We start from the raw sequence: 71716 nt of genomic DNA on the forward strand, positions 1-71716 counted from the left end.
TCTTTTGAGCCTAATTAATCCGTCATTAGCACATGTTGGTTACTGCAGCACTTATAACTAATCATGGACTAATTAGGCTTAAAAGATTCGTCTCAAGATTTCTTCCGTAACTGTGCAATTAGTTTTTTGGTTCATCTATATTTAATGCTTTATTTAGGTGTCAAAAATTCGATATGATGTTTTTAGAAAAAAAATTGAAACTAAACAGGGCCTAAAAAAATAATAGGACCCAAATATCAACCCTTCATCTTCTCTTCCCCGTCTTGCATCTTCTCCTCGCGTGGAGCTTGGATCCCTAGGCACCGTTTCCGCTTGTGTGGAGCTCAAAGCCATCATCAAGGCAACCCTTGCCTCCACTGTCATCGCCATGTTAGCCTTCAGCTTGATTAGCTGCCGGGCTAGCAATGGGTGTGGTGCTTGAGCTCGAGCAAGATATATAGGCTTTGGATTGCTTGGGAGAAGCCTAGCGTACCTAACAAACCCCTAGATCGAGCTCCAATTACTCTCTCCGTCCCAAAACAAACTAATCTTTTACTTTTTACCTATAATATTTGACTCTTTGTCCTGTTAAAAACAATTACGATTACCATTTTTATTTTTATTAGATAATAAATCATAAATAGTTAACTATTTTTTTAAAATTTCTTAAAAAAGATTTAAATAAGACAGATGGTCAAATGGTAGATACGAAAACCAAAAGATTGATTTATTTTAGAACAGAGTGAGTACTTATTAGGCAACGTTAATCTAGATGACCCCACGCCATGCCACCCTGTCTTCTAGAAATTTAACTTTTTGCCACTTACGAGCGGTCAAAATAGATTTGCCACTCGCTATCTATGATATATGGGTCCTCATGAGTCTATGACAGGTAGGTCTAGTTACAAATCTGTTATGAAAATTCGTAAGAGTAGCAAAAAGTTAAAAGCCCCTGCCTTCAGCCCACATTGTCTTCTCCCTGCTGACCGAGCCTCCAGCTGCCGTCACTTCCCTGCTCGGTGCCACGTGATATATTGTTAGCGCAACATAGCGGTGGAGCTGGCCAGGACAACAACGCTAGGCCCAAGACAATACGACGATCGATCTGTTCTGGGTTTGATGTGTTAGTTGGGTTTGCCGTGTTCACTGCCGAGAGTAGATTTTAAACTCTCGAGGGGATATCCATTCGTTTATTATAGCTATCTAAAAATAGTCATAAAAATTTTTTTAAAAAAATTGTGAAGATAGATTAATATAAGATATATCATTAAACGAACATGCAAATTCAAATATGACTTTTACAATCCTTACAAAAATTTATTATTTTTGTTATGGATTGTAGAAGTCATATTTGAACTTACATGTTTGTGTAGTGATATATCGTACATTAATCTATCTTTATAATTTTTTTCAAACTTTTTAATGACTATTTAGATAACATAAAATAAACGAGCGGATATCCTCTCAGGGTTCAGAATACTTTCCCTTCAATACCCTATCCCATGGTATATACAACCATCACCAGATCTACGCCATCCACATGCTCTTCTCCCTTCTATCGTTACTGAAGACAATCTACGACAGCTGCGAGGTGAGAGGAAGGAAGAGAGAGGCGATGACATATGGGCCTCTTTTTCATTGTTTTCCATGCGAATGACAAGTATGCGGTGTAAATTGTTTTAATTTTTAGGCATAATTACTGTGGAAAGCCCTATTATTTTTTAAGAACATTTTCTAAGAGCAACCTGTGTCACGTGGATACCACCGCAAGTCCAAAACCATCCTCAGCACCATCGAGAGATTTGATCTACGCTTATTTTAAAAAGTTCAGATAAACCGTATGTATCTAGTTTTATCGGATAGGTGGGCCTGAATAAAATCGGAGACAACCGTTGATGTTGGCAGTGTCACACCCTCCTCAAAGGGAGTGCGGGTTTCTGTCACATAATAATTTTATTTTTTTTTCATGTCCAATATTTGATCATTCGTTTTATTTAAAAGATTTGTAAAAAAAACGTAAAAATATTAGTCATGTGTAAAGTACTATTAATGCTTTACCGGACAAAGGTAATAGATAGATACTCTCTCCGTCCCAAAATAAACCATTTTTTCACTTTTTACCTACAATTTTTGACTCTTCGTCTTATTTAAATTTTTTTACGATTGATATTTTTTATTGGATGATAAATTATGAATAGTACTTTACATGTGACTAATTTTTTTTCTAATTTTCTAAAAAAATTTCAAATAAGATGGATGGTCAAACGTTGGACACGGAAATCGAAGAATTGATTTTTTTTGGACAGAGGGAGTAGATTGATAGATAGATATGCAGCAATCCAGCGAGAGCAGCCAAGCAAAAAGCACGAGACGAAACGAAACCCAACAAACACAAGACAAAAAGAAAAAGAACAAGAAGGTCGAGGCACGTACGTGTACACTGCGATCTTCCTTTCTTAATTTCTTCCCTTTTGGGCGCACTCGTTTCGTCCGCACACGGGCCACAGGGCTTTATCAGTCTTTTTTTTCTTTCGCTTATAGGTTACAATTTTAAATTTTAATTTTAAATTTAGAGTTAATTTTATTGTTTTATATCCTAGTTTATTTTTTACTTTTTTGCTTTTAGATCACTGGACACATAAAAATATTAATAAATTATTATTTTTTAAATATATTGTTTGTTTCTTTTATTAAAAAAGGAAAAGATGACCCTTACATATGTACGACGTCAACCCCGGCCCCGTGTTCCTGCGTGTCTGCATACCGTATATATGGCTAGTGTATACCCAACCCTATGGATCCAGTAATTAATTAACTACCATGAAATGCCTAATTACCGTACGTATACATAGATAAATACTGCTGCTCTCTCCGAAATTTTTAATTTAACATTGTTGATTTTTACATCTATATTTGACTATTTATTTTTATGCACAAAATTTAGATACTTACTATTGTGATTTAGTTTATCATCAAATGTACATACTTTATGGATGATCTATAGTTTTTATAAATGGTAATATAGATAAAAAACAATTAACGGCATTAAATAGGAAACTATTGGGAGCAGTGCTGTGGGGTGATTGTTTAGCAATGACATATTTATAAACGAAAAATAATTTGTAAATAAAATTTTTATATACATATTCTTAGTGATTTAAAAGTCAATGTTGGAAAATAAGATTTGGTAAAAAAAACCCTTAAAATCGGCTTTAAACTTAAAGTTGAAAATTCAAAATTACTCCCTCCGTCCCAAAATAAACCAATTTTTCACCTTTTACCTACAATTTTTGACTCTTTGTCTTATTCAATTTTTTTTGCGATTGATATTTTTGTTTTTATTAAATGATGAATCATGAATAGTACTTTACGTGTGACTAATTTTTTTCTAATTTCCTAAAAACTTTTTAAATAAGACGGATAGTCGTTGGACACGGAAACCGAAGAATTTTTTTTTTATTTTGACAGAGGGAGTAAAGGTAATAAGTATATACGGAAATGAAAAGATGTGGGTGACAATTCACAAAACATCCTGACTCTTACGGTTTTCTGGTAATTACAACCTCATTAATGGGACATGCTTCCCGCAAATTAAGTGCCGTTTGGATAGTAGGAATCAAAACAGTAGTAAACGAAAAAACCACGAGAATTCATTAGGAATATAATCATGAAACGGATGATTATAAAACACAAGAATTCAATAGGAATATAATCATGAAACGGATGATTATAAAACACAAGAATAATAATTTTATTGGACTGTGGAAAAACACATGAATTTAATGTGAGAGATACATTTTTGGGAATTTCCCATGAGATTGAACCTTGTGTTAAAGTCATCCAAAACCTATATAAAATGAGACATTCCATAGGATTCAACTATTTGTTTCAAAGGATTATATAGGACAAATTTCTATATTTTTCCATTCAAATCAAATCAAAGAGGGCCTAACAGTAGTATGTATGGACAAAGCAAGTGGGATTATACGAACACAACAAAGGTGCTGGAGTACCTCCCTCCATAGATACAAGGATTATACTATACCCTTTTAGTTTATACACAAATATAAGATATTTGTGATCCTGAAACATAGTTTTACAATGTTTTACACTATTTTATTCTCACGTACCACATTTTGTAATATTTTATTTCCTCCATTAACATCTTCTAAGGGATTATATATCCTCATCCACAAACACAAGGGATTATACCCTTTTTGTTTGTCTACAAAACTTTCTATAAGTGAAACAAGCCAACCCTGTGACAGCTTCAATGGTGAGTCACGTCATATGGAGAACAAAAACATTCAGATTTTCCGTTTAGTTCCCAAAATTTTTTTCCCAAAAACATCCCATTAAATTTTTTGGATATCTAAATAAAACATTAAATATATATAAACATTAAAACTAATTACACAGTTACGAAGGAAGGAAATAGTGAGATGAATCTTTTGAGTCTAATTACGACGTGATTAGCCATAAGTGCTACAGTAACCAACATGTGCTAATGATGGATTAATTAGACTCAAAAGATTCGTCTCGCGGTTTCCAGGCGGAATCTGAAATTTGTTTTACAATTAGACTAAGTTTAATACTTTAAATGTGTGTTTAAAGTTTTGACGTGATGTTTTTGCAAACTAAACAACCCCAGACCTTGTTTGGTTCCCAAAAAGTTTCTCTAAAAACATCACATCAAATCTTTGGACATCTAAATAAAGTATTAAACATAGATGAACTAAAAAACTAATTGCACAATTATGTGAGAAATTGCAAGATGGATTTTTTAAGACTAATTAGTGCATGATTAGCCATAAATGCTACAGTAACCAATAGGGATGGATATTGAGCCAGCTCGGCTCGGCTCGGTTCGATCTAGCTCGTTAAGATAATGAGCCGGCGGCTCGTTATCTTAACGAGCTAGAAACTCAACTCGGCTCGACTCGCTAGAAAGCTCGAGCTGGCTCGTTAGGCTCGCGAGCAGATGGAGCATGGGACTGGCCGACTAGGAGATGGCGCGCTGGAGGAGCTCAGAGCGGCGGCCACAGCGGAGCATCGCGAGGTTGCGGCCGGGGAGCAGGAGCTTGGGATGGCGGCCGGCGGGATGGTGGCCGGCGGCAGAGCGGCGGTCATCGGTAGAGGAGCTCGGGGAGGAGGAAGTCGGGACGGTGGCCGACGGCAGGCACATGGCGGCGACCGTCGACGAAGCATCGCGAGGAGCTCAGGGAGGAGGAGGTCGGGACGGCGGCTGACGACAGAGCGACACGGGGCGGAGGCCGTCGGCGGAGCGGCACGGGGCGGCGACCGAGGAGCTTGGGGCGGCGGCCGACGGTGGACGAGCTCGGGGTGGCGACCATGGCAGAGTGGCGCAAGGCGGCGGCTCTCGGCGGTAGTGCTTGGCGGAGATGCTCGGGGCGGCGCGAGCCATCGGCCGTTGCATGCGGCGGCGGTGAAGGTTGGGACTCGGGATGAGGCCAAGGAGCTCGTACTGCTGTTGCCTTGCCTAAGGTTCTTCTTTATTGGGCTATGTTGGGTTGTGTTGGGCTGTGGATGGTGGGCCTCTGTGTTGGGTCGTGGCATGTGAATTGTGATGGGCTCTGGCTCGTTAAGCTCACGAGTAGCTCGCAAGCCAGCTCGAGCTGGCTCGTTATCTCTAACAAGCTAAAATGCCAGCTCGGCTCGTTAGAAAAATGAAACGAGCCGAGTCGAGCTTGTCACGAGTCGAGCGAGCTAACGAGCCACGGGCTTTCTATCCACCTCTAGTAACCAACATGTGCTAATGACGGTTAATTAGACTCAAAAGATTCGTCTCGCGGTTTCCAGGCGAAATCTAAAATTTATTTTGTAATTAGACTACGTTTAATACTTCAAATGTGTGTTCAAAAACTTAATGTGATGTTTTTTTAAAAAAATGCAAACTAAACAACCCCTTATAAGCATAAAAAAAAGGGTGCAGGGAATCTCAGCCATTCAATACAACATGAAGCAGAAGGAAGCTCCATGAAATCAACATTAGTGAAATGAGGTTAAGAAAAGACTAAAATGAAGGAATGTGTTCCGGGCTTGAAGGCAATGCATATTGAAGTTTTATCCTGCCTCCGATCGGTGAATGTGCGTACTGCGAATGTCACTGTAATTTCAGGATAGATAGATATTAGAGTGACATAGCATGAAGAATTGAAGCTAAATTTTAAATTTTTAAATTTGACTCTTTAAGGGCCCCTTTGAATCACATGAATGAAAAAAATAGAGGAATAGAAAAATATAGTATTCTGACAGGAATGTAAGTGTAAAATAGGGGATTGCAAAATACAGAAAAAACGTAGGAATGACCGTTTGATTGGATCACAAGAAAAACATAGGAATTTGAGAAGAGATAAAGACACAAAAGAATTTTTTCCAAGATGTTCTGCCTTTTGTTAAATTTTCTCCAAAACTTGTATAGAAAGAGGTATTCCATAGGAATTTCAGCTGATTCTATAGGATTTATTCCTTTGATTCAAAGAGCTTTGTAGAAAAAATTCTTATAGAAATGCAATCCTATAAATTTCATTTAAATCAGAGGGGGCCTAAATTTTGATTCATAAGAATAACCTCTGGCTGGATTTGTAGCTGTCATCCTAGCAATCAGGTAAATAGTGTAGAGAAAATAAAAAGGCGAAACTTATTGCTTAATTCAGAGCATGTATTTTTTGGCTTGGTCCCAGCATATCGGGCTTTCAGGTGAAAAAGTTAGCTTCAACAATTGTACTAAAGAACAACAAATGTGGTGTTTAGATTGAGAAATTTTTTGAGAGAAGTGTCATGTCAAATGTTTGACCGAATGTCGGAAGGAGTTTTCGGACACGAATGAAAAAAGAATTTCACGGCTAGCCTGGAAACTGCAAGACGAATCTTTTGAGCCTAATTAATCCATCATTAGCACATGTTGGTTCTGTAGCACTTATGGCTAATCATGGGCTAATTAGGCTCAAAAGATTCGTCTCAAGATTTCTTTCATAACTGTATAATTAGTTTTTTGGTTTATCTACGATTAATACTTTATTTAGGTGTCAAAAATTTGATGTGATGTTTTTTTCGAAAAATTTTAGAAACTGAACAACGCCAAAAGCAACAAAAATGGAAGCACAGACTTCCAGTCCGTGATTGGACGAGTGGGGAGGAACAATCACGATATGCATTAGTACAACAAATATTATAACAATCGTGACTCAGCACTACAAAATATTTATAAGTATTACGAGGTACTACCTCCATCTCTAAACGTTTGATGTCATTGACTTTTTAATGCATGTTTGATCATTCGTCTTATTTAAAAAAATTACATAATTACTAATTATTTTTATATTATTTTATTTATTGTTAAGTATATTTTTATGCATCTATATAACTTTACATATTTTTTAAAAAAATTAAACAAGACTACTGGTCAAATGTGTATAAAAAAGTCAACGACGTCACGGAGGGAGTATGTATTTGCACAAATCAGGGAATGTCCAGCCGGTGCATTTTTAATCATATGCATAATTTAGGATAAAAATTTCCCTTTACTATTTCATGTCAGGCAATTAATTGCAAACACACTACTTATGACAACTTATTTTAATACTCCCTTCATACGAAAATATTTGACGTCAAACAAAAAACTTTGGAGTAAGTACATCATTTTAATGATGACTTTTTTTGACCCTAATTCTTCTTTTTAGTGGGGGTGGTCACAGTAAACTTATTAACTTAAATTTTACATAAATTTTGCCTGCAAAATGTATGTATATGCACGGCCTGTATTGATAGCATGAGCGTCGGCTTAATATAAGAGAAACAAAAAGACTGCTGATAGTTTGAGGTTGATCCACTTTTTAACTTGCAGAGAGTAATCTATTTGATACTTAAAAATCTGATTAAGGATACCAGACATTCTCTCAGGCACATAACTTGCATATGCAGTGGTATATAGTGATGTAAATCAATTTTGTGTTGAAATTTGGGACGATGGTTTGATTTAGTCAGTTACTCTATCCATTTAAATTTTGGATCTACATTTTATCGTTTGTCTTATTTAAAAAATTTTATCCAAATACTCAAAATTATAAGTTATACTTAAAGTTCCTATAATAATAAATCAAATTATAAAAAATAATTAATAAATATATAATTTTTTTGAATAAAACGAATGATCAAATGTGAACGTAAAAGTCGATGGCATCATATAAAAAATAGAGGGAGTACTATTCTTTTATAATTGCAGCTAAAAGCATGAACAAATAGTTACATGTGTTATCATAATTTTTCCAGCTCATGTTTGGATAATGGCATAAATTCTCATACAGGTAGGTTTGTCTGTTGAGTATTTTAGTGGATTCATATAATCACTGTGGTTTGAGTCGTTTGACCCTACGGATGACTGCACAACGGTTTAGCTGGATAAAAGACTATTTATAAGATACTCCCACTGTTTTTCACAATGTAAGACTTTCTAAAATTGTCTAGATTTATATGGATGATAATGAATCTAGACATATATATAAATTAAATACATTCATCAATCGATGAATTTAGACAAATCTAGAAAGTCTTACAATATAAAACGGAGGTAGTAATATGATAATCGAAAGATATCCTCATTATTTCAGTTTCCTTCCCCTCTATTGTCTGTAGGGTTGTTTAGATGTCGCTAAACTTTTTAGCCCAATATCACATCGGATGTTTGGACACTAATTTGAAGTATTAAATATAGACTGATAAAAAAACTAACTTCATAAATAAGTGGTAATCCGTGAGACGAATTTTTTAAGCCTAATTAATCTATAATTAGAGCATGTTTACTGTAGCATCACATAGGCTAATCATGGATTAATTAGGCTCAATTGATTCGTCTCGCAAATTAGTCTAAGATTATTGATGAGTTTTATTAATAGTCTACATTTACTATTTATAATAAACGTCCAAACATTCGATGGGACAAAGATCTAAACTTTAGCCCGTTGTCCAAACAGCCCCGGTGTCATCCAAAATTCCTACATGGAAAATTTCATAGATGGTCAACATCATTAAGTCGTTCATGGTCTAAAGTTGAGATGAGGGTCTGGAACAATCCCCTTCAACCATATGGTCAAAACAGACGTTATGCTCCATTGCATTTTAATCCCTGCATTCCTAAATATAAAAAGTAGTAGTTATATTGTTATATTGGCAAAGTTTCATGTATTCTATACCTCGAATGTGTCATTCATAGTCAATATATGTTGTTCTTGTTGCTTTGGTAGTCCTTTTTATAAAAGTTAATACCATTATGGCAATTTTGAATGGAGATTATTATATCTTAAACTTTAATGTGATATATACATCTTGGCCATTCCTCATGAATATTATGCCTTTATGGCTTATGTATGTTTATGATTTTCTTCCTTTGAATTGTGAATGCTAGAATTTATGAAGAGTGACACGGGAACTTACCCAAATGCACGACATGGTTTTATTTTTAGTTGATTTAAAATCTTTTCATGGGTTTTTATTAATTAAAAGGTGTTACCCTTTCCCTTTTACATGCTTAAGTCGAGGATTATAATAAGGAATTTCCTTTGAAAATATTAGAAATATCAAAACTACGATACATACAGCTAAGAAGCCTAATTTTCACATTTTGTTGAACTTAATACTAGTTTTTCCATAAAAAGGATCTGGCAAGGTGCATTATTAAGCCCTCATTGTTTGCTTGATGGGTTATATATGCCACTGTCAGAGTTTGAATTTTCAAACTTAATATTTGATTATTCTTTTTTATCTTTTTATTTTTCAGCTTTGCCTTCTAGAGAGCTAAGAGTTAAAAATATGGAAATCCTAGACTGAAATTATTTTCGTTGGCTCGTTTATTTTTCTTCTGTTTGATACATACTACTACATGAGATGCCGATGAAACAAATTATTCACACATGGGATTGTGCCGAGTTTCAAAAAGATGCACTTAAGAGCAAGTTTGTATGAAACCATAACAATCTATTTACCCCTCCGCTTCATTGTAAAAAATTTGACTATACCAAGATTTATATATTGACCACTGTATTTTATATATATATATATATATATATATATATATATATATATATTAACATCTATATAAATTTAGTCAATACTATAAAGTCTTATGTTATGAAACGACGGTAAAATCTATTATAAAGACAGCTCGAAAAGCAGCCATCATGTTCTCACGAAATGGCATAATTGTAAATAAAAAATAATTTATAAATAAAACTTTTATGCACATGTTCTTAGCGATCTAAAAGTAAATACCAAAAAATAAACTACGATAAAAGGAACCCAAAATCAACTCTAAATATAAGGTTGAAACAAAATTTGGCTTATAAGCATAAGCGAAAAGATCAGACTTTAAGTAGTATATATATGAAATCCGATATAAACCCATATAAATATGAGTTCTTATAGAAAAAGAAGCCAAGGTTTCGTATACGAAATCCAAACTTTTAGAAAAAGAAGTATACGAAATCTAAACCTGAAAAAAAAGATGGTATATGGAATCCAAATATATTCATTCGCACTGATACCTATGAAAATAAAATTTGAGAATTACATATTAAATCTGCCCCTAAATAAATTATCTAGGTACGTGTAAAATTAAGAGTCCATTTTTCAATTTTTTTAAAAAACATCGCATCAAAATCTTTAGACACCTAAATGAAGCATTAAATATAGATAAAAAACAAATTGCACAGATAGAGGATTGTGAGACGGATCGTTTTAGCCTAATTAGTCCATGATTAGCTATAAATTGCTACAGTAGTCCATATGTGCTAATGATGGATTAATTAGGCTCAAAAAATTCATCTTGCGGTTTGCAGACAAGCTATAAAATTTATTTTTTTTATTTATGTCCATATATTTTTTTTAACATTCAGTTAAACGTTTGAGATAGCATCAAAGTTTTTCTTTTCGCCGACTAAACATGCCTACGTCGAGCAATCCTAATCCTTGTGATGACTGCAAGAGTCAACAAAAGTTCGCTTTGGAACGAGGTGTGAAGCAGTGAGTGAAGCATGTTGACTTGTGGGCGTGTGAGCCTGGCTGTGACGGTAACTTTCCCGAGGCAGGGAAGCGAACAATCACGGAGTAAAAAAAAACGAGTAAGAGCAAGTATAATAGCAGGCTATAAGCTACTATATTTTTATGTGAAGAATAGAGTGGATGAGAGCAAGTTCAATAACATAGTCAACTATTAGCTCCAATTTTTCTATAGCCAATCTAATAACCAATTCATACAATAGTTACGTACAAAACATTAGTACATGATCCCACATGTCATATACACACTTTGTATTAGAGTCCGTGTGCGGCTGGCTATAAATTAGTACCCCACCTCTCTTCTTTCTCCCCTCTTATCTCTTTAAAATATGCTTATAACTTTATAGTCTGCTATTGTACCTGCTCTGAGAGAGTGTAAGCGGACTATAAGTTTGTAGCCAACTTAGGCACAGGAACAAAAAAAAACTATGTGAGAGTGACATGTGAGCTCTATATTAATGATGAAGAGCTAACTAGTATATGGGTGAGCTAAGATAAAGCTATAAAAAATCTTAGAGTCAGCTTGTTGGCTATATTATTAGGGCATCCACAATGTATATAGCAAAAGTAGTCCATATATATGGGACCCACACATATAGGCTACAACTATTGTTATCTTTATAATATATATAGATAGCAACTAGTATTAGGAGGAGGGAGAAAATAGAGACAAATAACATATTTTATCCTTTATGGGTAGCCCATATGTTTATGGGTGTCTTTTATTATTTTTTTGCTATGGACTAGTTTCACAATGTTATTAGGTGACCGAATGAAATTTTTTATTGCTTATGGACTAGTTTTAGTCTACATTATAGATACCCTTAGCCTTGCTCTAAGAGCATCCACGATGTATATAACAAAAATAGTCCATATATATGGAACCCACACATATAAGCTATAACTATTGTTATCTTCGTAATATATATATATAGATAGTAACTAGTATCAGGAGGAGAGAGAAAATAGAGACAAATAACATATTTTATCTTTTATGGGAGCCCATATGTGTATGGGTGCTTTTACTATTTTCTTGCTATAGACTAGTTTTACAATATTGTTAGGTGGCTGAATGAAATATTTTTTTGCTTATGGACATAATATTTATAATATTTAGAAGAGTCACCAGCTCATTCCCACAGCCACCCACCCAAGCGGCGAAGAGGAAACGAAAAAAGAAAAAGAGAAGAGCAGCGAGCAGGCGGGATTGGAGGACCGATCACCGATGCGCGTGGGCGGGCATGGCAGCGGAGGACGACGACGACCATGGCGGGCGCCAGGCAGGCATCGGCATTCGCACACACGAACAGGAAAGGAAAGGGAAGGAGAGAGAGAGACAGGAGGAAGCAGCGAGTACAGGCGCATTCAATTCTCCATTTACCATCGCCACCTACACCTCCCTTCCCCTCCCACCCAGGAGCTCCTCTTTGATGCCCTCCCCCCATTCAATGCCCCCCCCCCCCCTCTCCCTCTCCCTCTCCCTCCCTCCCTCGCCGCTCCTCCACCACCGGGATCCAGCCTACCCCCGCCGCACCGCCGGCGCCCCGCCGTGCAATGCGAGCGGCGCCTGTCTGTCGTCCAACAAAAGAAGCTTCCTTTCTATCTTCACTCCTTCTTCTTGGTGTGCATGGTCGGCGGCTGCGGCGCTTTCTGTTCTTGCTGCCTTCTTCTTCTTCTACCCCTCGCGTCCTCTTCCTCGCCGCGCCACCGACATTCCCTCGCTTACTCCGCCGGAGCGCCGCCGAGGTACTCTCTCTCTCTCTCTCTTGCTGCTGCTGCTATACTTAAGCTGCCGCTACTGAGCTTGCGTTGCGTCGGGTGGGAGATCCATCCGGGCTGGAGTAAATTCGTTTCAAAAATTTTTTTCTTCCCCATCAAATGTAGTAGTAGCACCTTGCTTGCATTGTCTAGCTTGAGAGTAAAGTTCTGGTTTTTGTTTTATTTGCTTAATGTATTAGGAGAGTCTAATCCAAACTTTTTGTCTCTTCAATCTATCCAGTTTAATTTGCTGCGGATCTGTTTGCTACAAGGTGGAGCGCCGCTAGCATTTTATCCCAAAAACTTGGGGATTGGATGCTTCGACTGAACCTCCATGCGCCACGTTAGCCGCTCCACCATCACTGCCTGGTAGTATGCTGCACCTAGGGATAAAAAGTTCCAACTTTTTCTTTTTTTGTTTCAGTTATAATAAGACTCGCCTGATTTCTGCTGGTTCTTAGCCCAAAAAGTTGCAACCTTTGCAGGAACACTTATTTTGTGTAGACCCCCAAAGTTTCAAGAAAATGGACAATGTGCTTGTTATAGCATTGTGCTGCCTGGTCTTGCTGCCAAGTTGGGCCGATGGCCTTGGCTCCATGGCGTCCATTGCGGTGTCCTACGGCGAGGACGGCCCGGTGTTCTGCGGGCTCAACTCGGATGGTTCTCACTTGGTCACCTGCTTCGGCGCAGATGCCTCCGTTGTTTATGGTGCCCCCAGCAGGATCCCATTCATAGGCCTTACCGCGGGGGATGGCTTTTCCTGTGGCCTATTGCTTGACACCAATCAGCCTTACTGCTGGGGGAGTAACTCCTATGTCAAGATTGGGGTGCCGCAGCCGATGGTCGAGGGTGCCATGTACTCAGAGCTCAGTGCAGGTGACAACCACCTTTGTGCCCTCCGAACAACTGTCAAGGGGTTTCACAGCGTGAATGCAGATACATCGGTGATTGATTGCTGGGGGTACAACATGACCGCCACACATACTGTCGCTGGAGCTGTATCGGCCATTTCAGCTGGTTCAGTGTTCAATTGTGGCTTGTTTGCACGGAACAGGACGGTTTTCTGCTGGGGCGATGAATCGGTTAGTGGTGTCATTGGGCTAGCTCCGAGGAGTGTGCGGTTCCAGTCTATCGGAGCAGGTGGTTATCATGTCTGTGGGGTGCTGGAGAATGCACAGGTATTCTGCTGGGGCAGGAGCTTAGAGATGCAGCAGATGTCAACATCCAATTCTATTGACGAAGGTGATGTGAACATAGTGCCAATGGATGCGATGGTCTCTGTGGTCGGTGGGCGGTTCCATGCTTGTGGCATCAGGAGTCTGGATCACCAAGTGGCTTGCTGGGGTTTCACTCTTCAGAACAGCACGCAGGCACCAAAAGGGCTCAGAGTTTATGCAATTGTAGCTGGGGATTACTTTACATGTGGGGTGCCTGCTGAGACATCGTTGAAGCCAATGTGCTGGGGGCATAGTGGGCCATTAGCATTACCAATGGCGGTATCCCCTGGGATTTGTGTATCCGATTCATGCAGCCATGGGTACTATGAATATGCAAATCATGGTGAAGTTGGCAGTGGTAGCAAGACATGTAAGCCTGCAAATTCTAGACTGTGCTTGCCCTGCAGTGTTGGTTGCCCGGACGATGCATTGGAGTCATCACCCTGCAATGCCACAGCTGACCGTGTTTGCCAGTTTGACTGCTTAAAGTGTGCCTCAGATGAGTGTGTGTCATTTTGTTTGTCCCAGAAACGAACCAAGAACCGCAAGTTCATGGCTTTTCAGCTACGTATTTTTGTTGCAGAGATTGTATTTGCCATCATATTGGTGTTCAGTGTGACTGTTATGGCTTGCCTGTATGTCCGGTACAAGCTTCGGCATTGTCAATGTTCAAAGAACGAGTTGAGGCTGGCAAAGAATACAACATATTCTTTCCGGAAGGACAACATGAAGATCCAGCCTGATGTAGAGGACTTGAAGATCAGGAGAGCTCAGGAATTCTCATACGAGGAGTTGGAGCAAGCAACAGGAGGCTTCTCAGAGGATTCACAAGTTGGCAAAGGCAGCTTTTCATGTGTGTTCAAGGGCATTCTGAGAGATGGTACAGTTGTTGCTGTGAAGCGTGCAATTAAGGCATCAGATGTAAAGAAGAGCTCAAAGGAGTTCCATACCGAACTTGACCTCCTCTCCAGGCTCAACCATGCGCACTTGTTGAACCTGCTCGGTTACTGTGAGGATGGCAGCGAGAGGCTCTTGGTTTATGAGTTCATGGCTCATGGATCCCTCTACCAACATCTTCATGGCAAGGATTTGAACTTGAAGAAGAGACTGAATTGGGCCAGGCGGGTCACTATTGCTGTCCAGGCTGCTCGGGGCATCGAGTACTTGCATGGTTATGCCTGCCCACCAGTAATTCACCGAGACATCAAGTCCTCAAACATATTGATAGATGAGGATCACAATGCGCGTGTCGCGGACTTTGGTCTATCTATATTGGGCCCAGCAGATAGTGGTACCCCACTATCTGAGTTGCCTGCAGGAACACTTGGCTACCTTGATCCCGAGTACTACCGCCTGCATTACTTGACAACAAAGTCTGATGTGTATAGCTTTGGAGTTGTTCTTCTGGAGATCCTAAGTGGCAGGAAAGCTATTGACATGCAGTTCGAGGAAGGAAATATTGTTGAATGGGCAGTCCCATTGATCAAAGCTGGAGACATTTCTGCCATTCTTGATCCTGTCTTATCTCCTCCATCTGATCTTGAGGCTCTGAAGAAGATTGCTGCTGTGGCATGCAAGTGTGTCAGAATGCGAGCCAAAGATCGCCCTTCTATGGATAAGGTAACAACAGCTCTAGAGCGTGCTCTTGCATTGCTGATGGGTAGCCCGTGCATTGAGCAACCCATTCTGCCAACCGAGGTGGTTCTTGGGAGCAGCAGGATGCACAAGAAGGTATCGCAGCGGTCGTCGAACCATTCATGCTCGGAAAACGATCTTGTTGATGGGGATGATCAACGGATCGAGTACAGAGCACCGTCCTGGATAACATTTCCAAGTGTGACCTCATCGCAGAGGAGGAAATCCTCAGCATCTGAAGCTGACATGGATGGCCGAACGACCACCGATGGAAGGAATGTCGGGAGCAGCATAGGGGATGGGTTGCGGTCACTGGAGGAAGAGATCAGCCCAGCCTCGCCGCAGGAAAACCTGTACTTGCAGCACAACTTCTGATGAAATTTCAAGAAACAGTGGAAAATCCGGCAACTATCTGCAGTTTATGGTATAAGCATTGTGAGTGCAGCCAATGTGACCTGTTCCTATATTGGAAATGCATTGCAATGCCTATACTCTATGAATCCAATGGTACCATGCCATCTGAAAGGGAGAGGGAACTAGCTATAGAGCACTGGAAAGAAGAAATTTTAGCAGCTGGAGGCATTTCTCTGTAGATTGTTTTATTTTTTGTTCTCTTTCCTGATGTTTATTTACATGTGGATGGTAACATTTGATGGATGCTCATCTGTAGCTTACAGATCTGTACCCCTAAACATCTCTGCACTTCTAGTGTTGCCTTACCTGCAAATTTCAGTGCTGTATGCCAATTGAAGTGCAACTTTTTAGGTTCCCATTTGCTTGCCTGGATTACTTATCAGGTATTATTTCAGCTATCTATATAGTATATATATATATATTTATTTTATATAAGTTTGCTTGATTGTTTTAGGTGAAACATCGTTATTTGTTTGCCAGTTGCTCCAGGACCCTCCAAAGATTTGAATAAGAGGTGCAGTGCAATTCTCGGTGATCTGGTTTAACAGAGAGAGTTATGAATGTCATGGTCCATGATCTGTTTAGGTTGTTGCTTTCGACATAATCAAGGCAGGTCGTTATAAATCAATTAATGTTGCGGCGACCTAACAGGACACGCCATTATGCTTTGTTACGGACCTTTCATTCAGAAGCAATCATGTAGAGACCCCCAAATGGCTTTTGCTAATAACGATTTTAAGTTTAAAAGTAGTGATTTATTTAAAAATAATACTTTTTTTACCATCCTTTTAGTAATCATGAAAACTGAGTCAGATAACGGAAGTTGATGGACTAGATCCCTATCAAATTCTAAAAAATTTAAATCACCTTCTGTCCCACTAAAAAAACGGTGGTGGTGAACTACCATCACTATCCATGGACTCACGTGTCAACCATTGTCACTGAACCAATTGATATATATGTCACTAGCAAATATGTGCAACAACAAGTGATGGTATATGAAACAAAAAATTAACGTTGATCATATGGTAATGATAGTTCTTTTAATGATTTGCAAGGCAGGATCTAAGAACATACGTAATGGATTAGGTGTTTTTGTTGCTTTTCCGGGTGAAACTAGTTGTCGCATTAACGTATGTTACCTTGAATTTGGCTGCATCGTTTATTTCCCTCTTGATTTTACGAACTGATTCACTGGCTATTTGCAAGATTTTTTTATAATTATCTATTATATATATAAAGTAATAAGAAAAGAAGCCACCCCGTTTACTCTTATGGGCTAGAAAATCCCAAATTAATTGAAGGAAAATAAGAGAAAAAGAAAAGATAAGGATTTTTTTCGTTGGATCGGACAACTCCTAAAAAACGTGTTTTTTTAAAAAGGAAAACTGCCACACAGTTGTTACAACCGTGGAAAATAAGAGGAATTTTTTTTTGGATCGGACAACTCTTAAAAATGAACGTGCAACTCCTTAAAAAAAGAAGGTGATTTTTTTAAAAAAATATCTTACATTATGAAAAAAGGAACGTGTAAATATTGTAAGCAAAAAAATTAAATATCTTACGTTATGAAACGGAGGGACTAGAGTGTTTTTCTATGCCAGCTTTTCTTTTTTTCGTTGTTCTTTAATCAAATTGGAAACAACTGTTGTTACGTCAAAGGAACAGGAAATGTGACAGGCCGACCGTTGGCAAAAAAAGAGGAAAAAATAATTATGTCTGGCTTTGTTTTGGTCATTAAAAAGAACAATATAGATTTGGCGTTTGCGAAATACTACTAGATGACATTTCAGAATGTACGCAGTCAAATATCAAAATCTTAACTCAGAATATACGCAGTCAAGTATGATTTGATATATCAAAAAATGCCATGTGATGCCATGAAAAAACTTCCACGAGTTTAGATTTTTTAATAATTAGATATGTAGTTAAAAACATAATGATAAAACATCTAAGGCCCTATTCGATTGCAGGATATTCAAAGGATCTTTGGAGGAATCATGTTCATAGGGATTTTTTTCCTTTCCTATCGTTCGGACCGGGCAAACTAGCCGTAGGAAAATTGAAGGAAGTATTCCATTGTTGCTGATTTAACACATGAAAGTTTCCATCCACCTCAACCTCATTTTTATTTTCCTTCATATAATACCGAGGCAATCGAGCGTCCTGAAAGCTTGTGAGGATAAGATCAGATAAGGTCTTTTCTGTGTGGCCCATTTGCAGAGGCTAGATATAAATTAATATGTATTGCTTAACTAGACTAAAATATATGGATTACTGTTGATCTTGAAATTCCTATAGTGTATATATTCCTGTGTTCCGAACACTCTAAACCATCGAATTCCTAAGTTTTTCAATCCTCTGTTTTTATATGAAATCCTATACTATTCCTGTGTTTTTCCTATTTCTATATTTTTCCTATCCTGTGTTCTGAACAAGCCCTAAGTAAGAGATAGTGTGAATGTCTTAAACATCATTAAAAGCATCTGCGTAAGAGCTTTTGGAACTTTTTCACTGCAACTCCAAAAATTAATGCAATAGCAAGTGCAAACGAGCGAAAATATTTTTCTTTCTTGGTAAGGTTGCTACGAGTAATACCGAATTCGGCAACAGTCAAGATGAACGCACAATTTTGTTGGCATTATAAGCTAAATTTGAATTTTCAACCTTAGATTTAGATAAGTTCGATTTTTTGTTTTTTTACCAAAATTTATTTTTTATATTGACTTTTTGGTCGCTAAGAATATGTATATAAAAATTTTATTCATAAATTAATTTTTGTTTGTAAATATGCCTTTTAACTTTTTTTTTCATGAAAAGAAACAATCGTCCCTATTGCTGATTTCACCCTCAACTCGGACAAGCCCAAAGTTTTTAACACTAGTGTAATTGCAATTAACCACATAAGAGGTTAGATTTTCACACTTCTCGCTGACAGCTTGTTTCCTTTTTTTCCCCACATCTCACGCACTTGCTCTTCTTGGAGCTGTTTGTTAATTTATTCTTTGACATAAATTTTTGGCTGTTAATTTGATTGAACTCGACTGCTAAGAAACCTTTTGCTTCAGCTGCAGCACAAGAAGTGCAAGCAGCAGGTGGCAGAACTTCAGTTTACAAGATAGCACAAAGGCCACCATATGATTATTCTGCAGCATTTGTTCTCAAATCTGATCGTTTCAGTGGGGATTTCTTAAGAGTTCAGAGCCAGAATTAACATCGGGGTGAGATGGAATCGGTATGGACCCTACTCTGTTCCTGTCTCCTTTTGATAGGGTAACCAATCAATACGAAGAAGGGATGAACAGCTGAGAATTGACTCCTGAGAGGAATGAATTAGGATCCAGTGGCAGAAAAATGTTGGTGAATGGAATGGGATGCATCCATGGATTGGAGGACCTGCTGATGCAACTTCAACTACTCATTTCGATTCAAAACTTCAACTACTCACCACTGAAGATGGAATCTACCATCAATCCATCATCCCCAGGAGCGGGAGAAAACCAAGCAAAAGGATGAAAAATTTGCTGAAAAACAATCCACCAGTTGCCGTCTCCTGACAACCCCGGTATACAAAATGTCATCAGATTTAGATCTCAAATCCAGACGGCAACTTTGGATTACACATTTGCGAATGGTTCATCGGCTCTGTTTACTGTGTAAAGATGCACATAATACGTTATACAGGTGCATATACTCAATATGTGAATGCATATGCACTCTTAACAAAACAGGTTCTCCAAATAATTATTTATAACCCCTCTTCCTTACAGAAAAAAAAAACATTATCATGTTCCCTTTACAGAAATCAATGGAACATGACCAGAAACTACAAGCAACAAATGTTGGCCTTAATTTTACAAGCTAAGAAATAGCATTTATAACAGATGGTTATTGTCAATATGGTTTCAGAAGAAAAAAAGAACTGTCAATGACTACCATTTACAATCCTTACATGTCCACTTATTTACCTAAGAAACCATGAACAGCAGATGACTTGCTATAGTTCTGAAGCTGAAAAGCTTAGCCTTCCATTTTGCCTTAAAAAAGAAGCGGCATTGAAGGCGAGTTAGTCATCAATGGTTTTTGATTTCAAGCAACCACACGGCGAACATCGCTGTTGCTTTCGACTGTCCTGCCTTCTACCATAGAGAAAATCTACTAGCTGAACTTTCGATCGCCGGTGCATGGTTTTTGATGTTCTTATGCTAGTCTGCTCCTCATATTTCAGCAAAGCTTCATGGACCTTCTGCATTTCCACCTCAAGCCTCCCAATCTTCTCTGCCATCTTCCTCGCGCGCTCCATGATCTTGCGCTGGTGTCTGCTCCTCAAGTCAATGTTGTCCCCATCAAGACCATCTGCAGATGTGAACTCCTCAGCCTTCTTGGACAGTTTACTGTTGCTATCCATGAGCTGCATGATGAAACCCTCAGCTTCTCTTATTTGGTACCTAACGCTCTCAAGCTCGAGCCCTTCGGATGCCTCCGTGTTTGTTTTGAGCTCCTGAATACTGGATTGGAGGGCATTGAGTCTCTGTGCATCAGACGCCAATCTTTCAATTACCTTGTTCTTCCACTCTTGGTGTGGCTCCATGGTGACTGACCTTGGTAACTCTTGCTTGTCAATGCTGAGTTCTTTCACAAAAATCAGCTCGGAGGGATGCTTTTTGCAGTTGTCCCTCTCAAATGACTCACTTTGTGGTGGTCTCAAATCATTGCGCATATGGCTACTGCTGGCTCCAATGGTGCCATGAGATTCAAGCATCTTCTCATCTATCTGTGCTACAGTTTTATTGGCCTGACCAAGGGAACCAACTTTATAACCTGAAGAAATTTGGATGAGGTCAAGCTGTATGTCTTTCAGCATTTGCTCGTAATTCATTTCAATTAAGTCATCATCCAAAATCTCCTTGAGCTTCAGCACCTCAATTTGCTTCCTCGCTTCTTGCAGATTGGCATTAAAATCGAGCCTCTCTTGTTCAAGAAGGACAGCAGTGTCTGTGACAACCTTTTGGAGTGCTTTGATGGTCCCATGCAATTTCTGCAGCTCCATGTCTTTCACTGTCCTTGCTGCATTCTGATCATCACTGGATCTCATATTGGTCTTCAAAACCTGAGTTGATAATGCATTTTCCTTCAAAAGAAGAAACACCAAATAAGTTCCCCCAAAGAAAAATGATCCTTCATGATAAACATCAGAATAAGCTTTTTAGCGAAAGCATGTGGATATCTAATGCTGGTCCTTAATAGTTAGAAATGTTAAATGGATCAACCACACATACTTATAAGAGAATTTCAGCTCTTGGTCCAACTGACTATTAAGGAGAAAACTGTTTGAGTTTGATTTGCTAATACGCTACGGAAAAATATCATTTGTTAGGAGTGGCAGAATATATTACAGTATGTATACTATAGCAGGAGCAGCCGAGCAGGTAAGTATTAGATCCTGAATAAGAAATGGGAAAGGGAACTATACCTCCATCCCGAGCTTATTCGATTGCAAACAATCATTGGCAAGGGATAAGGTTTGTTTTTCTAGGGCACTGACTTCATTCTGCAATGACCCCAACACTGTAAAATCTCCGTTCAAATCAACTTTCAGCCTTCTGTTCTCAATCTCAACAGCATTTAGCTTGTCCTTCAGCTCATCTACATACGAGTTCCTACGGGTAATCTCTTCCTTGAGCACCTCCTTCTGTACCATAGTGCTTATCTCAAAACTCTCACATGTTATTATTAGCTCAAGGACCTTCTCCTTGAATAGAGCCGCATTCATGATGGCCATTTGCATGTTAGCCAGCAATCTTTTGATGTCTTCATCACAAGATTTGATGTCTATTACAGAGTTTTCCTTGCTTCTAAGAACTTTCATTTCACTTTGCAATTTATGTACTTCCTCTTGTAACATTTCATTTGATTTCTCAAGCCCAGCCATGTCAACCTCTATGTGGCCCATTTCCAAGTTTACATGGTATTCCTGTTGGCTCCTTTCAGAATTCGGGAGATTGGTGTCCCTTTGCGCCGGATCACCTCTTCCTATAGCATTTTCTGTACTAGTCGAGTTACAAATACTTATAGTTCTACTGAGTTCTTTGTTGCACTCGTTACTTTCTTTTTCTAAATGCTCAAACTTCATGTTCATCATCTTGATGTCCTGATAAAGCCCACTGCCTGCTGCCTGGAGTTGTGCAAAATCACTGTGCAAAGACTCCAATTGCAACGTTCTCTCTTCATGAAGGCTTCTAAAGACCACAGCAAGAATATCTTTGCTGATTACCTCACTGATTAGAATGCTAATATCATCTTCGAAAACCCTCTCTTTCTCTCTGGAATCATATAGTTCATTGGAAAGCAAAGAATTTTCTTGAATGAGCTTGACAATCTCACTTTGCAATGACCTCCGAGAGTCTTGCAGTTCTGCCAACTGTCCGACCAAGAACTTTGCTTCTGCCCTTAGCTCATCCACCTTGCGATTACGAGTCTCCATTTCTTCCCAGAACTCATTAGTGATATTCACAAGTTCCTTATTTTCTCTCTGAAGGTGGAGCAATTCCTCGCTCTTTGCTTGCTGATCTTGCTTCAGGATGTTCCTCTCTGACCTCAGATCAGCCACCTCTTGTCCAAAGTGTTCCAAGAGTGTGACAACAAGTGACTTCTCAACAAGTTCATTCTGTTTCACATCCTGAGCATCAGATATAGTGTTCAGAAGGCAGTTGATCTCATGCAAGATGAGATGAACAATGCTATCAAGCTTCATTTGGTCTAAGGACTCATACTTCTCCTCCAGATGCAAGAGTTTCTGCACCGAACCAATCCATTTAGTTAGCTTCTGATTATTGTCGGACAAGTACTCCATTTTCTCCTCCAGAACTTGACATATTTCTTGCTTCATTTGTAGTTGTGCTGAGAAATCTGAATTTGCTTCTGCGATATCTTCCAAACACTGCTTCCAGATGAATATTTCTATCTGAGCTTTTACAATGTTTTGCTCCTCCTCTTCAAGCTGTTCCTCTCTATTCCTGCCTTCTTGCGACACTAGGTTGATTTTCTTGCATAGAGCATCAAATTGAAACTTTCTAGAGTGTTCAAGATCATTGTGCTCCTTCCTTTCAAGCCTTATCTGTTCCTGTAACTTGATCACCTCGTCAAGTACTGAGTTTTTCTCTTCTTGTAGATCAGAGTGTCGCCTTTCTAGCTCTGTGTACTGTGCTTCCAAATTCAACAGGGTATGACTGATTCTATCAACCTGAAACAACAAGAAGAAAGGCAGATAGCCCAAAGGTTCAACCATTGTTTAATTTCTGATGACTACTGCTAGAAACAACAGAGTTTGCCACACACCATACCTGATAGGCCAGAGTACTCTTCTCATGTTGAAGTGCAGAATTCTGATTGTGCAATGCCTCTGAAGATTCTTTGAGATCTTCTAATTTCCCTCTCAAGCTCTCAAGTTCAGCATTAGCATCAGATAATGAATTCTCCAGGAATACATTCTTCTCAAATAGATCTGCCATGGTCTGAGAAATTGCCTCAATTTGCGCGACAAGCACAGCTTGCGCAGACTGATGACTGGAAATCTTGGAACTAAGGTGCTTGCATGATTCTTCCAATTCTGCTTTCTTTTCCCTCAATACTTCGAGCTCAGTAGTCACAGCTGACAAAGACTTCTCCAAAAATGCATTCTTCTCTGACATCCTCTCCAGGCGCTTCATGCTCTCGATATGCAGAACATCTGTGCTTGCATGGTTTCTTATTATCCCTTTCAACTCAACATTTCCATCCTTCAATTCTTGTACGAGTGCTTGTAGTGATTCTACATTCAGGTCCACAGCCTGTATTTGCTCCTTCATTGAAAAGTGTTTCTTCTCCAAGTCACTCCTATCCTCCTTAAGGTGATAAAGTTCATTTTGAAGTGTCTTCTTTTCATCAACGTGTCGACAAACATCTTCCTCAAGTTTCTGTTGTGCATTCTTCATCGTAATTATCTCATCCTGCAGGCGAATTATCACAGATGAGGAAGAGTGAATTTGATCATTCAAACTTGTGTTCTGTTTTTGAATTTTCTCCAATTCCTTCTCAAGCACAACCTTTTCTGTTTCAGTGTCCTTTGCCTTGCTTACTTCAAGAGCCAAAAGCCTCAGTTTGTCCTGAGCAAGTATTAACTGTTTCTCCAAAGAGAGCTGAGCCATTTCTGCTTGCATGCACTTGAGATGTTCCTCCTCTGTAGAGATGTTAAGCTTTTCCAACTCAGCTTGCTTCTCGTTTAGCTCTTCATGCTTCTGTTTCAACATATGTTTCAGCCTATTCAGCTCCAAATGCATCTCCTGGTTTGCTTTTTCAACAAGAGCGGAATGTTCATCACCTGTGGTTAAAGGCTGGAATCCACTTTGCATTTCCTCTTTCAGTCTGTTGAACTTCTCCTGTGTATGCAATATTTCAGACTTGAGGTTATGTAATCTAGCAGTTGATTGTTGGCATTGCAAAACCACAGCTTCCTTCTCTGCATTTTGTTGTGCAAGTGCCTCCTTGAGGCAAACAACCTCCAACTCAGCCTTGTTAGTCTGCTCTAACAATGATGAAATTCTACTCTTGAGATCTTGGTTTTCCTCAGATAAACTTGCTAGTTCCTTCTGCAGCCGCTCGTTATCCTGGTTGTCTGCACAAGAAAATTTGTTATAAATTATTCATAATTTCACTAATATTCTTAAAGATTTCCTAAGTATTTTATGGGGCTTACCTTTAGCATGCTTTCTTGAATCACTACCATTGATGAAAGAGAGGAAATATGGAGCCATGTCTGGATTGTCCATATCAGTTTCCACAGAAGCAGTTTCAGCTGGGAGATCGTCATCCAAGTCCATCAGAACCTGCTCAGGAAATACTTCCGCGATCTTACGATTGGCCTGTCGGAGTTCACCGGCTGCATGATCATATCTTTCTGCTAATGCTCGGTATGCACGGTACAACTCCTCAAGCAAGGTCATCAGCTCAGGACGCCTTCGGTAGTACATTTCTGCTCTTTTTGCAAATGATTCAGCGTCTTCTTCAATGATCTTGATCATCATCTTGATTTTGCTATCCATATCTGTATTAACCAAGCATTCAAAAAGGATAATATCAGTACAAACTTGAACGAAAAGTTGGCAATGCTGGAAATGGAATTACAACACCATTTCTATGCACGGACATTATACTCAGACACTCGATAGCTCATAGAATCCATTCTTTTTACACATCTGGATTGGAAACTCAGCTGATAAGCTAACATGATCTTCACTTACAGCTTATAACAGAATGGAGTATTCATGACAATGCATGAATGATGAATTGATTATCATATCATATTAATGACTATTAAAATGTATGGCTGGTAATAATATTATAAGTTCAAACAATACAGCAGATCATTTCATAGGAACACCCATTCAGGATTTGCATTCTCGTGCTAGCAGAGTGATAGACAGGTGCCATATGTGATCAAGTACTGCAGTCAGCACACTACAGTACGAGCTGTTCTAACTTTCAGTATATTTTCTACCTAAAACAGTATTATAACAAACTGTACCGCAATGTAGATTGTAATAGTGCATTGCTCTGCAGCTGAAGTTCATATTCTCTCTAGCATGGAGCAAAGCTACTAAACTTAATTCAGTTCAACTGTAAGGCAATCCACATTAACAAATGGTACCACATTAGCATTTGGTCATTCAGTACATAAGTCCCTACCTGAGACCGAAGTACCTGCAGAAAATCTAAGCTGTAGTGTTATCTGCAAGCATTAAAGATATCCATGTGCTTCCTCAATTACTCATGACTTTTATGCAGGTACTAATGCACAGTGCGAGTGCTTTTCTGATATAATATTATAAGGCACATAACATAGTTTTACTCCATAATTTGTTTGAGAGAACAATTTTACTCGAATCATTAAAATATTTTACTATTTAAAGCCTTGAGAGCAGATAAAGCCAAGAAAAGTTGTTAATAGGCACATTATACCAAGGTTGTATATCCTCTTAATCAAACGATATAGACAACATAAGATTTTCCATATTTCACAATTTCAAATGCAAAATGACTTTTTTCTAGGTTTCCAATTTGAAAGGGCAGTCTTATAGAGATTAAGACCAGTTTGGCTTGCATAACCCTCAGACTTTAAATTCTGCAGTTCACATTTTATTAAACACCTATTCAATTGCCCATGAAACTTCAATCCAACATTTCTGTTGCATTCAACTATTATCTTCGTATCAGGTTGCAAGTCGAATGGCAGAACAACATATCTTCAGTCTGTAGAGTTCAAAAAGTCTGCTACACAAGGAAATGCTTGTGGATGGATTTAGATTGTTTACCTGTCAGATTTTCTTGGAGCCATTTTGAGTTCTTTGGGCAGATATGACTGTTCCACCACCATGAATATTTCCGCCTTGTATTGGTTGGCGATGTTTCTTCCATTATTCCAACAAGCTAGCCGAGCAGAGCTCCTTTCACACTTGGAAGAAACTCCGATCGTTTATAAATCACAGCCAGAGTAGTTTGAGTTACAAACAAGTGTCACAATCTATCACAGTCAATTACCTGCAAAATAATAAAAATTATCATACTGGGGCCAACAAAAGTACACTTTATAAGAAAAAATAACCAGAAAATCAGTCAAGAAGGGATCACTTCATATTCCTGTTGAAATGCACAACTGAAGATCAATACTGCAAGTACCTGCCACACTCAAGACAACATGGCACTTGAAGCAGATTGAAAGCTAGCAGCCAAATCTCCAAGTAATACCTTAGTTTGTAGAAACTTGACCCAAAATTCCTAAACATGGGTTTCATTGTTGCCTTTCTTACAAACTAAGCAGATACTTAAAAATGAGCGAAAGCAAAAATGAATAAGCAGCAGTGATAGTGAAAACATCCCAGGCTCCAGATCACGTAATTATTCACTAATCTACTGGTCACAATATTTTTGAATGTGGAGTATAAACAAAGGGTGTGTGAAAGGGCACGTAGCCTAGTGGTTATAGTGACCCGAGTAGCACCCAAGATCTAGGTTCAAATCTCTATAGGAGCATGAATTTTAGATTGGGTTATTTGAGAGGATAAGTTCACTACTTGGGTTAAGCCCGAATTCAAAAAGAAAATGACTATATATCCGACCGGATATAGAGGCTGGGGTAAAATACCCTTCTTAAAAAAAAGAGGGTGTGATCATTTTGGTTTTTCAGAGAAAAACTAAACGGCATATTTATAAATGAAAAATAATTTGTGAATAAATTTTTATATACGTGTTCATAGTGATCTAAAAGCAAAGGCTGAAAACTAAAATACAATGAGAAAAAAATCAAAATCAACTCCAAATTAAAGGTTGAAAATTTAAATTTTGGCTTTTAAGTATAACCAGAAACAAAAATTCGGGGCTGAAAAACTCAGTAGAGAGTTAACTCCAGCAGCAATCAGTACTCATTTGTTTGATCAAAACTACTCATACATAGAAAGAGGAGAAACACGAATATTATACAAACAATAAATATGAAGCGATGCAAACAATACTGAGCGGAGGACATCAAAAGCTATTATCAATGGCTAAACAAAATATACCAAGCTATCCTGGTTCAGAAACAAACAGAGGTTGCTTGCAGAGTTGGCAAATGTATAATCAAGCAATAATGAAGGAATGATAGAGAATAGGGTTGGCACTGACCAGAGAACTTAACAACCCAAATAAAAAGATAAACCCCAACCACTTCCCAGCTCCCAAATGACCCACAGATGGAGCAAGATTTCCAAACCCAACAAGAAGGAGACCGCATTAATTACTTGTTTCTTCATCGGTTGTAGCTGAGACTGTGATAATCCAACCAGTAACATAAACGAGGATTTTTCTTCCTTTTTTTCTTGCTAGGAAACACACGCACAAAGAAAAAACGCTTTCCAGACCGTCTCAACATGCATAATGTAACCAAAGAGCAATAGAATTCCCAATCTTTGATGAGCATTTAGCACTAACGATAAATACATAAAAAAACAGAGAGCCTGAGAGACAAGAAAAATGTCATCCTTTGATGAACAGAGAAAGGAAAAAAAATGGTGGATCAGTAAATGCATTAGTGATTAATCAACTGAAATCCTAAAACCACGCGGAGTAAACATGAAACCAAAAGAGCTATCCGAATTCCCCGAGATGGGTTCACCAGTCCTGATCTTTGAAGAAATCGAAAGCAGATTGGGGAAGCATGTTACCAAAAGAAAAAGGGAAGGGCACAGTCTCAGAAATTCATAAAAGGTTCAACTGATGATGAAGAGACAGGCCTCCAAAAGAAACCTGCAAAAAAGACAATCTCGCAGCAAAGAAAGCACAGTACAATCAAAGGAAGCACAGTACAATCAAAGGAAGCCAGAAGAGAAGAACATCAAAGCCATGGCTACACAAACACAGGACAAGGGAAAAGGAATCACAACTAAAGCTGCTGCATATCATCAGAAAAAAAAAAGGAGTGAGTGAGAGAGAGAGGACCTTGCAGCTGCAACCCAATGGAGATCCAGCTGCTTCCCATCTCGCCGCTAGGCCATCTCCCACCTCCCACCACACCAGCAGCACCACACCAAGACTGAAACGCGTATGCCGATATGTATGCGCGAATGTATCAGCACCAAGATTCTCCTTTTTTTTTTTCTGTCCCTTCTCCTTGATCAGAGCTGCAACCAACCATGCAAGAACAAAGAAAGCAGCAGAGCGGGAATCAGATCACCGAGAGGGAGGGAGGGGGGCGCGGAGAAGAAGGGAGCGGCGGCGTGATGGATGGGGATTTAATTGTCCGTTTGCTTCTCGTGTAGTAACTGAAAACCCCCAAAAAGACGGATTTTGCGGCACGAACCGAGTTCAATGCGATCGATCCCGGGCGGCGGAAGGAAGGAAGAAAGAAGAAAAATTCCTCCGTTTCGGTACGAATCAAATTGCTGGCTGGCTGGATGGACGGAAGGATTGGTAGGTGGAGCAAGCAGTGTTCTTGTCTCTGCCTGCGGCGACGGTGCGGGAGTGATGAGTTGTGTGTCTGTGTGTGGGTGGGGGGGGGGGGGGGGGGGGGGGCTGATGGATGATTTCTTGGACGGCGCGACGAAAAAGCTGCGAATGATTTCTCGTCTTTTTTTCCTTCTTCTTTCCAAATACCAAAATTTATTTATTCCTGCTGGAGGTGCAGGATTTGCATGTGTGTCCTTGGAAAACGTTAGGGATTTGGTGATCATTAGCTAGCTGCTTCTCTTCTTGTCAGGTTCTTTAGCCCCTTCGCGTTCTTCAAGTAGAATTAGAGCAAGTATAATATGCTTATGCGGAGCAGAGAGGGAATGAGAGAGTGTGTAAGCAATACTATAGTCAACTACTAGCTTCAATTCATCTATAGTCAATCTAATAGTCAATTCATACAATAGTTACCTACAAAACATTAGTACATGGTCTCATATGTCATACACGCACTCTGTCTTGGAGGTGTGCAGCTGGCTTTAAATTAGTAGCTCACCTCTTTTCTCTCTTCCTTCTTATCTCTTTAAAATATGCTTATAGCTGACTTATGGTTTGTCATTGTACCTGCTCTAAGCAGGCTGTAAGTTTGTAACCAACTTGGGCACAGGAACTAAGAAACTCTGTGAGAGTGACATGTGAGTCATGTAATAATGATAAACAGCTAACTAATATATAGGTTCTTATAGCCAGCTTGTTGAGTATATTATTAGCCTTGCTCTCAGTTGGTTAATTAGCGATTCATGTGGGCGATACATGCCAAGAATGGGTCACTTGTATAATGCAGACTGATTAGGAGCATGATTATGCAATTGTGATTGCATTGTTCAGTGAAAGCTCCTTTCTTTGGAAGTATGAGCGAGTTCTTTACAGCTTTTTTTCAAGAAATCTTGTCACTTGTATGCATGTTTGATCATCATGCACTAGCTCACAGTAATTACTGTACCCGTAGAGCGATGGAAAACGCTGGACTGAAGCCACTAATTAACAAGCACCATAATAATTCCCAGGAGGCAGAAGCACAAATTCAGATTGGCAGTACATTCAGCTGCAAGACAGGCAGACAGCCAACCATCACCTTAGCTGTCGGCGGCAGCTGCTCCCACCGCACACCAGTCAGCAGGACAGCACTACGGTTGACAGAAAAAGACGGCGAGCTCAGCTGGATCATCGATAATTGCGGAGCTAATCGCCCTCTCCAGACCGTCCGATCATGCCATAACGGCTCAGATCGAAATGCCAAATCCCAAAGATGATGATGCTAAGCAAATTATGGAGTATTCGCACACTCTACTGAAATTTGACAGCTCTGAGAGAAAGAAGAGCACAGCACACAGCATGTGGTCGTTTACTCCTCTTATGCTGTCCATAGTGTTGTAATCACCAGTCACTAGTCACAAGCAATCTGCAGTTTCCTCTGTGCTGTGACCTGTAAAATACGCTAATCTTCGATGATCCAGGGACACTGAACTGAATAGAATGAGGGGTTTTTATGATAATTTGAGATACTTATTTTTTTAGGAATTTAGGAATGTTAAAAATGCTCATAGAATTAATTAACATTTGGTTGCTTCGTCCGTAATTCAGAGAGACAGCTAAATCCTTTACTTGTAGTAATTATCACTTTTCACTACAGAGACGTTGCTCCTGTGATGGTAACGTGTCAACCTGCGATCTCTTTCGGACGGCCCCATTTTGATCTCTTCGCTACTCCAGCATTGAAAACTACTAGCTAGCCACAGCGAAATCCTTCTACCTAAGAAAGCTTCCTCTACTTGCACCTTAAGCTGTTCCTTTTCTAAAGAGAATTAATTAATTATGTCAAAGATTTGCTTGCTAATACACAGTGTATAGTAGCTAGCTAGGCAAGATCGGTGTTCTTGTTGATCAAACCTGTTAAGTACGGATTAAGCCCGTGGATGGTAATGTCATTAGTTTGTAGAAAAATACGCACACACATACACATCCTTGTCAAAACTCACCTGCCAATACCATCACTAATTAATTGGCTCACTAACAAGCAATCCTACTACCTGCACCGACAGTGGAGCCTGACAAATGGTAAATTAAAATCCTAAGGCTTGCAGAAGGATTCAACCATATCTTTTCGCTTTTACTTATAATTAAAATTAAAATTTTTAATATTAAATTTAGAGTTGATTATAGAATTCTTATAGAATTTTCTATTCCAACATTTGATTTTAAATGGCCAAAAATATGTACATAAAATTTATATCCATATATTATTTTTTTTTGTAAATATACTGTTTGGGAAAAGCCAAAGAATGAGGGTCATTATTCTTTGCTACGAATCAAAACTAGCACCATCATGATGGTTGGTTCCTAGATAAAGAAGAAAGACATGCACTGTGTTAATCAAATTCGATTAAATTAAAACTAGTTGATTGGAACCGTTCGTTCTAGTGTTAAAATAAGAAAGGGAACATGTTCTTTCAGATTATTGGGAGATAAATGTAGCGAAATGGGTGTGGAAGTAGCTTAGCTAATTGTGGGCAAGGTATGATTAAATAGGTGGCCGTCCAAATTAATTAAACGAACGCATTTGTGATCAACGTGTTCATCCATGCCTATTCTTTCCTCCTTTTTTTTTTCTTTCTCTTTGTGAAAGATGCTGTGCTTTATTTTATTTAAGAAGAAGCTATGCAAAGTTAACAAGATTGCTTTGCTTGGAGGCTGAGACCATGACAATTAGTCTTCACTCTTCAGGAGACAAAAGGTGAGGATGTCCTCTATCCTTTTGGTTTTCAATGAAAAACTGAAGAAAATGATAGTGGATATGTGGGTACACTGTCAAAAATTTAGAAGGCTGCTGTTGCATGTATACCGTCAATGCAACAGTGTTCGAAATTTGATCAAAAATTGATTCAAAGAACACATGCACATCTATATAGTAGACATGATTTTGCAGATGGAAAATGTGAAACTTAATTTTTCAATAATATATAAGATGAGAACATGATATGTATAGAAATTAAATTGTGTGGCCCATGGTATTTGTAGTAGTAGATTACCCAGAGTTTGGAGAGTTTAGACAGGTTGAGATTAGCATGTACTAGGAGTATATGGCTCTGTTCTTCTCAGGTCCTTCACATGTTGATGTGTGTTGTTTGCTCTATGCCTTCAAATATATTTTTCTATAAGGCTTTCTTCTACTATATTATTAAGAACATTTGTTTTAAACTATTCATTAAGTTTATTTCTTAAAATGTTTAATTTATCGCTATAATCAAGTGAATAGTCAGTAGTAATAACAATTTGATGATAAAAAAACATATAAATAGAATTATATATTTGCAGCTCCTCTTTGTAAAACTCCTCTTCACCAGTAGAAGGCCCTCTGGGAGCAAGGTTGCGCGTCATGTTTACTGTGATCTCTTGGCTGTAGCTTGTGGCACTGCCTGGTATCTAACATAATACCTTTGTTATCTTGCTTTTGCTTTTGTTATGTTTATAAGTTAAATTTTTAATTTTTAACTTGAAATTTAGAATTGATTGTGTAGTTATTTTGTCGTAATTTATTTTTTACCTTGATCTTAAATCGCTAAGAACGTGTATATAAAATTTTTATCTGTAAATTATTTATTGTTTACAAATATGCTGTTATGATACCTCTCTACTCCACTCCGTACTTATTTTTCTTTCCAAATACAAGCACGATCATCTTGATATTTGGATTGTGTTCTTTTATAGATAACGATGAAAGATTAAAAATTATCTGATTTTTTATAGCTATTAATGGTGTGAACGATAAATTTAACTACCAAAAGTTATAAATCTATCTTATAAATGTGAGACGATAAACTTAATATATAAAAACTTGTAGTAAAAAGATGCATCATTTAGTAGTTTAAAAATTGGATGAAAAATAAACTTGGTCTTAAAGTACGTACTGCCAGTCTGCCATTCTGTGCGTACGTGCACATGTAAAATTACTTCGTCTCCCGTTCACAAACTGCTCGATTACGTTCGCATTCTACCATTGTTTTATTAGGGTACGTATAAAAGGTGCCTAATAACTGACCTTTTCAATCGTTACGTAATAAATTTGATGATAAAGAGGAAAGAAGAGAAAAAAACTATTGTCATGCAAACGGCTTAGAGTCGACTCTTAGCATTTATTCAAGAAAACTTTTTTGCATAAGCATGTATAAAAAGAAAACTAGCGTAATAAAAATATTTTATTGCATTGATGTAGAAACCACACCTGACTCTACCTTTATATATATCGTTATAAAATAGACTCTTATTGAGATAGAGTCGATGATGGGCTTGAACATGCCCTTAGGCCACTGTGATGACTGTTTTGTCGGTGCACTGCACCTATCTTATTCTGCTTTTCTTCGTTAGTCAAAGTTGTGCATACTTATATCCAAATAGGAATGCTTAATTATTTTGATTGTACAGGACCACAGAACATGCTACCTAGCTAATCTGCATCCGTTCAACAATACCCGTACAGATATTGTGCATCGATCATGAATGTGGTAAATCTAGAAAGGCTAAATAGGATAGGAGAACACTGTACATATGTGTGCCTTTATTATTTGGCACCGTGCAACCTTATAACTTCGAGAAGAATTCACAATTCTATGGATATTATGACTAAACTGCCGTAAAACTGCAAAAATTAAGGTGAAGTATCTATCATAAAAATACAGACTAACAATATTTATCATGAAATTATATATTTGATGTGGAGTTTCATAAAAGGATAAATTTGGTAGTGTTTTATAATTGTCCGTACTGATAATAGTAATCTATTTAGATCATTTATCTTTTCTAATCAATACAACGTAGGTACTTATGCTACCACCTCAATTACTACTTAGTAGTTAAATGCTATCAGTAGAGATGATAGTAGAATACTGATAATAGACCACCATAAAGGTGCTCACAATAAAGTTATAACATAACTATAGAGTTTAGATCATCTCCAAAAGAATTACCATCTCACTTATCATATTTAAATTTGACAATTTTACAAAAAAAATGTCCTCCAAGAGAGTGACTATTTGACTTATCATGCCATTTGAATGGCTAAAATTGAGTCCTCAATAGCCAAATTAGCAACTCATTCCTCACCAGCACAATTGTTATTCGTGGGTCCCAAGTGGGTGGGACCCTCTTGCCATCCTCCCCTTACCAGGATTTGGAGAGTAGGGATGGATAGTCTCTTGGAGATACTATATAAATTCGAGTTGCCAAAACTAAAATGTATGGTTAAATTTTGTTTTGGAGATTCAAAATTCTCTTAAAGATGCTTTTAGAGTTTAACTTTGTAGCGCTATTGTTTTCCTGGAGTTATAAATATCGTAGTTGTGTTATTAAAGTGATGCTAATTCTGTAGTTTTTGGATAACTTTACGAAATCCGTAGCTTTGCAATTACTCTATTTTAAAATATTTAGTTTTGGGATAAATTTTAAATTTAATCTATTGTTTTATCATATATCACCTAAATTTATAGTTTTGTGATAATTTGGCTAAATAATGCATAATTTTGTGAAATTTACTTTTAATATCCTTCAAAACATTTAATTGGAGGTAGCTGAAGAGAAAGCATCGCAATTACCACATTCAGACATTCTTGATTAATTCAATCTTCAATAGACCAGCTCTACCGGCACTCGAGAGAACATTACTGCAGCATGTATTCTCCAAGCCTTCAACATTTTTATTTAGAAAACTTTGAACCTCCGTTCTTATAATACTATAATTTTGTTTGATTCTACGAATAAATGAAAATATAATTTAATTAGTGGTTACAGTTATTATGTTCTTAAGGCCACATTGATGTCCAATAGAAATGATCTCGTTGACACCTAGATTTGGCTATAGTTTATATTTATAGCAAGTTCTAATCAAATTTAAAATATATCAGTTGTTTTTCCTTGGAGGTCCGTCCCACCTATGTTATATGACCGGTTAGACCATTACTGACTTGCAGCCCCATCGGCAAGCTTCAGAATCAAATCCAATTTATCTATTTTCGCATTTCTTGCTTGTAAATCTAGGTTTTCCCGAGTTCTAACACTTTGCTAAGTCTAATTGGACGTGAAAAATGCCCTATAGATAAAAAACAACCTTCCCTATAAATATAAATATAGGGGCCAAGGTCAATTAAATTAAGCATTAACCAATAAAAAAATCAATATATTATCAAAACTCTCTACATTCTAGGTCTTCATGTATCCCATTCATTCACCTCTCAATCTAAGGGGTGATGTGTGCATAAAGACAAAGAAACATCTAAGGGATGATATGCACACTGTTATGCAGGGGTGAGTAGAAAAAGATCAAACTGAGAGACCGAACCAAAAAGATTAAGACTATGAATACGGTCATCAATTCGGTCATAGGTAGTAAAAGATAAAATTCCGTTCCATCGGTAGACCAAATTAACAAAAAAAAACAAAAACAAATGCAACCTACAATCCCCTAAGTTCAGTTAAAAAATCCTAATTTTCACATCCCTACTCCAGCATGCAACCCAATAAGTCTTCACTCGGACGTGCTTACGAATTTCTTTTGTGTTTTTGTGTTGAAAATTTCTATGAATTCTTTGCATAGATAAACTGTTGTTGAATTTCGGTTATAACACCAAGACAGAGACCAAAAAGGACCAGGACCGAGTTGTTCGCTGATCAATCCTGAGTTTCCAATGATTGAAATCTAGTTGAAGACAAAAAATTGAGACTGAATTAACCAAAATGACAGAATGCCCAGCCCTCCTAACCTGTAAGGAAGACGTGCGATATGACTGAACTGAATGGTTCTTCTTCTGATTTAGGGCAGCTTGTTATTGGTTGGTTGGTATCAATTTGGCATAGGCTAAATCCCGGCCATTAATTCCCCAGGATGGTCAGGTCAATCATCAATTTGGCCCATACCAAAGCTAGATTGTCCAGGATCAATTTAGCCCATACTACCAAGCAAGGCCTGAATGGCAAGACTCACTAGATTAACCACGTATTCGTTTTCTTTAGAGAGAACACAAATAACTATTCGTTTGACTGCATAGCAATATGGTACGCGGCAACCAGTACTACGTAAGCTCATAAGGCTAACTTAGCGTTAAACTCTTACTGACCATCACTGGTAAAAATACCATTTTTCAGACGTGGGTCTTTTTACTGTGTATGTGGGCCTAATTTCGGTCCACCTATGAGGTGCTCGGTAGCCCGGGCTGTCTTGGAGCTGCCCGTAAAAAATTGTATGCTAACTTAATGTTTGCACAGGAAGGACACATATGTGGGTAACCCTACCCTACCCTAGGAGGAGTGCACAGCCGAAACAATAACGGGTTCCCCATCTATATAGTTTATTAGGAAAATTGGTTTATCTATAAATAGGTGGATCTCTAAAAGAACCGTACAGGAAAACTATAATTTTCATTTACGGTAACTTAGGAGCACTGCCTCCAAAAAAAAAAAACAGTGCCATAAAAATTAAACCAGATCATGCACAACCAAGTGATTCTCACATAAACTAGTGCATACTTCTCTCCTCTCCCTAACCTCTCTCTTCTTCACTCTTCCGCCTCATCTAGTTGCCTCTCTTGATGTTGCTTTCGTCTCCAGGGGTTGATTGGTTAAGTAATACACTTTTGTAGCTTAACTTGCCTAAGTTGTCGCCGACAAAAATAAAACCATCCTCTAATTATAATAAGAGAATCATGTCACACTTTTTACGTTATTAACCTGTGGGTCTAATAAGATGAAAAGGAAAAAAAAAACATTGCGTATCTATGAAACATATGGCTAATTTGATCAGCCTTGCCTAACATAAGAATACGAGATGAGGCAAGAAGAGACAAATCATGGCCATCATCCGAACAACGCTCTAATCCCCAAGTCGTGATGCTCATGTTCTGATGTTTCTGATTTCTTGCATTTGGCGCTGCTGCTGATGTTTTTTTTAAAAAAAAATTAAAAAACAAACTGATGTAGCCATGTACTGCTGCTGCTGTGTTAATGCTCCCTCTGTTCTCGGGATAAATGGATTCGATATATCTTTCATGCACGTTTACTTTCATCTGTTTCTTTTCCCAAAAATAATTTTTGTAGGTGTGTCTCTTCCGTTTTCGCAGACAAGTCTCTTAACTATTTATCTATAAAAATCAATTTTTACATACAAACTTGTTAAACACCCGTACTTAAAAAACCGATTTTCACACATGTCTGCAAAATTAGTCGATTTTTAGATGCCAGACGGTCCACTGACCTTTTTGTATAAACTCTTTTTGGCCGTATGAGAAAACGATTTTTTAAGTAGTGAATACGTGCACATCACATCCGTTTCGCTGTGCGTACTTATGCATATGATCGCCCGGTCAAATACTATGGTAATCCGTTTATTATACTTTACATCCCAAACTCCAAGCTTGCACATACAAGGACCCTTTTTTTTTTTTGCATTGCAACACGCAAGGTCAAAATGTTGTAAGGTTGTCGATTTGTTGAGGAGACCAATGCGTGCCAGTCATTCCCTTTTATTAAAAATGGGAGCAAATTATTGGCCCATTTTGATTGCATCATGGTTGCGGCACACGAAAGATACACTGATAGATCCTCACCTTATTAATTTATTAAAGGCAAATTGCAGTTTCGGTCCTATTTTAATTATTCCAGTTTAACTATAAATTCGCATTTAACCTATCCTTTTACATGGCAAATTTAATTAGCCGCTCTAAAATAAAATGATATGTCTAAGGGCATCTTTGGAACACATGAATTTTATAGGATTTTCAGAGAAAACAGTTCAAATCCTATAATTTTCCTTCAAAATTTCTTCAAAGCGAAGAGGCCCTAAGAATTGTCCAAAATAAAATTTAGATAGTAAAATATGGTCAAAATTACTACTTACTCTTCAACCAATCTTCAACTGTAAACCGTGCCTGAATATTAAATGCATATGGCTTTTCCGACGGCTCGCTGTCATTGTTTGTATTCTTTAAAGAAAAAGACAAATGATATCTTTGCAAACGAAAAATAATTTATAAATAATATATATATATATATATATATTTTGATCCAAAAGGAAAGGGTAAAAATAAACTATGATGGAAATAAACCTAAAATCAACTCTAAATTAAGGTTTCTAAATTAAGGTTAGGAGTTTAAATTTTGACTTGTAATCACAAGTAGAAGTGAAAAGATTAAGCACTTAAGGAAAAAAGAGAGCTGCTTTGATTGGATTATCTTTATAATAGACTTTGTTTGGATCTTATTGGTACGTCAATATGTATTATGTGCATGACCCCAACATCACGTGAGCTTAACTAAGTTAGCTTATGAACTGCTCGTTAAGTAAAAAAAATCGCTAAATCTTTATATACTTAGGCCCGGTTCGCCACCACAGCTTAGTTAACTAAGCCTCTCTTGTTTTCCGTGCGCACGCTTCCCAAACTACTAAACGGTGTATTTTTTGCGAAAAATTTCTATAGAAAGTTGTTTTAAAAATCATATTAATCTATTTTATATTTTTTTAATAATTAATTAATAATGTACTAATATATTACTACGTATTCCGTGTTAAGGCATAAGTTAACTTATGGCCCCCTCCGAACGCGGCCTTAGTTTGTTAACAAGCTCTTAGTCTTATGATTACATCCAAACTATATTTAGTGAGTTTTTTATTGTCTATTGTTATATTAATATATGATAAAGCAGAAAATTTTATATGAGAGAGGTGATATAAATAGGATATACTTCCTTAACTATCTTTACCATATCTTATTTGTCCGAAATAATATTGTCTTTTCGTCATCATTGCATAGAACATTGGAATTAAATAAGATGGGAAACAATCGCATTGAGATTTGATAAAACATAGAATATTTTAATCTTTTTATTTTGGTATTAGCAGGTATAGGATGCATACAAAATACAGTTATACTTCCTCTGTTTCATAATATAAGATGTTTGATTTTTTTCTCGTAATGTTTGATTATTTGTCTTATTCAAAAATTATGAAAATTTCATTTATTTTACTTATAACTTACTTTATTATCATTTAAGCATAACTTGTCATATTTTATATTTATACAAAATTTTTGAATAAGACGAATGGATATACAATACAACTAAAAAAATCAAATATTTTACATGGAGTAGCTAGCGAGTAAACAATTCAGGCTTAATTAGCCGAGTTGGGCAGTTTGCTCGGTATCCACCTAAAAGTGTTAGTATGCTCAACCTTTTACCTCGTCCCTCCTATTAAAACTCAACCTATTAATGGACATGACATATTACTATAAATCTAAACGTGCCTCTGTCCAGGTTTATTATATTAGATCTAGGCACATTTTAGTACTAGATCTACCTTTTTTTTGAACGGAGGGAGTACATTATAGTCTTGTTGAAGTTTTTTTATTGCAATAGACTATTAAGAAAAACTTCGATAAAAAAGGACCATTCTCGATGTCATGATTATTGGCGTCGAGATCCAACATCTCGGTTCCAAAGACAACGATGTTGACACCTTTGACCCCTATGTTGACTAAGTTATTGACATGGAGAAGGGTGACCCTAAAGACATGAACACTAATATTTAGAAAAAAAGATATATATATTTATAAACAAATATAAAAATACCCTCAACTCTATTCAATCTTAATGTAACTATCAGTCATGTCACATACTTTCATTGTATTTATTTCACGATCGTTCAACAATAAACTTATTTGGGACAAATAAAATGGACCGAAACTAATCTTATTTTAGTGTAAAGGTGGTATGAATTAATCCATGAATACGTGGGTTCACATGTTAACAATATTTGATCCAGAGACTTGTCTTTTTATTTACGCTACTTATAAAAGAAAATCTAAATTTTTATTATTATAATTTATTTTTAAATCGATAAAAACATGTATAAAAGTTTTGTTTGTCGTTTACGAGCCCGTTCCGTTTTACTCTCTCACCAGGCCAAACAACAACCCCTGAATTCTCTGAAACACGTTAATGGAGCCAGTAGCCGCCACGACTAGATTCTCAGAATTACTGTAGACGCGACGAATATAATAAACAAACACCCATCAAGTCTGATGATTGGTTGGGCATGCGTGTGCTCTTTCTTTTCCTTTGGCCTGCCATTCTTGTGCGGTGCCTCCGTCAGCCGGCGGGCCCCGCGGAGGCGTGGATGAGCCGACGAGTCGTCGTCGTCGCGCCGACGCGGGCAACCGATGCCGCCTCCTCCTCCCATTTATGGTCAGGTGGCGACTCCTCCCCGCCGCACATCCGCTTCGCCGCCCCGCCCTGTCCCCTTCCCCTTCCTCCTTGCCCCCATCCGCACATAACATTCCCCCTCCTCCTCTCCCCGATTGTCCGATTGATCGACAGCGACCCCCTCCTCCCTATCAGCCACAATGTGGTAGCAACTCCGCTCTAGTTTAAACCTCCGCCGCCCCCGCCTCCTCCTCCCTCGCGCGCCCCCGACTGATCGTCATCAACCGGAGTTGATGAGCTAGAAGAATCAAAATTGGGTTCTTTTTTTTTTTTGTTTGCCCCCCTCTTTTCTTTCGTCGCCGGAAATCGCCGGGTCGTCTACGCCGCCGCCCCGCCGGCAGCTTCCGGGATCGTTCGCCGCCGCCGACGGTTCGCTCCTTGCTCTCCCCTTCTCGGCTTCTCCTCCGACAATCCCGTCCTCTGGATGCTTGGCATAGGAGATTGATGGCTAGCTCATTTTCTCTTGTTTCTTTCCCTTGGGTGTGCTAAAGGACCTGCCTTGTTTTTTTCAGCAAGGACGGCCCTTTTCTAATGTTTTCTTGCTTAGGTTATCTTTTGGTTTTCATTCCTGCATATTTCATATAGTGCACCAGCTAAACTCTGCCAATTCCCAATTACATCTCATCACTTTTGTTCCCCTGTTCGTTATCTGTCAAGATCGACGCTCGGTTGGACTTGTTGTGACATGCCAAATATTAGAATTAGCTTATCGTGAATTGACTTGTTGATTCCGCTTGTTCACTGGGTGTTCAAATGATTCAGCGCCGCTCAAATTTATATGTTAGATGCACGTCGATTTTCATTGCGGGCAGTGGTTCAGATTGATTACCCATCACCCTAATTCAGTTCTGCTTCTTCTTCTTTTTTTAATGCATTGCTCCAACAGGTTGTCCCGGTTTATATCTCATTTGACTGTTCAGCGAAGTCGTTAAGGGCTGCTTAATAAGCTACGAGAGTCTGTCACCGCAAATTGGCACACAGCGGAGTTCAGGTGGAAATAAAATTCTCTACCGTGGAAGTTTCTTCACATTTCCATCACCAGAGGCTAGGAACGAAAAAATCAAGAAAGGCTTTCATAAAGTAAGTACCATATTTGTTGTTTATGCACTATATGTTTATTAAGGTATACCTGGTGTTGACGAGCTGTTCGAGAAATTCAGATGTTTATTTGTTTCTCGTCTTCCAATCAAGGAAGAGTGGAAGACCCCTGAATCTATTTTCTGTAGCATCCTGAACTGCATTGGCATTTCTCTTCTGTACATTCATCACTCTGCTTCATACTGCAGTTTAGTGGTAATGGCTATGATTTTGGTATTTGTGAGTATGATTTGTAGAATGTGTCATGTGATGCATACTGTCTGCAGACTGCTGCTGAAAGTTGAGCAATCAATTAGTTACTTGGCCAAAAGTTTGTACTAACAGTTTTACTTACATGCTTGCCTTTACAGCGGCAGACACTGTCAACATGGAAACATACACCACGGATGAAGCGCTTGAACATATGGGGTTTGGGAAATTCCAAGTACTTGTGCTTGTATACGCTGGCATGGGTTGGGCTGTAGAGGCCATGGAAATTATGCTATTGTCATTTGTTGGACCCTTGGTGCGGGAGGAGTGGAACGTTTCTGCAGAAAATGAGAGTCTGCTCTCAAGTGTAGTGTTTGCTGGTATGCTAATAGGAGCTTCTGGTTGGGGCTTTGTTTCTGACAAATATGGAAGAAGGTACTGATTGACTCTATGAGTGCTTACATATTTCAGTTTTATGGTACAATTAGGACCTTTGACCTCAGTTAAGAGTTTGATTTACACTTTCCTGATCTCTAGTTGTCCAGCTCTTGTATATATGTCCTTGTTTCAATCTATCTGTGACAACTCACGATACAGCCTAAATCATAGGTTAGTATTGGCATGAGTGTAAAAAGGATGCTGAATGCCTGTGTTTTTTTTAATAAAAATTTGTCAATAAACTCAATCTTCAAAAGAAAGTTGAGGCTACAAAAGAGCCTCCTCTATACGTCTATTCTAAATATTTACTTGTTTCATTTCTCCCTTTACGATCATGGATGATATAAAGCTTTGTTTATCTTATTTCAGGACTGGCTTACTATTTTCAATAATGTTTACCAGTGGAATGGGTTTGCTAAGTGCTCTCTCTCCTAATTATCCATGCTTGCTGGCTCTACGCTTTCTTGTTGGCATAGGAGTGGGCGGTGGGCATGTGTTTACATCTTGGTTTTTGGAGTTTGTTCCTGCACAAAATCGCGGCACTTGGATGATTGTTTTTTCCTTTTTCTGGACTATTGGCACAGTCTTGGAGGCTTCACTTGCATGGGTATGGTATCTTCTGTTGCCCTTTGTGACTTATAACTTTCACCTTTTCCATGCAAAACTTGTTTCTCTACTAGAGTTTCATTTTGTATGTTAAGAAAAAAGATCTGTAATCACCACAAATAATGCATATATTTGGTTTCAAAAATATGATCTGAGCCAAAAACCAGTACCACTTGGAAAATCAAAGTTCTGCATCAAATAGGAGAATGATACCTTTTTCTTGAGGTTATGCGTGTTTGGACCATCTGTGTGATCACATTAATCATTTTCATAAATTTGTTGTAGCACCTGTAACTATTTTCATAACTTTGAATCATCTGAATCTACGGGAAAAAAAAGAGCTGGTTTAACAAAAAAGAGAAGATGTTTGATTGAACTATAGACTTATAGGTTTTTCTTTATATTTTCCGTAAGCATATATTTTAAGAAGTTTTGTGTAATGGTGTTCCTTTTTCCCTTTTGTAGGTTGTTATATCGGTATTGAGTTGGAGGTGGCTGCTAGCATTGACTGCACTTCCATGCTTTGTCTTGATTCCATTCTTCGGAACTACACCTGAGTCACCACGTTATTTGTGTGCGCAAAATAGAACATCTGATGCAACTCTTGTCCTGGAGAGAATTGCTTTCACAAACCAATCAACTCTTCCTCCTGGAGTTCTCACATACCATCAGGAAATAAAGGTTGACCACAGTGGTCTTACTTCTGAGAAAGAAGATCTTCTTCCCGTCAGTGAGAAGGAATGCACATTTGACAATGACGTGAGCTCCAAAAATGGTGGTGGCATTTCTTCATTGCTTAGGCTATTGTCTCGCAAATTGTTAAGATCAACTCTTCTTCTTTGGTTTGCTTTCTTCGCAAATTCATTTGCTTATTATGGGATAGTATTGTTGACTACACAACTAAGTGATGCAAATAGAAGCTGCACATCTGGGCAAACAAATGTAGGGCAACAAGAAAATGTCAACCTCTACAAAGATACATTCATTACTAGTTTAGCAGGTATCGTACTTTAAACATGTTTCTTCATGTAGCATGACTGGCTACAGTGCATTCACTAACTCATTGCTCTACTGCTCTACCAGAGGTCCCTGGCCTGATTTTATCTGCTATTATTGTTGATTGGTTTGGTCGCAAAGCTTCAATGTGGTTCATGTTATTCATGTGCTGTGTTTTCATTGGACCACTTGTGCTTCAGCAGAATGAGTTGTTGACAACTGTTCTTCTATTTGGTGCTCGTGCTGTTGTCATGGGTAGCTTCACTGTTTTATCTTTATATGCCCCAGAGGTTTGTATCAGCTTTCTATGACATAATTTCCTTATATTACGTTGGCATGAACTCGAAATGAAAATATTCTAGGTTTATGTAGTCTCTGTTACAAATAAAGACATGGTTTCTTGACTTTAGTGGATTTGTGCCAGGTCTATGATTCTGATCCATCTAACTGACTGGAATTCATATCAGTTGTGCTATGTGATCTGTTTACAATTATTTCTTAACTACACTAATTTGTCAAAACTTTAGCATTTGTCAAGAATTAGACCTTTTGTTTTTCTTGTAGCAGAGTTTATTTACCATGCTCTAATTCCATTTCCTTGCTTTTAGGTTTATCCAACATCTGTACGCTCAACTGGTGCTGGAATCGCTACCGCTATTGGCAGAATCGGTGGGGTTGTTTGCCCTCTTGTTGCCGTCGGCTTGCTGAGAAGCTGCCATCAGATGGAAGCCATCCTTGTTTTTGAGCTGGTTTTACTATTTGCTGGAGTTGCTTGCTTTCTCTTCCCCATAGAGACCAAGGGACGGGGAATGGATTGATGCTCATGGTATAATTCTTTAAAAAAGAAAGATATTCAAATAGGTTTGTAGTTCATCACAATTCATCAGATTTAGCATTAGTGTATAGGTACCATTACATATGTAGACTTCAGTGTATACATACCATTACAAAATACATATGTATACCATTAGTGTATACACCTTTTATAGTTGTAAAGTTCCTCAAATATGTGGACTTTCCAACCCTGTGGAATATTTATCTTTTGGAATCCAAACTCCAGGCTGCTAAGCAGGCCGGACTGTAAAATGGATATTGTATACAACATTTAATTATTCACTATTGATGTTTGTAGGCAGGGCCATTCCAATATTTAGGTCTCATGAGCTCGAATGCGTCGCATAAATAGGTTCCTACAATGTGAAAAGTTTTATACCCCACATCACCCACAGATCAACCATTCAGAGACTAAAATTAACTGAGATGATGATATATTATTAGGTCTGCAAGAGCAGGGAGAATCTACTCTGTGTGCTCAACATTACAAGATGGGACCCGATGCCATTGAGTTTCCATGTATAAACTTATTTGATTTGGACTAAATTGTAGATACCACAGATGGTAGAATAAATCTTTTGTACTACTATAAAAATACAACTGGCTCTTCTGCCTTCCGTCAGCCACAGGCCACAGGCAGCAATGGCACCGGTGCAAGAGGCGACCGTGACAGCGCCCTCATTTAATTTGCTCTTCAATGAAAGGATTTTGTTTTCAGAATACACTTTTTTCTCATGTTTTTTTTGAAAAAGATATTCTTATAAATATTAAGAATATACATGTGTAGAGACAAGTGCCCTGGTCCACAACTACTAATATACATAGCAGTGTGGTTGCGGCGACCGTGGTGACGACACTTGTATAATTTTTTTTAATTTCTTTCAAAGATATATTATAAAAATTCATGGGAAAAATATGTCATTTTAAAAGTTCATATGAGAATGATATTTTATAATTGATAGGATATCAAATGCATATGATGATGTTGGTATCTTATAACCGATGAATTTTTATTTATTTATTTTATATTGTAATACATGGGTACATTGCTAGTATTATATAATGTAGAATATGATTTATCTTATAGGGGGTGATTGTTAGAGTGTTTTATAAAAAAAATAAATGAAATATTTGTAAATAAAAAATAATTTATGAATAAAAATTCTATATACACATTCATATCTATTTAAAAGTCAAGACTCGAAAACAAACTTAATGAGAAAATCCTCTAAAATTAACTTCAAATTTAAAGTAAAAATTGAGGTTCCATATATTACACCCTTGTCTCCCACAAGCACATGGGAATAAAAAATAGCGTGTGGACAAAATTGCGCGAACAAAACAGCATATTTGAATGGAGGAATCGATGACCGCAGGCAGTGTATGAACTGGAGTTACTGAGCATCTGACTCTGGAAAGGATGTGAAGCAGCTTAACTATCCCTGTACAGTCAAAAATATGTAAGTAGTGTCCAAAACCTCATCCAAGATACTATACCAGGCTTTAGTTGATCGAGGAGATCAAGAAACAAACAACCTGCAAAACAAACAGAATGTGATCAGTAACACGTACTGAAATAGTTTTACATCAAATTTAGACCTTATCATTTCATTTCTACTTATTCTTATAAGGTAAAGTTTTAATTTTCAACCACTTAATTTTAGAGATTTTTCATTATTGTTTATTTTACCACATTTACTTTTAGATTGTTAAAAACACGTATATAAAAGTTATATTTACAAATTGTTTTTATTTATAAATATGTCATTTCACTTTTCCCACAAAAAACCAACCAATGAATCTTTTAAGAAGTGGCTAGTCTTCCACCCCACCACCCAACTCCTCTAAATTAAAGTAATTTTATTATACTTAAGAAGATAATAGTAAGTACCACTGTTTTCTATGTAAAATTTAATATTTCTTGATACCTTAGATATCAAAAGATACTACCAAATTTTATATATAAAACAATGAGATCAATTTTATATATAAAATAATGGTATCTCATGGTCCTTTCTCAAAGATGGAAAAATGCTCCATAAACTAATATGTGGGACCTACTTGAAGGGTACTCCCTCTGTCCTAAATTATAAAGGATTTTGACTTTATATTTGGAATGTTTGACTATTCATCTTATTAAAAATATATGAAAGTATTATTTATTTTGTTTATTATTTTCTTAATTATTATAAGTAGTTTAAGTATTACTTATAAATTTTTATATTTGTACTAAATTTTTGAATAAGACGAATGGTAAAAAATTATAAGTGAATAGTTATAATCCCATATATTATGGGACTGAGTAGTATTTCTTTTACATACAAATACCTGTCTCCAACCTCTGCTTTTGATGGTTTTAATAGTCTAAAAGCAACGGTGAAAAAAATCAAATTAATTTTAAAAGTAAGTTCTAAATAGCTTCCTAATCTATGTGTCGATGAGAACGTTTTAATACTGTAACAGCGACGGGCAATTTGCTAGTCCAAAAAGAAAAGAGACAACCAAAGATATACCTCAGGTGACAGATTAGAACTCAGATCACTGAAACTCACTGTTGGCATGCATCACCAGTGAGAGAAGGAAAGGAAGGGATGGAGTTGAGGACCAATTGCCTGTCACTCCTACTACGCATCGGAGATACCCTCTTCTTGTTAGGAGACACAACCTTGAAGCCGGCAGTGCAAGACGAATCCCCTTGCTGCATATCAGCTGATGTGTCATTCTCAAGAATCATTTGTGTGTAGCTCCGGTAAGGAGATGGCAGAACATCTGTTTTGCTGGGAGAATATAGCTGGGAAAAAGTTGTTGATGATAGCAGTGTCTTGGAGCATTCTGATGGGGGTAGGACCAAAGCTCTGAAAGATAAAATATTTATAGGAATATAACAAGTCACAACAAAATAAATATTGTTTCCAAAAAAATTTCGAGCTTCATGTATCATACATTTAGGGCCTATTCGTTTTGAAGGAAAAACAAAGAATCCCATTCCTAAGGATTAATTTACTTTGAAAGTCATTCGGTTTGTAGGAGTGAACCATAGGAAAATCAAAGAAAATTTTTCCTTCTTACGAGATATAGAGAAAAAACATAGGAAAACTTCCATCCACTCAATCTCATGGGAAAAGTTCCTATGGATTGGTGTTGCCATACATCCCTATTCCTCCATTTTTCCTATTACTTTGGGTTGAAATTCCTCCGAAAAGAATAAGCCCTTAAGGTGTAAATAGTTTGATGTGTGACAAAATATATAATTTTGAGTGTTTGCACTAGTTCTAAAATATTTTGCTAGTCTAAAAAGTAAAAATGGCATACATTAAAACATAGGACTCTGAGGGAAACATTTACACCTCGTAAACGAACCTGTGAGATTCAATTGAAGGTGTTGTGCATAGAATATCATTGGGAAGAACACGGTAGGTTTCACCAAATGCATTAAGTTTGATAATCCAAGGTAGTTCTTCCTTCAAAGGAGCCTTCTTTTTTGGGTCCACTCGCTCAGTTTCCTCGTTATCTAGCAGTTGAATTCCTTCAAAGGAAAACAAGACCATTGGTTACTAACTCGTTTGAAAAAACAAGAACAACTAACAAAGGCATTGAGGCAGAGCAAACCGTAACATATTTTTACATAAAACATGTTATAGTAGCATAGTAAGTCAGCAATCGACAATACATTCTAAAAGTTTACGTTTAGTACAAAAGTTTAAATTAGTTTGCTTTATTTAATCTGATATTGAACATAATTCAATCAATGGGATATGCTTCTACTCTGAAAAATACTCTAGACCACAGGCATGCCAGAGAATGAGAATAAGCAAATGACACTGGTCAAGCTAATGGCGATCTCAGGCACTCAGCGTTCCACTCTCTCAGGGTGAAGTTCCCAACACAAAATAATCATACGGCATATTGAGGCTGATCATGTTGATCATAGTACTTAAACCCTGTTGGGTGAAGATTTTGAATAACCTCATAACAATATTATGTATTAACCTCTCAAAGTTTTTCATTACCAATCTGCCAGATACCAACATCTCTCTCTACATCCGAACCCATCAATTTCACATGAACAAACATTCCTGTGATGGTATGACCTTTTGCAATTCGACCATAAAAACACTACTGCCTCTATTCCAAAATGTCTAGGTTGTTTAACAAATACTATGGTTTAGTTAAAGGATTCTCTTTTAGTCTTTCAGTGGTCAAATTTTTAATTTTAAATTGTCGAGCTTTCCTTTCCAAGCACCTGATTGGTTGTAGAGTTATTGGAATCATGGAAACCACAGGAATCAATGCAGCCATGGTTATATTGTGGTATAAAATTTGAATCATATAGATGTATTTTGGAAGGGAGAGTATAAGAAATTAATACCATTTTTACAGTATGGAACTGAACTAATAAATTTACTATATACAATTTCTTTTGACTTAAAGCCTTGCAGTGAAATAATACATTTAATAAAATTGCAAGCAAAGAGATTAATATAAAAAATCAGTGTACATTAAATTGAGTAGCATACAAATTTCTCGATTGCAGCTTCCTAAGAAAATTAGCAAGGAAAGGACAAACTCACCTTTTCTTATTCCAAAAGAGTTCTTACAGCTCTCACATCGGCAACTCATGGAGCACCCCACACCACTCTAGAAAAAAAAATAACGTTAGTTAAAAAATATCACATGATAGTCAGTATGTTAAACCAACGCAAGGGATAAAGTTATTAGTACAAGACTGGTACAGCGATTGGAACCTCAAAGCATTCACAGTATTTCTTCAGACAATATGATTTCTTGCAATTGCAGCCTCTTTTATGACGAGATGAAGCAGGAGTTGCTGTAGAGTCTTCCTATGCCAAGAAAACGAACATTTTTGAGCAATAGTGACAGAGAAAGAGAAGCAAGCAGGAGGATCCGTGCTCTTACCCCAAATGCCAGACCAGACCCACAACTGCGAATTACTTTTGGGGCAAAAGCCAGTGGATTACGAGATTCAATCCGACTGCGAGTAGATAAAATTGTTTCCTCATGACTGTCATCATTAAAACACCCTCGACAGGAGCAAGATCCTGAACAGTGCACTTTGGCAGCAAAACACTCGCAATAACTGCAAATATGTTACCAAAATATGTACTGTTATTACTTTAAATACGTTTAAGGATTAATGATTAAATGTGGGATATCTATGAATTTCTGATTACTGTAGGAATTTTCTAGCATTTCTACATATGTTGGATAGCGTGGAGGCTCCTAGGAGAGCTTAAAGGCACGCTAGTAAATATGTAGCAGTGTTGTCTTTTGCTCTTCTATATATAGTTACATAGTTACCAATATCAAATTGACAATCAACTAATATTTCTTATCTTGACTTTAATGGTCAATCTAGCACAAAAACATGTGGAGTGACCTTGATTTGGATATGACTTCAACGCGAAGTTTGAACACACTTCTAGTTTATCTTGAGGGAGATATTGCAAATGCAATTAATCAAATTTCTAATAATAAAAAAGGCACATACAATTCCAAAGAGGGTTAATATGATGATGGTTTTTAGTAAGAGAATTCCATCCATGCACAAAGATTTGCCTTAAATCAAAGAATACCACATAATTTTCAGGGTTTTCATCTATACCAATTAGGAAGTGCAAATATACAATGTTCGGGTGCCAGCCAGCAGCAGTGATGGTAGAAAAGGTGCCAATTGAACTCGTACTAGCAACAAGTGCTTGGCAAGTAAGGGTGGCCATGGGTCAGGCTCTAGGTAATTTAAGGTCGGTTCTAGTTCAACTAGATAGATTAGATTTCATTTTATAGTGAAATTTAGAACATTTAGTTAAGCTAGAGTCAACCCTAAATTATCTGCGGGTCGACCCGCACCCAACCCTGCCGATAAGGCACCTCTTTGCATTGGTGGCATGTATGAAGAGGGACTAGAGAAGATTAGGGTAAAATTGGGACAATTTTTTTTGTTTCAAAAATACTACTTTTGTGGTATAGATGGGAAGTTTTGTTGTTTCTTATGCTATTTATTGGTATAGATGGGAAGTTTTGTTGTTTCTTGTACTATTTATTGGTACCCTCAAAGTTTTGTGGTACTTTTTTGGCTTTGATGAAATCTATGGGCTATAGATGGAATTTCAATTAACTGGTCTAAACCTCAAAAAAAATTAAAATAAACTAGATGCACTCAATAATATAATTATCTGAAGATCATGAGAGAGAATCAACAAACACCAAACCATAGGCATGAGTTCCTCATATTTCCGGTGAAAGGCATTCTTTTTTGTTGGAGCTGAATTCCAATTGAAGCTATAGGAGCTATAGCAATTTTCACTGGCTCTAGCTGGTAAAGTTAATTTTGAAAGAAAAATGGTCTTTTTGTTAATTTACCAACGTTAGTGACCACGGTGTATCAAATCGAATAGATTATCAATAAGGCCTTTACTATTCAAAATTAATTACTTTGGTACACCAATAAAAAAACTATTGTAGATCCATTTGTGATACAAGAAAGAAAAAATATGGATACATTAAGAGAAGGGGAAATAATTTTATGAACATTTCATATTGTTGTTAGGTTCAAGTCTTATGAGAATAATATTCTTCGACTAAGAACACATTTATTTTCAAACCTATTCATTTACTAAATATTTTACTAGTCTTTTGTATCCTTCCTATTGGAATGAGTCACTAGTGAAATTTTTTGGCAAATACTCGTGATGATACAATAGAAATTTGAATCAGCATTTTGATCTTTGGTTTTTTCATAGCAATAATATCTTGGAGTTTGCAAGGAAAACTTGGTATACCAACTAGATGACCCAAAAAAAAAGACTATTTGTGGCTAATTGCCTGCTCTGGGAATGGTTGAAGCCATACCCAATCGGAAAAGGATATTATCCAAATGCATTTCAAGAAGTTGTAGTCATGGTCTTTCACTCCAAAAAAAAAATAACCGAGTGTTATAGTATCGTAATTTTGATACACTTCCATACAACTCATCATTGCGATATTCTAAGACAATGCACATAAAAATAACAGTAAAGTGCAAGGAACTTTACAGTTTCAAGCATTTTGACTTCTTACAGCTGCACCGTTTGAATGAGTCGACGTCGCCACTTTGACATTTCTGCCTGTAAGATTCTACAAGATTTTATGATTTGCTGACTAATTGATCATTTAAATTAGACATATATACCTTTTTCTCTTGGGATTTTCTTGCCCAGAATCACCAGCATTTGTTGTCGTTGTTGCCTGAGATGAGTAGTTGTTTTGAGTACTAGTGTTCATTTCATTGGTATTGGAAACCGGCTGATTGCCAGGAACAACAGAATTCATTTCACTGTTGTGTTCAGATGTTAAAAGAGTAGAATTAACAGCGCTTTTCTTCTTCTTGAATGGGTTCTCCGTGGCCTTGCTGTCACCCAGTACCATATCTTTTGGCATTTGGGAAAGGGCATCGAAATGCAAATCAAGACCAGGTAGTGGACAGACAGGGGATACCACAGGATTCAAGTAGTTATCATCAGAGTAACTTCTCCACCTAGTAGTACGGGGTGGACTACAAGGAGTTGAGACTCTGTGTACACTCATAATAGGATCCCTTACCTTTTCATTGAAGAGATTGCGGTTGCACGAACCACGTAGATAGTGTGTTACAGCCTGCAAGATCAAAATAAGTTGTATTTTAATAATACTTGATAACTGATTTAGATAAATGTCGGGTGCTGTAATATGACAATAGACGGGAAAATTGTGATAAACAATAAAATCGTTGTGATAATATTTTTCAAAAAAATGTTTGACTATAAAACATAGAAAGGAGCCCCAAAAGGTCCCAAATGTAATCTCCTTAATAGCAAAATCAAAGTGCATTGCTAATTCATTGCATTCAATTTAAATTACAAACACCTAAAATTTTATACCAGAATTTCTAGCCAATCAACAAGAAAGAACGAAATTTTATATTTTATATTAACGGATATATATCACATTGAGATCTGAAACAAAGAAACAAACATATATTTTTATCAATGAAGTCTAAACTATAATGCAATGGCAACTCATAAAAGTAAATAGATGGTATTAAGATGCCTACACTGTGGTGCATTGCCATACAATCACTGGGCACTTCAAGTGTGTCAATGAATTGATGATCTTGAACCAATTGACTTAGACTATGGCAAGGTGGAATTCCAGAGACATAATTTGATGAAACGTTATCTACAAGACTCTGCTCATAACAATCAGCTGATCCATGGAACAGCTTTCTTCCTGCATTCTCCAAATTTGTTTGTGTAATTGGCAATAAAGATTTACTATGCATGACATTATCATTTCTTGGTGTCTCCACCAATTGTGCTGATGTATCTAATCTCAGATTTGGTGTTGGCACAACACTGCTACCACATTGAATGTTCAAGTAATCCCAATTACATGCTAGTTCATCATTATGTTTTTTAGTCAAATCTCTTTTCTGAATATTTATTCCACTAGTCGATTGCTCCAGTTTGTCTAGGCCACTGTGATCAAAGAATGGAAGTTTTGCATGATCTGTTTTGCCAGAAATATCGTCTTCTCTCTTATCATTTCCCAAGGTATTACTACTAAGTTGGATGCGCTGAGGCAAATTATTTCGTAATATTGATGCATTTCCAGGAGAATCATGATAAGCCTGGCTGAGGGAACAATCTGTACTGCAATTTTCTGAAGGAATTGTCATGACTTCAGACTGTTTTATATAACAGGAGGTTCCTATTTGAGTCGTGTGACAGCAAGAACACAAGCCTTCTTGAGAAAGTCGAGCAGAAGTATTCCTAGTCAATATGGAAAGGCATATATTAAGCAAAATGAATGAACTTACAGTAATCAGATAAATAATATATGACTAAGGTTACCCGATTGATATCTTGGATCCCTTTCGTGAATCAGTAACTTGTGGCGAAGTGAAGATAGAAGAAGTATGTGCCAAATCTGATGACTTGAACAATTGTGCATTTGGTGCAGTGTATAGACGCTTAGATGTCGCTATCGGGGACAGAGTTTTGATGAAATCAAAAACAGGAGAGTTCTGCAGGTGTAAAATCTAATTAGAAACACACACAAGTATTGCATAACATGTAGCATCTTTTAATCTTAGCATGCAACAATTGTTACCCACTTAAAAAAAATAAATTACAAGAACCAGCACATTATAGATCAAAGAATAGAAAAATGACGGATGCGGGATCAGCTCTCAAATTTCTCCTAACAGCATAGATGTGGATAAAGCTTCCAAGAGAAACCATTTGTGCAGTCCAAGGGAACATTTAACATGTTGAGGCTCTAAGGTTTCAATTTTGATAGTGAAAAATCAACAACATGAAGAGGATAACATGCAGCAAAAGAGAGCCTAAGCATCCTCAATTCTTTGTAGAGCCCCCTACCCTTCTTCTGTAGGGAGTTCTACATGGCGGAGTCTACATCAGGGGAAGGCTTGGGTGGCCACGGTAGCAGCATCCAGCTCTGGGCTCTCCTTGGCCGGCTCCGGCAAGGAGGCTGTCCAGGCAAAAGCCTAGATCAATTGCAGCGGCTACGTCCTCAGGCGTCGTAACAAACCGCCCCTAGTGTTGTCGAGGTAACTACCTTATCCCTCTCGCAGGGAGAATCTCCCTGTGAAAACCACTTCCTTTCTTGGATAAGGGACAGCGGCACCATGACATTTTTAGGAGTCTTTGTTGTGTGGTGTTGCTGCTGGTCCCAGCGACCAATCTATTTAGCCAATCTGTTTTTTCAAAGCAATGGAGTTTAAACATAGAGTGGATCCAATCCATTATGGATTGGATGGCTATGGTGCTGTATTATCGTCGGTAGAAGAATCTTGACCGTTAATTTAGAGTTGTACTACTAAAAAAACCTCTCCTGCAGTAGTTGATATGGTAGTATAAATAGATCCGAAGATTCTGAACCATTATATATCAGAAAAAAGAACAGTATAGAGTAGTTCTTCTATAAGCAGAGACCATAACACCTATTATGAATCAGCATCAAAACACAAACATTTCAGATCTCCTCTATCCTGAGTTCCTAGGGAAATATTGTTTGATCAAGAAATTGGCAACGAAAAACACATCTTTAGGACTCACCGATCGTGAGCAAAATGCATTTCCGCCATCAATCAAACGCATTTGGCCAGAAACAGATACTCGATCTGCAAACATCTGGCAGCCACACCAATCTATAAAACAAAAAAAAAATGCAAAGCTTTAAAAAAAATTATCACAAAAACTCGAAAAAATGAATGATCTATTCCAACATTACGCAAGCTCTCCAGCCTTATAGCCGAAGGTGGTTTAACTTCCAGGATCAATAACCCGACCCGCGTCCATGAATCTATCTCGATCAGGAACCCTAAAACCCCAACCGGAAACTTCTTTTCACCAACGAGTCACATCTCCAAGAATAAACAGCCGCGAAAAAAAAAAACTAAAACCCGACGCATCCATCCTCCGTCACCGCAGAGGCCGAAATCGAAACGACAAGATCTTTCATCACAACTGAGGAGGAGATAGGCAGGCTAGGCGCAGCCGCATGAAGGAGACGGGGAGGACGAAAGGACCTCGGAGCTGGAAGCGGCGCCGGGGGGCGGCAGTGGCGTATCAGGCGGCGCCCCACCTCCTCCTCCGTCGGTGTCGCGAGACATGACCAGCTTCGTCATCCGCATTACGCCGGAGGGCGGCGTCGGCGGCGAGGAGCGCGTGGATCGGTGGGGGGGGGGGGGGGGGGATGCGTTACCTAGCTTGTCGCGCTCAACGGCCGGAGGAGCGGAGCGGAGGGGGAGTTAAAAGCGCGGTGGGCGGGAGATGGGGAGGGATTTGTTAGCGGAGATGGGCCGGGGCGGTGGGCTGTCCGTAAACATTAGGCCCACGTATTACATGCCTCGTCGATAGCATACATGTCTAACCTAGGCCTGTCATCGCAGTTTTTCACGCGAATGTTTCTCGAAGGGTTAAACGTCGTATTTTTTACGAAAATTTTTCTATAGTAAAGTTATTTTGAAAAATCATATTAATCTATTTTTATATTTTTTAATAATTAATAATTAATTAATCATTACTAATCTATTGCTACTTTTTTCGCGCCGGATAACTAATCTCTTCCCCCTCCTACCGAACGCAGCCCTAGATTAGTACACTTCCCAAACTGCTAAATAGTATGTTTTTATGAAATATTTTTTTATAAAAAATTACTTTGAAAATTATATTAATCTATTTTCTAATTTTTTTTATACCTACTAATTAAATAATCATGTACTAATTAATTTATTAGTACGTTTTTTGCACCGGTTAACTACCTAACTGTTGAACGCGGCCTAATTTAAATAGTTGCTTTCATGTTGAAATAATACTAATGGCATCCATTAGCATTAGGATCGGTGCTGTTTGCTTTAGGATTTAGGAGGAACGTGGCTATCAAATGGTTCATTTTTGTTTGTTCCAGGGACAGTTTTTTTTTCCCTGTTGGGACAGAATTTTTTGGTGAGATAGAGATTGGAAATTAAGTGATAAACGTCTACTACTACACGTAGGTTGGAAGTTAGGAGGGAATTTTTTTTTGCATTATCTAGCCAAATTTCGATAGCTCATTTTTATTTAAAATATGTAGCCTCTATCTAAACTCCCTATAATTGCTTATACTTCTGCAAAACAAGGGACTGGAATTAAAACTCAAAATCTCATGGTGATTTCACCACTAATTCCCCATCTAACTCCCAATCCCATTTTCCAAAGTTGCCAAACACACCAAAACACACCGTAAGCCATGTTTCTTTCCGCTTAAGATTATTAATCCAGATTATTGAGTCAGATTATTATAAGCTAAATTGTTATAATCTGTAGCAAAATAAGTTGTGAGTTGTTTCTTTTCCAAATTATTATAGCCTAGATTATTAGGTTTGCAAGCCTAAAGAGGGAGTGGAGTGGCATAGTGGGTAATTTTTCTTCCAATAAGCTAGAAAAAACTCACCTAAATGAGCTTATTAGATTATAATAAACTACTTTAATAAGTTGTCTGTTTCTTTCAGCTTACTCCCAATAATCTGGATTATAATAATCCCAAACCGAAAGAAACAGGCCTAAGTACGATGGCAGACGGTAAGCCAAATATAAACCTACCTAGAGGAAAGATAAAATAAGAAATAAAGAGAGTTGGAAGAGCCAGACCGGTTCGGCCCTGGGCAAATTCAGTGTCATAGGCCATTTAGACTAAATATTTTGAACTTGTAATATATATTGTATAATTGTTTATCCTCTAAATTAACACAAATAAACATCACTGGCATGATATATCAAGTATTAACTCTTAATAGTTAACTTGTAATATAGTCTCAGTTCTAAATTTTGATAAATAATGTTGACACTGAATTGTGATAAATAGTATTGACGAATAAACATTACTAACATGATATATCAAGTATTGAATCTTATGAGTTAACTTCAATATAGTCTCATTTCAGAATTTTGATAAATAATGTTGATGGTGCCAATGAGTAAATAATAGACCTACTGACCTTAACCAATGGATAATCATCATGTAAATAGTTTCATAAGTTAATTAGTCATCTATTTTAGAAAAAAAATGGAAAAAATCAAACCACGTGAACATATAAATATAAATTTGGTTAGGTCCCATCCCAGTTGGGGTCCTAGGCGGTCACCCCTCCCACCTAGGCCCTCGGGCGGCCCTGGGAAGAGCTAGGTATACGCATGCTCTATGATAGAGGTTAGCACTAATATGAAATTATATAAGTGAGGGAAATAGATAGGAGAAAAATATTATGCTCTATGATAGAGGTTAGCACTAATATGAAATTATATAAGTGAGGGAAATAGATAGGAGAAAAATATTATGCTCTATGATAGAGGTTAGCACTAATATGAAATTATATAAGTGAGGGAAATAGATAGGAGAAAAATATTAGAGCCAACGTTATAACTAATTTATTATACGTGTTAGCACTAATATGAAATTATAGTTAATAATTGGCTACACAATTAAACTTGCTCTAATGGCTTTGGTTACCCACCATAATTCTGTTTATCATGTCTAAAATTAGACAAGTTTGCTAAGAAAGTTATTTATCTCTCATCTTTTTATTTTTGTTTATGCTTGTAAGACAAGATTTAAATTTTCAACCTTAAATCTAGAGTAGATTTTGGAGTTTTTTATTGTAGTTTATTTTCCATCTCTAACTTTTAGGTCTCTAAAAACACGTATTAAAAACACGTATATAAATGTTTTATTTATAAATTATGTCTCGTGTGCAAATATTTTGTTTGGTTTTTATGAGTATGCCAAACAATCACCTAAAATGGTTTGTTGACGTCAAAGACTATGGTAAGATTTTGGCATAGAAAAATAGGACATGATTCTTTTAGATTTGCTAAGGTGTATGAAATATTTTAAACACTAAACTCGGACGACTTTGGTAATTTTTACTGGTAAGTGCTAGCAACCTGCGGCTGCCAACCAAATCGACGATTTAAGTTCCAATAGATCGTAGCACTGTAGCTTTATTTTGATCATAGGAATCGGGGGACCACGCCATCCTATGAGTGGTTATCACGTTAACTGATCCACTTAATTATCTTAATTAATATATATTAAAAATAAAATATTATTAATTTAGTTATAAATACAATCTAAACTTCTTGTGTGAACCAAAAGTTTAGGCGGTCTTTACATCTAAATTACCATAGTTTTAGTGACATTTACAATTAAAATAGTAGTATTTTAGAGCAGCACCAACAGCCTTGGCAAATGAATCCTATTCCTAAAAGTAGATGTTTTTTATAAAAAAAATCATCCAACATATATTTCTTATTCTCAGCCCCAATAGTTTGAAACCTCAGACACTGTTTTATCGGTCTCCACTTATATAGACGCATGTTCCATTCCCCATCCCAAAAATACGTACTTCCTCTCACACACATGGGATGCTCATAGAATAACTAACTAATTAAAAGATAATTAAGTGGATAAACTAGAGTGACAACCAATGAGCAAAATTTGGCAGACCCTAAGGAGGAACGGTACTGCGTGATGGAGGCACTGCCATGTATATTTTTAAAATTATTTTGAAATGTGTGTATGTTTATCTTTACTGCTATAGAAGCCTATGAATCTGCAACCACCGTATACTCCCATTGTATTTTATAACTTACTCCCTTAACTTCGTAATATTAAAAATCAATTAAAAGATATTCACATAAAATCAAATTGATGTGAATATTTCTTATATAAAAAAGATGATCATATATTTCATAAAAAATTCTATTTATTCTAGAAATAACATAATATATTTTTATCCTTACAAAGCACAGGTATTCAGGTAGTATATATACACACACATGTAAAACAAGAAAGAAATTGTACATCTTCATTTTTTTTCTTTTGGTGATTGAAAGCTCTCGTGGATGGAGAGCCTGGAGAACACGAATAGAGTAATTTTGGCCTGTGTAGCAGCTTCAAAAATGTACCGGTGTTCGGTGATAGGCATCAACAAATTTATGCAAAACTGAAACAAGTGCCAAACCTTGATTTCCCTTACACAATATTGCTCCATATATATACATCATATAAACTGTTGATCGACTATAAGAAATACTTTTGCTCTCAGCAGCAAGAGTTTGGACTTTGGACGGAAAATAATTTTAACGTAGCATGCATTTTAATTTAGAAATAAAAAAATACGGCTGAAATGAAAGCACTCAATTGTCGTACATTAATCAAGTATAAACTTGAAATAGATTTCTTTGGTTTTTTTAAGAAACTTTCATACATAATTTTTTTTTTCAAAATTCGCACCCTAGCTCGGGAAACCTAGCATGATAATGCAGTAGATAAAAGGAGACCTTAATCACCCACAAATTTAAAGTGGAATTGAACCAAAGGAAAAACATTGTTTTCACCTGCAGATTTGCTCCGTATGCTGTATGCATACTAGATTGTCAATCGGAATACTAAATTGCTTTCGCACTCACCAGCAACCGTTTGGATGAAAACGAACTTTAGAGGTAACAGGGATCCTGATCTTTTAAATCAAAAACACCGCTGAATTAAGGACACTTAAATACATTATGATTAATCAAGTAATAACTATTACGATATCAAAAATAGTTTATTAAGAAACTTTTATATAATATAATATAGTCAGTACTCCATATGTTTCATTTTGTAAGATGTTTTAATAACTATGGTCACATATATATATATATTAACATCTATATAAGTCTACACACTAGCAAATGCTACATTACGAAGGAAAGTAGTAGCTATTAGTTGAAAAAGAAGTCTGATTACCAACAAATTTATGCGGAACCGGAACAAGAGCAAAACTGCAGGTGAAAACTATCGGAAATAATAATATATTTATAAACAACGCTCATCGCTCATATTATTTACGCTGATACAATCTAGAAAAATCATATTCTATGTGACCATGACTAGCACGAATATAACCATTGATCACATTATATACTCATAATAAGCTACAATTTGAGCGTGTTAAGAATACGACGCTACTTAATGATAAAAATATATCCATTTGTATGCTTAGGGCAAACATACACATATGCTGCTGCATTTGGATGATGAACAAGTCTATCCAGTGGCTGGAAAGAAGGACGTTAAGTTGGTTGCGGTCTGGAATACGATTCAGTCACCTGAGGCAGTGCTGACTTCAAATGACTGCCAAATCTACATGTGAGATTCGTTTCAGGTCCATGGATAGTTGATGGAAAGCTTTCGAAGTCCTCATTCCAAAGGATCTAGCCTCAATTACATATTCCATCTGAGTCACCAGAAACTAAATAAACAATATGTTGCACTATCTTTTATGGGTTTATAGGCTCGTAACTTCGTTTAATACCCCGGTTCAAGAGGGGCCTAAGATGGGCTACGCCCCAAACAGAGGGAGGACACCTTATGACCTCCTCCATGCCATAAATAGCTAGTTACTCATTCAAGGTTACTTAAGTTTTGTTTAGATCAAGGTATAATGTCGCTACTTTGCTGAGTGTGATCCTGTGATCAGTTAGGTCACTGGATTTCTTGTTACTAAACCCCCACATTACCAAGTATATCAATTTATTTTGAACTTAACTCGTATTTGTCATTTAGATTGCTTTTATCTTGTTCTTACTTATTCTCGATTACTTACAAGAGTAAGATTGATCTGCACCGGTAAGATCAATAATTACCAGAGAAGTGTAACGACCACTAAGGCGTAACGCAACAATGTCTCATAAGATTGTAGTCGTAGTTATCTCAACTCACCAAAATATCAGCGTCTTTTCTACGAATCATAGTTATCTTAGCTCACCGAAAGATCGGGCCACCCTTGCACATATCAATTGGTATCAGAGCTTTCGTTGCTCGGTGAGTTTTTATGTACCTATTACTAGAAAAAGAAAAGAAAAGGAGATTAGTTTGCCCATTTCAAACCATTGTTGAGCCTTTTGCATTGTTCTTTTCAGTTTTTGTTTTGTTGAATTTTAGATTGCATTATCGTGTCAAGTGCTAGTTTGGATCGAGTCACATCTTAGTTTTGAGTTTTGCATGTGTTCACTGGTGTCACGTGTTCTTCGGTGCACGTAAGTTTGGGTCCTGTTTGTGCTGTGTCGACGAAGTTGGGATCTTCAAAAAACAGAATCACATCGTCGTCGGGGTTCCACTTTTGTAGTTTGAAGAATTTTTCATCCGTCAATTTAAGAGTTGCCTCGTTTTCATCTAGGTTTTTTTTTATCATTATCGTGCTTCACAGTTCCACGTGAGGGAGAAGGATATAATAGGTTAGTTTGTTTACAAGTTGAGTCTAAGTAGTTTGATTTGTTTCTTACTTTTAAGTCGTGTCAAATAATTTGGTAAAATTTTGTTTTCTATCAGATTTAAGTTCCGATTGCAAAAACATTATCTATGCGATGAAAGGATTCCATTTTTTATAGATCAAATTTTTAATTTTTAATTTTACATTTAAATCCCTATAATTTTCTATTTACATTTGAGTCCCTATAATCTTGCTTTCCGGTCCTGGTCAGTTTTTGGTGAGAAAAATAATTCGAAAAGATGAGAAAAAAGGTAGGAAGGTAAAAAAAGGAAAAGAGAAAAACGGCAAAAAAAAAGATAAAAAGCAGAAAAATAAAAAAAGGTGAAAAGAAAGTGGAAAATCCAGTTATTCTGGAGATTGATTTTTCTTTATTTTAGTGTCCATCGAGTTGTTTTATTCACACTCGTATAAAAGTTTTATTCATAAATTATTTTTTTCGTTCGGAAAACTCTTAGTTGATAATAATAAATGCTTTCACACTCACCAGCGGCAACCGTTCGGACGGAAATAAATTTAAATGATGCCATGAATTCCAATACTTAATATACAAAACACACAAAGTGAATAAAGCGCATAGCTATAATAAAACCAACTAAAGTAGAGAGTCGAGATTAGAATATTAACTCTTTATAATAACCAACAAATTAACGCGAGACATAACCAAAGGCTAAACCTCCTGACCTTTTCTTTTCGTATAAACCCTTTGCAAATTTACTCTATATATCCATGCCAAACTGTCACGCGGTAATCTTTCCGCTCATGTTATGCATAAGCGGCCTAGTTTATTAATAATTAAAATTTTATTTATGAACGAAAATTTTAAACATGTATTCTTACTAATCTAAAGCAAATATCGGAAATAAACTATAACGAAAAAACTCTAAAATCAACTATTTTTGAAATTAAAATTTTAGCTTATAAGCACCAACCATAAAGAAAAAGATGTTGGTGTCACTCCACGGTAAAAAAAAGATACTTTAGTACTGCATAATTTTATTATTTTATGAATCTTTATTATTTTAAACTAAACCACCACTATAATTACTTTCATACCCAAAATTTTTGGTTATGAAACACAAGCAGTAGAGCCACGTCCAACATTGTTTGGCCACACAGGTTATAAAAGGGGTAACCAGAATTCCCCATCCATCCCATACTTGTAAGATATAACCGTCATGATTTTTGTGATAATTGCTTCAGCTACCGGGGTACATTTTCGATAACACATGGTAGGGTTTGGAGAATTGATGAGAATTTTTTTGGAAAAAATTGGTGACGGTTCTCTCTCTTTTTTTTTTAACCTAGTGATGAAGAATTTTTTTTGCAAGATAACACATGAAGCATCAACTTATGGTCGAAAATGAAATTGTATTTGAATAAATGAATAAAAACCAGAGATGTTGCAACTGTTTGTCCTAACCAATTTTTTAACTAGCCATGAGAACAACATTTACCAAGAAATACTACATAAAAACACACAATTATATGTGAAATCATTACTATTATTGCTATTGTCGCAATAATCGACATATATCACAATTATGAATACTGAAGGTTACACCAGATTATTGGCTAACATATCATGATAATTATTACTTATCACATAATTTTCACGTCAAAACCACTATGGCTCGATCCAAAATTTTGGTCTTCAAATTTGTATTTCACAGCGTAGCAGGGTGTTGGCTTAGATGGTTGATCGTCTAAAATGTTCAGATCTACAAATGTACAAATAATAAACAAAGCAGGTGACTTACTTTAAAATTAATTAAAACATAAAGAAATTCAAATAAAAACAAACTAAAAAAAATCCCAGGCGGCAGACGGAAACGGATTATACCGAAGACAATACATAAATATATAATTCTATATATGCTAGCACTAGTAATTTTCAAATAATAAAAACCGAGGAAATGGCCAAACTGCCCCTCTCTGCCGCCGCCCGCAACTCCCTCTACTGGTCGTCTCGTCTGGTCTCCTCTCCTCTCTCTCTTCCCGATCTGCACAAGCCGCGGCCGGAGCCACCGAGGCACGGCCGGCCTCCTCCCCTCCCCTCCCCTCGCGCGCGCCGCCGCCGGCGAGGCGCTCCCCCCCCCCCCCCCGCGAGGCTCACGGTGTTTCGACATCCCCATCCCCATCCCCCGACCTCTCCGTGCGCGGCCGCCTCACGGGCCGGCGACGACCAGGAGCGGCGGCGCGGGCACCCCGCCCTGCCTCCTTCTAGGCTCGGCTCCCGGCTGAAGGTATCGGTTTCTCTCTCTCTCTCTCCTAGTTCGTAGCCCTCCCCTCGCTCGCTCGCTCCGGCGCCGCCCCGCCGTGGTGGACTCGCGGGAGATCCATCTTGACTTGTACCGGTTTCCATCCCCCCCGCACGAATTGGAAGATTCTTCCGGATTTAGTCCATGCCTGAGGCAAATTAGAGGCTTATCTTCCGCGTAACAAGAGAGAATTTAGCTGCACCTCTTTGATTTTCATCATCGTATCGCCGATTGCGCGTTTCCAGTAAGGAATTCCTTGGTTTAGGCACCTTGTTTAGCGCTTAGGCGGGCGGGCGGGCGGCCGGAGAGATGGCGTCGAGCACCAGCGGCATCCCCGAGGGGAAGGAGAAGCTGAAGAAGTCCGGGAGCATGGGGAGCAGCGACGCCTACGTGCGCGCCGACAAGATCGATCTCACCAGCCTAGATATCCAGCTCGAGAAGCAGCTCGCCAAGACGTGGGGCAAGGCCAATCCCAAGGCGCAGGGGCCCAAGGAGGACTGGGAGATTGACCCTGCTAAGCTGGAGATCCGGTACTTCATTACTCAGGGGACCTACGGCACGGTGTATCGTGGCACGTACGATGGCCAGGATGTTGCAGGTATCTACTCGAACACTTACAATGTATTGGAAAATGTGAGTGAATATTGCTTGATTTGGAGTTATGTTTTGAACATATAAGGTCTCTTCTGTATCATGAGTAAAATGACACATGCAACTCTAGGTATCAGTATCACTTTTAAGTGGTACTAATCTTGTAGGTAATATGACAAATATGTTGAAACAAGTAAGCACAAGTTTGTTTCATACAAGCTATAGGACTATTATTCTTACTTCCCTATCTAGTATGAGCTGAACATTCTGTGTTTGTTTGTATCGAACACATTTACTTTATATGCTTCTTCAAGTTTATTACAGAGGCACACTGATATCTTAATTGTGTAGCAAAAGTTTTACCTAGCACTGCAGTCACTCCTGTGCTTCCTTTTACCTAATTTGGAATTCTCTGGTTAATCGTTGTTCATGCTTCATTAGTGCATCATGTTTTGGCATCTAATTTGGTCAGGCTGGTCATATTACTCAAGGGCAAGTATGATTATAGCCATTTAACACTGATGTTTCCAACTACCATGTTTTCTTCCATTCAATTCAAATTTCTGCATGAACCAATGCATTATATGAAACGCAAATAATTCATAGAAGTATAGAACTCAATAATGAGTCATTCCCTGATAACTTTGTAGTTGCTGTAGAGTGTTTTGTTGTGTAGAGAAATGCAGCAAACAAGAAACTATGGGCTGGACTATGATCTATAGTTGTCATGCCGAAAATTTAGATGCACATATGCCCTCCCAGAATTTAGATGCACACATGTGGTTTTGTGCAGCTTTAATCTGTTTAACTTGCGCTTTCGGCACTGCAACCCCCCTGGAAACGGTGTCTAAAAGATCTCGTCTTCTGCCCTTTTTGCCTCCAATCAGTTTTGGTTTGGTACAGTGCTCTCGGATTTCAACATCGGGTTCACACGAGGGACGAGTGGATCTTCTCTCTTACCCTCTCCCTTGACAACCCTTGTACGTGGAGATGATCAGGAGTCCGAAGGGGCCTTCTGCTTGGAGTAGAGCAGGTCGGCGCGCTTGTGCCTCTATCAGAGGGCTGGCAATGACTAGTCACACATAGTGGCATCCTGCTTGGTGTTAGTTCTCTGCTTAAGGATGTGTACAGTAGTAATCAGCACGCTGTGGTGTTTTTTTCCTGGTCATAGCTTTCCAGGGTCATAATCTTGTAATTTTCTGCTGTATCAATATGAAACCTCGCACTGTCTGGTGCGATTCATTTATAAGAAATTCCATTTATGTTCATGAGCAATTTTAGATAGTGTTCTCTTCTGCCTGCCTCATGCAGCCCTTGCTTTCCTTGCTATCATTTCTGGAAATTCTCGAAGCAGTGTCGACTGTTATCATTCCCTCAACAACTACATGAAATCAGGCTTATCGTGTTCCCTCACCAAAAGGAGTGGATCATGGTGATTCACTATGGTCAGCACATCCTATTCAATAAAATCAAATTGTGCACATTTTAAAATTATCATATACATGTAAGAAATAGTAAAACCCTTATTTGCTATAAGAATGGTGAACTTTTTATTAGTTACCGCACTGAAGCAAATTTCTTCCTTTAGTTCTCCACTAATAGTTCTACCAGTTGGTATTCTATCTTCTTTGAAATTGGATAATTTTCAAAAGCTGGAAAATATCCTTATAGCATTCTGAATAGTAGATTTTTTTACTATAACAAATAAGGTCTCTTATCTCCGAACGTTCCCTACTCCATGCTGCTTGTATTTTTTTCTTTTGCTGGATTAAGATGGCTTCCTTTGACCCATTTCTGAATCTTTCATCTGAGAATCATAAATTTTTATTATTACATTTTCATCCATGGAGCACTTCAGTTATACGGAATCCTCACTGGGTGGGTGACGATATTTGTTAGTTCAGGACAATACTCATTACTTTGGCATGAAAAGTTATTTCGTCTCTTTTATTGTACCAACAAATGTGCTATGTGTATATGGTGCTTCATCATTTCCTAATGTTTTGTTCATTGCGTGTTGTAAGCCACATTTCATGTAACAAGTGAATAATAATTCTTGATGCTATACAGTGAAACTGTTGGATTGGGGAGAAGATGGTTTTGCCACAGAAGCTGAAACTGCTGCTTTACGGACATCATTTAAGCAGGAGGTTGCAGTTTGGCATAAGCTCAGCCATCCTAATGTTACAAAGGTGAATGCTTCCCACTTTTCCAGCACACCTAGCTTCCAGAAATCATACCCTCATTCACATATGATATATATGCTTCTGTTGTGTTAAATTTTGTAATGCTTCTGATCCGTGGTTTACTGAGTACTCCCCACATCGCAAAATATATATACTTGTGCCATTTTTTTGGAGGGATTAAGGCTGAGGTGAGGAATGATTGTGATTGGTTAAGATGAGGGAATAGGTGAAGAAATTAAATGGAGGAAGGTTGTGATTGGTTGAGAGGAGGAGGTAGGTGGAGAATTAGTATTTTGAGACAAATTTGAACCCTAGAAGTAGCTATATTTGAGACAGAGGAAGTACTAAAATTTAGTCAAACTAACATTGTCTTGTGTTGACCATAAACACACGCGTGCGCACACATGTATATATTGCCTTTTTGGTTATTTCTGAAGTAGCTCACATATTGTGATTTCTTTTGCAGTTTGTTGGAGCATCAATGGGGACTACCGATCTTAAGATTCCGACCAACAATTCCAACGCTGGTACGCGTACCAACTTGCCTGCAAGAGCATGTTGTGTTGTGGTTGAATATCTCGCTGGGGGATCTTTGAAGCAGTATCTGATAAAGAACAGTCGACGGAAGCTTGCATACAAAGTTGTAGTTCAGCTTGCATTGGATTTGGCCAGAGGGTAATTGGCTCTTTACCTGAATTCGTTTTTATGCCCATACACCTCTGAATCAAGTACTAATCGTCTAGTGCTTCGCTGTGCAGATTGAGCTATCTCCACTCCAGAAAGATTGTACATCGCGATGTCAAAACTGAAAACATGCTCCTTGATACACAGAGAAACCTTAAAATTGCTGATTTTGGTGTTGCTCGGGTCGAGGCTCAAAATCCAAAGGATATGACTGGTGCGACAGGTACTCTTGGTTATATGGCCCCAGAGGTATTCACAGGCCTGATCTCTTTAAATTTCTTGTTTCCAAGGTGGAATCTTTTATTGAGTGATTTTCCTTGTAACACGCAATATATTTTTTCAACAGGTTCTTGATGGTAAACCATACAATAGGAAATGTGATGTTTACAGTTTTGGAATTTGCTTGTGGGAAATCTATTGTTGTGACATGCCATACCCAGACCTTAGTTTTGCTGACGTCTCATCTGCTGTTGTTCATCAGGTTTGTCTTCTTGTTGTATGGTCTAGATATATTCCTATTGTTCACTTTATCTTTCTTCATATAAATTGTGCACTGTCTGAACACATGCATTGCACATTATTTAATCCTACCTCTGTGGACAGAATTTGCGCCCAGACGTCCCTCGGTGCTGTCCAAGTGCATTTGCAAATATCATGCGCAAATGCTGGGATGCAAATCCGGATAAGCGTCCTGATATGGACGAGGTGGTACAGCTTCTAGAGGCTCTTGACACAAGCAAAGGTGGTGGCATGATACCAGATGGTCAGTCATCTGGATGCTTGTGCTTCACCAAAGCTCGTGGTCCATAGTTTCATTTTCATGATACACTCTTCCCTTAACCGCGTTTTGCCCATCTACATGACTGGGGAAAACCATGGCATGCTTCTCTTTGCCACCTGTGCAGTTGGTGCTTACAGTCCCCCATGGCTCTTTGCCATATTTGTACGTTCATTGCAGTTGTCATATGACCCTTTGTGGTCAACAGTCTTTTTCTATAGCAGTGTGATATTGTAACAGTAATTCTTGAGAGAGTTGGTGACACTCAGTCACATGTATTATATATACTAGAGGTCATACACACACCAGGTCGTGCATTCTTGATACTTCTACGTTTCTGTGCGTTTGGTGCCACTGGTCGATACTTGTTTTGAATCATTTTTCCTGTCCATACCCAAAATGAATACAATAAAGCGCGGAAAGATATTTGTGTTCATCAGATTGTGTTTTTTTGATCAACCATCACATGTTGGGGGGCATGATTATGCTGCCCTTCTGCCACCTTCAAATCTAAAGTGGAATCAGCTTATTTTCATTACTTTTGTTTGAGATAGCCGAGATTGAAGGATGGAATGATTATCCAGTCTTTAGCTATTTGAGGGTGCAAATGACTAAATCAATTAATACAAAGTTAAAAAAAACAAAGTTTAGAAAGATTATATGTGAAATTTTTATGTACTCCATCCGTTTCGCATTATAAGATTTTTTAAGTTTAGCTTAGATTCATTCATGTATCAATGTATATATTTTGTATATATAGCTAGATTTATTAGCACATAAATGAATCTAAACAGTAACAGAAAGTAAAGCGGAACAGGGTGAATGAATCTAAACAGTAACAGAAAGTGGAACAGAGGGAATAAAATTTTTCTTTCACCAACTGCTGACATGTGATCTGTTGTCAAATGAAAGCCTCAATTCGAGACCTGGTTATCTGTCAGCCAAAACAGGCACAGTAATTTCCAGCACTGCCACCGTAGAAAGTACTCGCTGTCAACTTTTGAATCAGTTTAGTGGTGGCGACCGGTCGATTGATTGGATCGGATTGTGGCCTAGACATGCTTTTGTCCAGTATAAAGCTGATGGCAAAATATCATTCACTTTTAACCACCATGGCTGCTGCCTGCCGCAATCAACGCTGCTAACCAAAAGCCATGCCCAAACTGAAAACGAAGACGTGCGCAGCCAAAGGAGGCGCCTGTAATTAAGCGTTGCTAAAGCTAGTGTTGTGACAATTATGCGATCTGTCGCTCTCACGGCTCATGGTGGCCAACTTCACTTCTTCACATCATCCGATCTCTTTACTTTTCTTCCTACGTGGTAAAAATATGTGAACTGTACTATTTGTCTTCATTAGCTTCCTCTCTACTGCGCCCGTTCGAAAATATAAAGTATTTTGATTTTTGCATTTGTGTATTATGAGACGAAGATATTACCGTATTTTTTTGAAAACACGAGTCATACTTGCATCCACACACATCAACATGGGTAGAATAGATCCCAGCGTACATCCAGCCTACCCTTGTGGACATACACTTTGAGATTAAATTCAACAAAAGTATGAACATCTTGCCTAGTATAATACTTGGTCATAAGTGGATAGGTCTCATCGTAACCAGTACAGCTAAACTCGGCTCGCTCCTCTTCGGCTTAATTTCCTTCCGGTAAAGAGTGACTCTTTGAAGATTTTTTTGACATTCTTGGAGCTCCTGGAAAACTTAGAATCATTTTTTTCCTCGTTTTTGGTTTCTTTTCTTTTTTTAGACAAAGATTCAACCCATCTTTTCGCATAAGTACTAACAAGCCGTTTTGCTTATGCTTATTTTAGTCGAAACAACGAGGCAAATATATCGTTCTTGGTTTGTTTCAAAGCTGTACAGCAGACGATTAGGCATGCTGGTGTAAGTAATTCCTCCTCCCAAATCACAATATACAGGCTCTCTCTTTCACGGTCTCTGTCGCTTTTTCACATGAAAGGGAGGAGGCAGGCATGTCGAGTGGAGTTTACACAAGAACAATGTACACGGATTATCCTGGGGAGCGTGCGTACGTGTGTGCTCTCACGATATCCACATATATTGCCGCGATCGGTCGAGTGCATACATCTTTCATGGACAAGACATATTTCACTGTTTGCTTTTGTATTTTCTCTAAGCTAGAGATCAGAAAATGGAAGCATATATTTGGTTTGATAAGGTTATGAATTACCAAATAAGGCAATTTTTTTGAAACAAGGGGCGCTTCCGGTTCTGTGCGTGCTTCAAACAATTTTGTCTTCTTCATATTACCATATCTCTAGAGTCAATAATTGCTTTTTTCGCCTCTTTTGTCGTCAAAGTGTCTATGGTACCGGTTCATATTTGGTTACCCAAAGCCCATGTAGAGGCACCTACGGCTGGATCCGTCATCTTGGCAGGAATTCTTTTAAAATTGGGAACCTACGGGTTTTTAAGATTTTTAATACCCATGTTTCCTGAAACGACACTTTGTTTTCCTTTTTTCTGATCATAGAGGAGCCGTATGAAACTAAGGTTTCATGTACGGTTTTGAAATAGCGGTGGGAACTGTGATGTTATCGTCGACTATGATTATCCAACAGTTCAAGTACAGTTGATATAGTTGAAGCACAGTCAAAATATGGTTTTTTTGGATGGAATCTTTGGCGTCAGCCTATAGGTTTTCTAGCGGCGAGCGAAATAGGAGCAGCCTAAACCGTGAAAACGGGGTTGTGGGAGAGCAATACAAGTGTTGTGCTGCTAGGCGAAGCGGTTGAGTGCCGCACCCTAGATGGCTAAAGTCCAGTAGCCGAAAGCATCACTAGCTTACGCTCTGACCCGAGTAGCATGGGGCACGTGGAATCCCGTGTGAATCAGCAAGGACCACCTTGCAAGGCTAAATACTCCTGGGTGACCGGATCTTCCACCTATGCTCTGAGTGAATCTTATCATCACTGGTGAGTGGTTTCAGCGGAGTCAGCCCTTAATGGGCAGACCAAAGATTGGACATCTTTGTCTAAGCGTGCTTGCTTTGCGCACCGGCACAGCTGAATGAGAATCCGTTGGCTCAAATTGAGTGGCTCACTTCCTTGAGAAGGGCTTTCATGTTAGGTGTGGCTGGTGTATTCGGCGGTTCCCTATTCAGTGCTATGCATGGTTCTTTGGTAACCTCTAGTCAGGGAAACCACTGAAAATGGGGCGTAGGCCTTCCAAAAGGTAACGGAAGCGTGTAAAGGTTTTCTCGGGCCAGACGGACATTGGTCCTCGAGCGCAAAGGCAGAAGGGAACTTGACTGCAAGACTCACCCGTCGAGCAGAGACGAAAATCGGCCTTATATATATATATATATATATATATATATATATATATATATATATATATATATATATATATATATATATATATATATATATATATATATATATATATATATATATATATATATATATATATATCAGTCTTCTGAATACATGTCTGTGTGTTTGTTTGTTCCGTTGCTTGGAATAGACACCATCGATCTCTTGAGTCTCGATCAATTGGTTGTCGTTTTTGCAACGGTGAAATGTCGTAAAACAATAAGGGCATCCCTCCGTTTCTATTTAATTACTTTGACAGCATTGACCGTATTGTTTCAGCTTCGACCGCTAACGATATTTATTTTGTGTAATACTCTAATAATGTAATTATGTATATTGAATTATTTGTAAATGTATTAATAGAAAGTAAACTATCAAAGTTGAAAAGATGACTGTGGATGTTTTTACCACAAGTCAGGGGTGAAGCCAAGAAAAATTAACTTTTTGCTACTCTTATATGTCAGAGGCAAAATAAATTTATCACTCCTCTCCCACAAGTGTTGTGAGAGGGATT

The 71716-nt window shown here is 37.7% G+C and overlaps 5 protein-coding genes across 6 annotated transcripts; 3 read left to right on the forward strand and 2 right to left on the reverse strand.

The window, feature by feature from the left end:
• Nucleotides 1–12549: 12549 nt before the first annotated feature.
• Nucleotides 12550–16433, forward strand: LOC102712342 (serine/threonine-protein kinase-like protein CR4). Its single transcript, XM_006650263.3, has 3 exons — nt 12550–12798; nt 13052–13179; nt 13296–16433. The coding sequence occupies exon 3, from the start codon at nt 13335–13337 to the stop codon at nt 16035–16037; it is 2703 nt and encodes a 900-aa protein (XP_006650326.1). The 5' UTR covers nt 12550–12798; nt 13052–13179; nt 13296–13334; the 3' UTR covers nt 16038–16433.
• Nucleotides 16434–19798: 3365 nt separating this feature from the next.
• Nucleotides 19799–29131, reverse strand: LOC102712619 (protein NETWORKED 1A-like). Of its 2 annotated transcripts, none has more exons than XM_015835331.2 (7): nt 28948–29131; nt 28587–28768; nt 26426–26565; nt 24811–25158; nt 23420–24729; nt 21550–23319; nt 19799–21207 (listed from the first exon to the last, which is right to left on the reverse strand). In XM_015835331.2, exons 3-7 carry the CDS (start codon nt 26526–26528, stop codon nt 20143–20145), a joined length of 4596 nt encoding a protein of 1531 aa, XP_015690817.1. In that variant the 5' UTR covers nt 26529–26565; nt 28587–28768; nt 28948–29131; the 3' UTR covers nt 19799–20142. The 2 variants fall into 2 exon arrangements, with proteins under 2 accessions (XP_015690817.1, XP_006650327.1); XM_006650264.2 differs by having other exon boundaries at nt 26426–26651.
• Nucleotides 29132–40354: 11223 nt separating this feature from the next.
• LOC102712896 (organic cation/carnitine transporter 7-like) lies at nt 40355–44799 on the forward strand. Its single transcript, XM_006650265.3, has 7 exons — nt 40355–40706; nt 41224–41417; nt 41786–42059; nt 42432–42669; nt 43134–43668; nt 43752–43954; nt 44273–44799. Exons 3-7 carry the CDS (start codon nt 41803–41805, stop codon nt 44480–44482), a joined length of 1443 nt encoding a protein of 480 aa, XP_006650328.1. The 5' UTR covers nt 40355–40706; nt 41224–41417; nt 41786–41802; the 3' UTR covers nt 44483–44799.
• A 904-nt stretch (nt 44800–45703) lies between these two features.
• Nucleotides 45704–55191, reverse strand: LOC102721153. The gene is made up of 11 exons (XM_040521783.1): nt 55087–55191; nt 53387–53559; nt 52588–53305; nt 51688–52151; nt 51551–51622; nt 49416–49596; nt 49244–49339; nt 49070–49136; nt 47859–48024; nt 47012–47353; nt 45704–46034 (listed from the first exon to the last, which is right to left on the reverse strand). The coding sequence occupies exons 1-10, from the start codon at nt 55189–55191 to the stop codon at nt 47047–47049; spliced, it is 2349 nt and encodes a 782-aa protein (XP_040377717.1). The 3' UTR covers nt 45704–46034; nt 47012–47046.
• An 8266-nt stretch (nt 55192–63457) lies between these two features.
• On the forward strand, nt 63458–68286 carry LOC102713173 (serine/threonine-protein kinase STY13-like). Its single transcript, XM_015835443.2, has 7 exons — nt 63458–63596; nt 63877–64209; nt 66273–66394; nt 66855–67063; nt 67147–67321; nt 67419–67553; nt 67676–68286. Exons 2-7 carry the CDS (start codon nt 63921–63923, stop codon nt 67880–67882), a joined length of 1137 nt encoding a protein of 378 aa, XP_015690929.1. The 5' UTR covers nt 63458–63596; nt 63877–63920; the 3' UTR covers nt 67883–68286.
• Nucleotides 68287–71716: the final 3430 nt, after the last annotated feature.

This window comes from Oryza brachyantha, chromosome 3 (genome assembly GCF_000231095.2).
Source record: "Oryza brachyantha chromosome 3, ObraRS2, whole genome shotgun sequence".
NCBI lineage: Eukaryota > Viridiplantae > Streptophyta > Magnoliopsida > Poales > Poaceae > Oryza > Oryza brachyantha.

Bases quoted from the DNA above. Each gene is read 5' to 3' on its own strand.
- LOC102712342 (XM_006650263.3), top strand. From the start codon at position 13,335: ATGGACAATGTGCTTGTTATAGCATTGTGCTGCCTGGTCTTGCTGCCA.
- LOC102712619 (XM_015835331.2), bottom strand. From the start codon at position 26,528: ATGGAAGAAACATCGCCAACCAATACAAGGCGGAAATATTCATGGTGG. The intron at 23,320-23,419 runs GTATGGTGTGTG...TTGTTGTTTCAG, and splicing joins AGAGTACTCTGGCCTATCAG to GTTGATAGAATCAGTCATAC. The intron at 21,208-21,549 runs GTATAGTTCCCT...CTTCTTTTGAAG, and splicing joins CGAATAAGCTCGGGATGGAG to GAAAATGCATTATCAACTCA.
- LOC102712896 (XM_006650265.3), top strand. From the start codon at position 41,803: ATGGAAACATACACCACGGATGAAGCGCTTGAACATATGGGGTTTGGG. The intron at 42,060-42,431 runs GTACTGATTGAC...ATCTTATTTCAG, and splicing joins TCTGACAAATATGGAAGAAG to GACTGGCTTACTATTTTCAA. The intron at 43,669-43,751 runs GTATCGTACTTT...CTGCTCTACCAG, and splicing joins ATTCATTACTAGTTTAGCAG to AGGTCCCTGGCCTGATTTTA.
- LOC102721153 (XM_040521783.1), bottom strand. From the start codon at position 55,191: ATGCGGATGACGAAGCTGGTCATGTCTCGCGACACCGACGGAGGAGGA. The intron at 51,623-51,687 runs GTATATATGTCT...AGAATCTTACAG, and splicing joins GAAAATCCCAAGAGAAAAAG to GCAGAAATGTCAAAGTGGCG. The intron at 49,597-51,550 runs GTAAAGTTCCTT...ACATATTTGCAG, and splicing joins AAGTCAAAATGCTTGAAACT to TTATTGCGAGTGTTTTGCTG.
- LOC102713173 (XM_015835443.2), top strand. From the start codon at position 63,921: ATGGCGTCGAGCACCAGCGGCATCCCCGAGGGGAAGGAGAAGCTGAAG. The intron at 67,322-67,418 runs GTATTCACAGGC...TTTTTTCAACAG, and splicing joins TTGGTTATATGGCCCCAGAG to GTTCTTGATGGTAAACCATA. The intron at 67,554-67,675 runs GTTTGTCTTCTT...CTCTGTGGACAG, and splicing joins CATCTGCTGTTGTTCATCAG to AATTTGCGCCCAGACGTCCC.